Source organism: Pituophis catenifer, unplaced genomic scaffold, assembly GCF_029215685.1.
Source record: "Pituophis catenifer annectens isolate HBS135680 unplaced genomic scaffold, rPitCat1.0.hap2 SCAF_2, whole genome shotgun sequence".
In the NCBI taxonomy this organism is placed as follows: Eukaryota; Metazoa; Chordata; class Lepidosauria; order Squamata; family Colubridae; genus Pituophis; species Pituophis catenifer.
The window spans coordinates 163,124,337-163,196,425 of record NW_027256882.1 but is presented as its reverse complement, the minus strand read 5'-3'; the positions used below and the strand labels follow the sequence as shown (position 1 = coordinate 163,196,425).

Here is a 72,089-nt window from a genome sequence, read left to right as displayed (position 1 = left end):
AAATTCTTACTTAAGATCTTTTTAAAAAATCTGGACAGCTGCAGCATCTCCTACATATAGTCTTCTCCTCTCTAATGAAATGCCTTGCATTTCTAGTTTAATTCTAATAACTGTCTAAATTTGTATTTATAAACTACAGATTTCGCTATGCAAAATTTATCCAAATTAGTATCCCCTGTTTTTGGCAATGGATCAGTGCAAGTCATCGCCAAAAATGTTTCATCAGATCATCATGGCAATTATAAAATACAGAGAAATTAGATCCTTTTGCTGTTGCTACAATTTTAGAAAAGAGTGACTTCTCTGATGATCCTCAATAGGAAAAAGAACATTTAGCCAATTAGCAGTAGCCCAAGATGTTTTGGGGCCTAGAATGGAAATAAATGGTACCTTAAATGCCACAATTGATATTTCTCAAAGCCTTGATAAAATATCTGGACAATAATTTCTGCCTTCCTCTACCATTCACTGCTACATCCAGAATTGCTATTTTCAAAAGAACTAAAAGAGTATCTCACCTTCTAATGGAGGTAAATTCTATTAGATCTTGAACTCATCCACTGAATATTCAAATTCAATTGAATTTTCTTTTATATACTGCCCAGGAGTATTATGCTAATAGGTAATTGGATTAGACCCTTAGAAGTTGCTTCCAACTTTGATTCTATGAAGTCATAGATGGAATAAGAATCGTATATCAGTTGCGTCTTTTAGATGTACATAATTATTTATTTGTTTGTTTATTTAATCCTGCCTTTATTTTTATTTTTTTTATAAATAACTCAAGGTGGTGAGTTCTTATTTTTCCAATAACAACCTCAAACCTATGAGATAGGTTGGTCTGAGAGAATGACTGGCCCAAAGTCATCCAGCCAGCTTTTATGCCTAAAGTGGGACTAAAACTCACTGTCTCCTGGTTTCTTACAATTACTGAGCATATATTGGAATATTCTGGTTTTCTAAGTCTTGGAGAATAGTGGCCATTACTGTACTTTGCAGCAGTGGATGCTTGTAACTTTATAGCAATAGCACTTAGACTTATATACAACTCCATAGTGCTTTCCAACACTTTCTGAGGAGTTTAGAGAGTCAGCATATTGTCCCCAATAATCTGCATCCTCATTTTACCAACCTCAAAAGGATGGAAGGCTGAGTCAAAGAAAAGGTATGAAAAGCTAGAGAATGTACAATGTACAGAAGTTTCTATCCCAAATCCAGAGCCTGAAGGAGAAACTAGAGAGGATGTAAAAACATAAAGGCCAAAGTGGTCCCAGTAGTGGTCGGAACACTTGAGGGGCTGTAACCCCTAAACTAGAAGAGTGGCTCCAAAAGATCCCAGGAACAACATCAGAGCTCTCTGTGCAGAAAAGTGCAGTACTAGGAACAGCTAAGATACTATGTACAACTCTCAAACTCTCAGGTCTCTGCTAAGGGGACCAAGGTTGAGGAAGACACATATACATACACCCATGAGAAAGTAAGATTTTTTTTCTTAGTCATATGAACAAATAACCTGATAGTAAGACTACCTGAACAGACATTTCTTTTTCTTTCTTCAGACATGGAACATCCAGTAGAAGTATTCCAAGCAGTGGTGGGAATTCAGCCAGTTCTGTCCAGTTTGACCGAACCGGTAGGGCCAACTACGGTAGGCCCCACCCACCCGCCCGGACGTAATTACGCTTTTTTTTAGCCACTTTTTGGAGGCCATGCACATGAGCAGAAGGCACTCATGTGAGCAAAGAGCATGCGTGGAAGGCCGAGCATGTGTGGAAAGTGGCACGCACATCCACATTTACGAACCGGTAGGGAAGGTAAGACAATCCCACCTCTGATTCCAAGCATGGCATACTGCAGCACCTTACAAAGGATTGCTGATTGTGTTTGGTGTTCAGAGTCTGATTTGACTGTGCTTAAACTTTTTCTACTCCCTGGACCAAATCATTCAACTCTATCAACTGTTTGTCAATGCCCCTGAGAAGATGATGAGGGGAGCAGAGATTGGTAGCTTCCTCCTGTAACAGATCTCGAGTGGCTGGCATTCAGAGCTAAGAGGTGTCATGTTGATACCTCCATCCCAGAGGTGATAAGAGTGTAGCGGGGGGGGGGAGGTTTTAGAGGCTAGAACTGCAATTGAGCTTGTAGCAGCCTTCTTTTATGAAGGCCTGATAGCTGTTGTTTGAAACAGAGCAGTCAGTATTGGACACCGAACAGTTATGAGAGCACACCTAGACAAAATGTGTCGATCCCCATTCGTATACTGGAAGTAGATAATTTCAGTCTGAATGAGAGGGCTGCTGTGGAGCTGGGTGACTTGAGACCAGTTGGTTTTCGCAGCACTACCTACAGTCTGATGGAGACAGGAGAAGATGTATGGAATGGGAAGTAACATTACTGCTCTCAAGCACCAGTGGAGGCCTCTCTAGTAAGCCATTTGCAAGCTGTGGTTATAGCTTTGTCCATTAGTGGAAGTGTAGGGCGGGTGAGTGGAAAAGGAGAAGGGTTGCTGAAACATTCATTACTGAAATTCTGAGCTTGCAATAGACCAAAGGCTCCCTTCTGACCTTTCAGTCTGCTAGATACAATTGAGTTAGCACTGAGTTTTGATTTAATTCCAAGAATAGAGTTATAATTTGCTTATAGGAGACATTTCCCTGAAAATGCCTGCATTAGACGCCTGCAGGAAGGTAGGAATGAATGCTCAATGCTACAAAGCTGAGAAAGGCCTTTGGAGTTATAACCTCCGGTCCAACTTTAGAGGCCTCACCCTACAGAAACTGCTCTTTGCCCCTTATTGGGCTTCTCAAAGACAGTGAAGGCCTGGCTCTTCCCCCAGGTACCAGGGCCAGGATGTTCATGGATGTGGAGCAGCGGTGAAATGCACTTACCTTTGCTACCGGTTTGGGAGTGTGAGCGGGCATACATCTTCTGTGCATGTGCAGAGGGTCAAAAATGGGACGTAATGACTTCCCGGCAGGCGGGCGAAGCCTCCCACCGCCGGCGCTATCGGTTTGTCCAAACCGGATAGATCCAGCCAGATTTCACTGCTGATCTGGAGGTGCTGGTGGTATATGGTTCATGGGTATATTATTTTTAATTAGGGCCTTGACTTCCTTTTTCCTTTCAGTTCATTTAATAATTGTATTAGAGCCGTGGTGGCGCAGTGGTTAGAATGCAGCATTCTGCATTCTGCTGACTGCCAACTGCCGGCAGTTCAGCAGTTCGATTCTCACAGGCTCAAGGATGACTCAGCCTTCCATCCTTCCGAGGTGGGTAAAATGAGGACCCAGATTGTTGGGGGGCAATATGCTGACTCTGTAAACTGCTTAGAGAGGGCTGTAAAGCATTGTGAAGTGGTATATAAGTCTAAGTGTTATTGCTATTGCTCTTATATTTTTATTCTTGTTCCCCACCCAAAGTTTCTCTGGGAGATGGGCAGCCACATAAATTTGTTTAATAAATGAAAAAACAAATAAAATATTTATGCTACATAAAAATTTAGCTTAGTCCATTTGCTACATATTTGTAGCATGTGTTTTTAGATAGCTTATGAATTCTTAAACTGTAGAAGACTGACAAATCTAAATATAGCCGAGAGCTGTTTGAAAACAGCCTTGCTTTGTCTCCTGGGTGCCAATCAAATGTCTGCAGCAGTTGCAATTTATGAGGCTTCTAGACCAACAGTTTTGGCTAGTCTAGAATCCAGGTTAATCAAGGCTGATATGAATGCATATTTATTCTCTTCATTATGAACTCCTGCCTGCAGATTAAGATGTAATGAAAAGACCACACCCCCTTTCACCCAAAGGACTAAAAAGGACTGTATTCTGACTGTACTAGCCACCTCTGAGCGGATTGCCTATAAACGTAGATTTTGCACAGATAAATACAATGACATTTGCTACTCATTTATTCAAAACACAGTAGGTTAAAAAAATATGATAATTATATAAATGTATTAGCAATATATGTACTTGACTTGGATTAGATAACTATATAGAGAGTTGCAACTACAGCTAAAATGATATATTAAAACCTTTTTTCTTTTTTTGTTGCATTTTCTCACTTAAAAAAAAACTTTCTGTGTTGTTGTTTTTTTTCCTTTTAAAACATTTTTCTGAGGTATTTTCCCCCGTTCCTCTGCCATTACAGTATTTCTAAAGCAATAAAAGATTAATGAAAAAAGATGTGCTGGGGAGGCCATTCTTTAAGCCCCACCCTTACCAGAATAAAGTTGGACAGTGTCAAGAGATGGCCCAGATTAGTTGGCATACCATTTTTTCAAGCATGGGACACCAGCCATCACTATTGTGCCTTTAGTCTTGGCAACTTGAGCAGGTAAAGAAGGAGCATGTTTTGACAGAAGGCTCTCCCAGGCAAAAGATTAAGCCTACTGACAAAACTCGTTCCCTGTCTGCCTGCAATGCATAGGCAAAAGATGGACACTCACTCAAGCAACAGCCCTGCTTGGAAGGTAGAGCTGCAGGCCCTTTCTACCCCTTATAAGAAATGAGTTAGCATGGACAGATGCTAAATTTGGGCTTCCCCTTAATAGGTCTGCGAAGTTCTACTTTCTGGAACTTTTTAATCAAATGGCTGAAAGTTGAATTGATGCCCAAAACTGGAAGAGTCCAGATCCAAATGACACATGTGGTGAATCCAATAATTTGCCATTGTACTGAAATAACAGAACGGTATGCTTCATTATCCCTGAGAGGGTCTGTCTGATTTCCCAGTTCTAATGCAAGCTGGACAGAAACTGGTATTATTTGAAGAGCTAATTTTGATCTGTAGGCAGGGGTGAAATGCTACCAGTTCGGACCGATTCTCCTGAACTGGTAGTAAAAAATGCTACAGGTTCGGGAGAACTAGTATTTCCGATGATCAGCTGGGCCATGATCAGCTGTGACGCGCAATTTATATTAGCTAGAATCGTCGGATTTCCTTCTTTCTAGCTAATCTAAATCACGTGACACAGCGGATTCCCCCCGCCCTTTGCAGACTCGGAAGGCTTCAAAATGTTCCTTTTTTAGCACTGCGTGGGCCCGCCTTAGGTGCGCTCAGTAGCAGACTCACAGAACTGGTAGCAGACTTCAGAGGATCTCACCGCTGTCTATAGGAGTACTATTGCATTGTTTTACTTAGGAGGAGCCAATGTTCCTTCATTGGAACATTGATCAAGAATCAGAAACTATGCAATAATGCAGGGGTGCCCAACCTTGGCAACTTTAAGACTTGTGGACTTCAATTCCCAGAGTTCTCACCCCATACTCCTCATGGCTGGTTGGAGAATTCTGGGAGATGAAGTCCACAAGTCTTAAAGTTGCCAAGTTTGGACAGCCTGATGTAATGGTATTTAGAGCAGATTCTACTTCTTTATTTTCTGCAAACACTTGCCCTTTGCTGATGGCACAGTAATTTGGGCAAGACCCTATTTTTGCAAGGGCTGATGAATTTAGAGTTTTCACAGCTGTAGAAGCCTGATGTTTGAACCTCTGAAGTAGTGAGGGGATTTAATGGCTGCTAGACAAAATAGGACCTTCTAGAAAATCAACAGCAGGTTCCTATATTCAACATATGGTAAGCAAAATGGATGTGAGGGGGGAATCTTTCCTTGTCTAATTCTACTAATTGGGACCCTGGATGTCTGCCCAAAAGTCCTGTCTGTTGACAACGCCAGTGTTTATCAACGGAATTGTATTTTGCTGTATTTTTATTTGACATTGTTGTTTTATTGTGATATTGTAAATCTCTCCTTTTTGGGTGAGTGCTATGAGTAATGTGTAAGCATCAAAAGGTTGTGGGTCAGAATATTTATCAAGCTATATTAAGCCCTAATGAAACTAAAGAACATCAAACCTGCAAAAATGGATTTCTAGAATTAAGTGTGGGATTTATGTTGACATAGGATGAAGAAACTTCTCTTTCTGGCTCAAGGAGAAAAACATATACCCAGAGTTACAGTACTTTGCCTATTGGGATCCCCCATTTATAACAACAGTCTACCAGGAAGTACATCTTAGTCTTGAAAAAGTGATTGCCTTAAATGGTAGATGAGAAATCAAGAATCAAACAATAGAGGCACTGCCTCATTATACAGTAACTATCAGCTGCCAGGTTGTCTAAATCTTAGATTACCTGTATTTGTATTTCAGGATACTCAGAAGAGTAAGCTGTTTCACCTAATTTATTGCAGATGGTACAGTTTGTAAAATGTTTTGTTTGTTCGTTTGTTGTATTTATTACCTGCCTTTTCACTGAGATTTGTTCTTTTTTCTCTTGTACCTATTCATGGCAGAAATCAGCCCTGCAACTTCTGTTTTGCCTCGATGTCCCCATGACATTGTCTTGATTCCCAGCATGTGAAAGAAAACAGGCTTAAATCATCCTTAGCTGTACTAGTGCTAGAATACTGTGTTTCCCCAAAAATAAGACCCTGTCTTATATTTTTTTGAACCCTGAAATAAGCACTTGGCCTTATTGCCATGCACTCAAAAGCTTATCGATTGGGCTTATTATCAGGGATGTCTTATTTTGGGGAAAACAGGGTAATATTATTCCCTTGCTCTAACACTGTCAAAGGGCAGTCTAAAGATACTATATATAAAATCTCTTAAGACTTTGCTCCCTTCCCCTATTCTCTTAGAGGCAGAAGAGGGATTGGCATTCAGAACATCAGCATAGACTTCTGCTGACTCAAAGATGGGTCAATAGTACCATCTTTGCTGTGGAGGGTTAAAAAAAATGCAAAGTGGCTTACATGGAGAGTGCCCATCCCCACAATTCTTGTTAGGTGGGTTTGGCTGACAGAGAAAGAGATGTAAAGCTTGTCTCAAGGTCACTCAGAGAACTCTGGATTCAGGTGGGTACTTCAACCGGGCCTTTCTGATTAAGATTTATACTGCACCCCACTTTTAATGACTTTTAATAAATTTAATAATTTATATGTACTTCATGAGCCAAAGCAAATTAAGATTTGCAATAAAAACAGCAAGAAAAGATATATGATATTTAAAAGCAATATTCAGTAATAGTATAAAACAATATCCACTTAAGCAAGCGTAGCTTTGTACCATATGGTACCAATCTTGTTAATTCTCAAGACTTTTTCGCTATGTATTCAAAATGGACTATTATTTAATACATATGTGTGTGTGTATATATATACAGCATATGTGTGTGTGTGTGTGTGTGTGTGTATATAAATATATATAACACATACACACTTTCACACACATACACACTTTTGAGAGTGGGCATCACAATTTAATTTTTAATGTGTGCCAGTGTGTACAGAGAAAAAAGTGACAATAGAGGTTATCTTATCATATTCATCTGAAATATAGGGAAAAGAAAGGGAAAACCGTATTCCGGTATTCACAATGGAAAGGCCTAGGTGACAAGTAATTTTTCAACAGTTGCCTAAAAAATGTATATAGTGGGTTGGAGCATTCCATTGTGCAGACTATAGAGAAATGCCAGAGTGCCACTGTAGAGAAGTCCCAACTCAACAAAATAATGTTGACAAAAATAGAGGATGTGACATGAGAAGGTACACAACTGTTCCAGCCTTCTTGGAAATAAATTATAATGATCCTAGACAGTTTAGGTCTGACAACAGAATGTCCATGCAACAGTAAGTTATCTTGAGTAAGTAAGTTTACTGCAATTCACTTTATTTTATTTTACTATTTGTTTATTATATTTATATCCTGCTTTTATTCTGTTTACAAATAACTCAAGTTGGCAAACATACCCAGTGTACCTCCTCCTCCTTTTGTCCCCATAACAACAAACCTGTGAGTTGGGTTGGACTGAGAGTGACTGGCCTAAGGTCGCCCAGCTGACTTTCATGGCTAAGGCTAGGCCAGAACTCATGATCTTCCCCTTTATAGGAACCGTGGTGGTGCAGTGGTTAGAATGCAGTATTGCAGGCTAATTCAGCTCACTGTCAGGGGTTCAATCCTAACCGGCTCAAGGTTGACTCAGCCTTCCATCCTTCAGAGATCAGTAAAATGAGGACTCAGGTTGTTGGGGGCAATTGCTAACTCTGTAAACCACTTAGAGAGTGTTGTAAAGCACTACGAAGCAGTATATAAGTGTAAGTGATATTGCAGTTGCTATTATAACCTGGTGGGTTAACCACTAGATCACACTGACTTTCTACATGGAACTTTACATGGAACAACTTTTGAAGTTGCAACTGAAGCAAATTGCAATTTAGGACAACTTGTCCATGCCAAATGACACTCGTTCTGAGGTCGTGTAGTGGCTACGGATAGGCTTTTGAAACCAAATCAAAGACCTCCTAGACATTGTATCTACCTGTGTTCTCCTGTTGGAACATTGAGAGAAGTCTACTAAATATTTTACCATCACTTAAAGTGAAATGGGCTTGTACTAGGAAGCAGATCTTAGTAGTAACCCCCACATTGTAGAACATTCAGCCCCCAGACATGCAGTTTGCTCCCATGAGTCTCATTTTAGGAAAGCTCTTAACACCATCCTATTTTGACAGTCTTTGGATTCCAGATAATTTTGTTTGTTTACTAAGGCTAATTTGCGAGTTCAGTTGAAAACAACTCTGAGCAGTTTACATTCCTAATTCCATAATAAGATTACAAGACAAATTAATACTTTCAAACCACGTGACCCAACAATAAGTTATTCTCCTTGTGCCATCATATCCATCCACAATCAGCGATCAAGTGACATTATTCCATCAATAATCACTCAACATTTGTCTGTCTCAAGAGACCCTCCAGAAAAGCCAAGTCTTAAATTGGTTTTCAGAATAGCACCATCTGAGGGCATCCATCTATTAATTCTATTCAACTAAAAGTAGTTTATGTTGAGTGGATTCTTATTGCAATATTTCTTATTTTAAATACAATACATGGTTTTTGGGTTTTTCAGTCAGATTTGGGTTGTTCATCAACATTGTAAAATAAATAAGCCAGGGGTGGGATTCTAAATTTTTTACTACCAGTTCTGTGGGTGTGGCTTGGTGGGCATGGCATGGCTTGGTGGGCGTGGCGGGGAAGGATACTGCAAAATCTCCATTCCCACCACACTCCAGCAGACGGATACTGTAAAATCTCCATCCCTCCCCACTCCAGGGGAAGGTTACTGCAAAATCCCCATTTCCTCCCAATCAGTTGGGACTCGGGAGGCAGAGAATAGATGGGGGCAGGGCCAGTCAGAGGTGGTATTTACCGGTTCTCCGAACTACTCAAAATTTCCGCTACCGGTTCTCCAGAACTGGTCAGAACCTGTTGAAACTCACCTCTGAAATAAGCCAATAAAATATTCCTTTGGCCATTCCAACATAAGAATCAGACTTATAAGCAGCCACTTAGGCTTATCAGATCTGAGAGTTAAAATATTTTTAATGAGATGATATAGAATTGCAGTTTGCACCAGGTACAATACAGCACAATATAGTATGCAAATGTATTACATCATATTATGTAAACCCTGCCTATACACCAGAGAGTGAGTGAGTGAGTGAGTGAGTGAGTTTGTTTGTTTGTTTGTTTGTTTGTTTGTTTGTTTGTTTAATTTATTTGCAGTCCATTTCATTTCAAACAACTCCTGGGTGTTTCATGATGGATCTGAATCCAGATTTCTTGGAATCCTGTCTATGATGAACTATTCTATAATATCACAAGAAGGTTATTTGTGAGGTGTTGAAGGGGGGGGGAGTCAGAATGGTAACAATGACTGCAAGGTAGAAGCCTTGCCTTTTCTTCCATGCATGACACATGTAAAAAAAGAGAGAGAGAGAGCAAGTCCTCAATCCCACAGTCATGGTTGCCATCTTGACATTTTAATACTTCTGCCAACATAAGGAGCATTTAAACACATTCATAGAAAAGTATCCATTACATTATACCATAATGAAATGCATTTAATTATTTAACACATGCATTCTGCTTTGCCTTTCTAAGGTTGTTTTTCATTTTAGTTATAACTAATTGCCTCAGCGAATTCAGCGCTACATCTCACAAGTATCTTAGCTAACAAACCGAAAGAACAATTTTGAAATAGCCTTTTTAAAAAGGAAAAAATAAATAAATAAATAAAAGGCTGGTCTTGAAAGTAATCACATCTCAAGCAATTTAAAGTTTGAGCTAAAGCTGCTTTAATTAAATGTACCGTAATTTAAATTTGAATTAAAGTTTCTTTCTGCAGTTATTCCGCAGCTCTAAGAAACCGAAAGAAAATAGAAAAGGTTGAGCAGAGGAAGAAGGGATTATTTTCCTTATTAACTTTAAGGGGGAGAGTACATTTAATATCAAATAAAGGAACAGGCTCTTGAAGTATGGAACTGCCAACAACAAAGATTCCAAGTGAAATTTTCTCATGCACAATTGTGACCTCACTTAGCAGCTCTAGAACAGGTCTTGCTCTCTTAGCCTTAAGTGCACTCTAGGAAAGACAATCGTGACATTCTTTAGAGCAATGTTTTTCAAACTTGACACTTTAAGATGTATGGACTTCAATTCCCAAAATTCCATAGCCAGCCCTGCTGGGGAAGCCCACACAGCTTAAGGTTGCCAAGTTGAAAAGCACTGCTTTAGAGGATTGTTAAAAAGATTCAAAAATAATGCAAGTGAAATGGACTATTGCTCCCATAACAATTTGCAACCAAAATATTTAAAAAAGTATTCCGTAATGCCAATGCTCCATTTGCTCTGTTTCCATTAGAACTCACAGAACCCAGAATCCTGGATACATATTGCTCATATCTGTATTCAAGATTGGCAGCTGTCCAGGTTTTTTTCCCCACTGAATGTACACACACACACACACACACACACAATTTTTATTCAGAAAAGTACTGTCTGGATAAATTAATATTTCTGAATATTAATGGAGAATGACAGCAGATCAGGCATAGCCTCTCAGGTCTAAAATGGGACTAGAACTCGCCATCTCCTTGTTTTGTAGGCCACCAGATCAAACTGGCTCTATAGATATCAGAGATAAATTCCTTATTCCAGTGTAAGTTCACAGTTAGCCCTAGTTCAGTGATGGCGAACCTTTTAGACACTGAGTGCCCAAACGGCACACGTGCATATTGAAAGGTGCTTGCTTTGCAAACGGGCACATGCGCAAACGTGTGTGCACAAACGTGTGCATGCACGAACATGCGCGCATGTGCAGCATATACCCAAAGACCAGCTGGCCAGCGGGAGGCGGGGCATCCCAACACCGGCAGTGCGGCAAGAGATTCTATTCTATTCTATTCTATTCTATTCTATTCTATTCTATTCTATTCTATTCTATTCTATTCTATTCTATTCTATTCTATTCTATTCTATTCTATTCTTAACCCAACTGGAAATGATATATGGCTTGCTGCTGCTGCTACTACTATCATCATTATTAACCCAGGTTCCCCAATTGTTACTACTTAGCTTTGTCTCAGAATTCTCAACCAACCTTTTTGCCAAACACACTGGGAATTTAGGAACTACGGTTCTCCTAATACAAGGGTCAGCAACCTTTGGCTCTGGAGCCGCATGTGGCTCTTTCACCCCTCTGCTGCGGCTCCTTGTTACTCAAAATGTGCGTCACAACTGCCAATGTGCGATACCCGCTGGCATACAATTTATTGAGCTTTTCAACCCCCGGTAGGTCAACCATGGATAAATCCAAGAAAAGAAAAGTTTCAGAAGAAAACAGAACATTTAATTCAACTACATATGCTAGTTTTGTGGCCACTCAAGAAGTAGTTAGGCTGTTTTTAAGTGTGTTTAAGATACTAAGATTCGAGGAAAAGGGTCAAGAGATTAAGAATTAGATAGAATTTTGTTTTAGAAAGTGTAATAAAAATGGAGTTGTATTGAACTTGAAATTAAGATTTGTGGTGATAAAATTGTAAGGTAAATAATTGGAATAAGAGGTTAGAATATTGTTAAAAATTATTTTGACACTGATGGTAAAAGATACAAGGTGAAGAAGAACAAGATAAAATCAGGATTGACATATAGATATAAAAATGAGCGACAGTTGGTTTGAAAGTAAAATTGTATTGATATAATGGATTTGTTTAGGTGGAGATGCTAGACTTTATGTTAAAATTTGTTTTTTTTATGTTTTGAATTTCTATCCGCAAAAGATGTAATGAGAAATTGAATGGAGCTTGTTAAAGGAATGTAAGCGTGGTAACCATCTATGACCGGATCGAGACTTTGTTCTTAAAAGTTATATTTTATGTTTATGTTTGGAAAAAAATAAATAAAAAATATTTACAAAAAAAAAGAAGTAGTAGTAGTTAGGCATGGGAAGGGTTTTGTGGCTCCCAGTGTTTTCTTTTCTGTGGGAAATGGGTCCAAATGGCTCTTTGAGTGTTTAAGGTTGCAGACCCCTGTCCTAATACATTCAGACATGCATGAGTAGGACTTTAGTTTCCTGTTGTTGCCTTGGTTTTATGGGCTGGGGAGGCCAAATAGCAGGGTTGCAATGGATTAATAGTTCATTTTTAATCTGGGGGAAGTTCTCTTTCTCTTCATGAAATAACATAGCAGGGTAAGTGTTCTTTGCCATGGGGAATCACATGTTTCTGTGCATTGCCTGTAACAAGCAGCATTATTTCAAGATTGTGATGTAAGTGTCCTATGGAGGAACAGCTCAAATTAATAACCAGGTTCCTGAAACCGGATTACAGGTAGTCCTCAATTTACGACCACAATTGAGCCCAGAATTTATGCTGCTAAATCAGCAATTTGTTAAGTGAGTTTTGTCCCATTTTATGACTTTTCCTGCTACATTTGTTAAATGAATCACTGCAGTTGTTAAACCAGTAACATGGTTGTTAAGTGAATCTGGCTTCCCCATTGACCCATTGACTTTGCTTGTCAGAAGGGCACAAAAGATGATTACATGACCCCGAGACACTGCAACCGTCATAAATATGAACCAGCTGTCAAGCTTCTAAATGTAAATCACGTGACCATGGGGATGCATGGTCATAAGTCACTTTTTTCAGTGCTGTTGTAACTTTGAACGGTCACTAAACAAACTGTTGTAAATCGAGGACTACCTGTACAGTTTTAATCCCAAACTAAGATAAACTCAATCAATCTTCAGAAAGTTGGTCTCTCTTAACCTTGAAACCTGATCTTTCTAGTATGCTAGTGCCCATAATATAATATAACACTCATAATGGGCAAAGCTAGTGAGAGGCATCTTTAGTTTCAATCAGTAGTGGGCTGGTGACCCCCAGGGGGAGAGCCTTCTCTGTGGGGGCACCTACCCTCTGGAATCAGCTCCCCCCAGAGATAAGGAGAATCCAAGACCTCAGTGCCTTCCGTCGCGCCCTTAAAACCCATTTATTTAAACAAGCCGGGCTGGCTTAAGATGAAATTTTTAACTGTTTTTTAAATGTTTTAAACGTTTTTAATTGGTAAATGAGTTTTAATTGGGCCAAATTTATATATCTTTTAATTGTTTTTAATATTTGTTCTGCATGTTTTTTAATCTGGCTGTACACCGCCCTGAGTCCTCAGGGAGAAGGGCGGTATAGAAATCCAATATAAAATAAAAAATAAAATAAATAAATTCAAATCCTGTCACTACCGTTTCGCTCGTGGGTGTGTGGGCGCTCGCGCGCACAATGCTTCTGTGCATGCCAGAAGCTTCTGCGCATGCGCAGAGACATCCAGGCAAGTGGGTGGAGCCTCCCACCGCTACCGGTTTGCCCAAATGAGAAGTTATTCATTTAGGTTTAAATTACAGGGGATTTGGATTAAACTCTGACTGCTCTTTAGAAGGCCAGATCTGAAGCTAAAACTCAAATACTTTGGCCACTTAATGAGAAGGAAGGACTCACTGGAGAAGAGCCTAATGCTGGGAAAGATTGAGGGCAAAAGAAGAAGGGGATGACAGAGAACGAGGTGGCTGGATGGAGTCACTGAAGCAGTCGGCGTGAGCTAAATGGACTCCGGGGGATGGTAGAGAACAGGAAGGCCTGGAGGAACATCGTCCATGGGATCGCAATGGGTCAGACACGACTTCACAACTAACAACAACAACAAAAGTTTATTTTATAATTTCACTTGTGGAGATTCTGCACTAGGGATTTACATTGCTTGAACAGCCTTCTTACATGTGCATTTAACTGAGCATGAAACTGGATCATTACATTTAGAAGAAACTGAAGGCATTGCAAAACAGGCTCTCCGTTTCTTAGTGGGCAAACAACTGGGTTATTCAATCAGGCACAGAAGATACTGCAATTCCCAAATGCACATGGGAGGAGGGGGAGGGAATCAAAGAATGTTGAATGTTAAAGGATACATGTTATTTGTTTGGATCTAATTAGAACCAAAAGAAAGTTGGCTTATTGATTGACCCTGGCAGTGATTTTGGTTAGATCGGTGCTGATGTCATTTCGTCTGCTTGCAGGTTCTGGGGTCTATCACATATGGTCAAAACTGTAGATTTCAAATGAGATAAGATAATCATAAAGCATATTATTAAGCTTGTGATAAAAGAACAAAGAAAAGCCAGTGTGGATAAGGGTTAAGACATCAGGCTAGAAACCAGAAAACTGTGTTCTAGTTACGCCTTAAGGCACAAAGCCAGCTGAGTGATTTGGGGCCAATCACTTTTCCCCACCCAGCCCTAGGAATGAGTCAAGGGCTTCTGAAATCTCATCAAGAAAACTGCAAGGACTTATCCAGGCAGTCACCAGGAATCAAAACAGATTCAAAGACACCAATAAATAAATAAGTAGAGAGATAATTATTTAGCCACATTTTAAAATGTAAGTCTGTCAATTCCAGTTATTCATGAACTTGGCTGGTATTTAGAGGCGAAATGACCAGGGAACCACTATGTTAGATTGAGGAATCTGATAACAAGCAGATTCCATCCTGTTGCCAAGCAAACATTGGCTATATCTGGGAGATCCCCAGGAGCCCAGCTCCACTCATAGAAGACTTTACCTGTCATCATAAATAATGGACTTATAAGATTTGTTTGCTAGTTTACTAAGGCTTATATACCACTCAGATCCAGAGGGGACTCTGAAAGGCTTACATTCCTTTCTTTTGGTGAGGAAAATACAATGGTAAAACAATATTACAAAATTATAATGTAATAACTTGTAACAACTGTATTAATTTTACTATAAAATGTTAAATTTTATAGAACAAGTAACATCCAAACACAAACCAAAGTGAGGGTTCCCAATTTATGTATTTATTTTTTTATTTATTCCCTTCTGTGGGTCCTCATAAAAGTGAAATTTTAATGGATTTTCCCAAAGCTCCGTAAAGTTGTTGAAGCTAATCTAATTTTGAGATAACACAGGCTACAACTGAGAAGGCTCAGCTCTTGAGAAGGCCAGGTAGGGCGGAAGTTCTTGAAAGAAGGGTCAAAAGTGAGCCTTCACTTCCTGGTCTTAGTTTTTGGTCAGAAGCCACTGGGTCTTGAAGATATCCAGGTCCTGAGCCATGAGGGGCTTTAAAAGTGAGAACCAGCATCTTAAATTATTCCATTGAAAACAACAAGTTTTTATTGTTTTTAAATTTTGTATTATATGTGTTTTAGTTTTTGGCTGTTTACCGTCCTGAGTCCTTCGGGAGTAGGGCGGTATATAAATTTAATAAATAATAATAACAAAATAATAATAATAAAGTGAGGTTCTTGAAATAGGGGTGTTACATGAGCCACAGTGGTACAGTGGTTGGAGTGCAGTACTGCAGGCTACTTCTGCTGACTGCCAGCTGACTGCAATTTGCCAGTTCAAATCTCACAAGGTTCAAAGTTGATTCAGCCTTCCATCCTCCCGAGGTGGGTAAAATGAGGACCCCCATATTGCTGGGGGCAATATGCTGACTTTGTAAACCGCTTAGAGAGGGCTGGAAAGCACCGTAAAGCAGTATATAAGGCTAAGTGCTATTGCTACATGGGAGAAGTTTGACATTCCCATTGCTGCTTGAGGGCCATAATGTAGACCATTTGAAGCTTCCTGATAGTCTTCAAACATAGTCTCATGTATAATCCAGGTACATGAAATACAATATTGTTCTCACATATCAGCAAGGTATATCACATGCATGACTGACTAACACTTTTTCTGGGAGGAGAGTTAATAAACTTGTACGTAATATTGCAAAATCCAGCAAAGTCCATTTTTAAGCCTGAAGTTACAAACTAAAACTATGGAAAGATGGCAATTTCATTATGACTTCAGTCAGTGCCAAATTTTTGTTTCTCCGTTACAAATAAATAATTGTTCAAAGGAATATTTACTTAAAGGTAGCTGACAAAATTCCATTATGGTGGTGTCACTCTCCAAAAGTTGCTTTGGGGATGTCGCACCAACACTCACAGTGTGGATAAATGTTGCTTATTAATCAATTCCCTTTTGTGACGCATGGATTGCTTTTTGATTATTCAATCACTTGAAGCACTGTATTCTTAAAAAGTTGCTTTATAATCAGATTCTTGGTCTCATTGGCTTAGTACCATATATTTTCAATGAGTCTGGTTTATACATTATGCTGATAAGCCACAGTAGCCTGGCTCACATAAGTCATACCCCAAAACAAACCCTCATATTATATTAAAGATTAGTCAAAATTAAACAAATCACATGGAAGGTTTAACATCATGTAGAAGCTCATCCTTCCTTTTTTTAAAAAAAATTGTTTGATCAAATAATTCCTTTCTGGTCCTCCAGCACACATTGATCCACTGTTCAATATAAGTAGCTCTACTACTATTGTCTATTAAAAGCATGAACCAATTTTCTGCCTGCCTTGAACAGAATCTCACATAAGGGTCTTCTGCTGGTATTGAATGATAAAGGAACAATTCCTTCTGAAATGAGATAATAGAATAACAGAGTTGGGAGGGACCTTGGAAAGCTTCCAGTCCAACCCCCTGCTCAAGTAAGAGACCCTATACCAGTGATGGCTAACCTTTTTGCCATCGTGTGCCAAAAGCGGGGGGAGTGCAGGAAGGGATCACGCACGTGTGTGCCCACACCCATAATTCTATGCACCCTGCCCCCCGTGCATGCATGTGCGACCCTCCCCTGCGCTCCCCCCGCTTTTGGCACACGATGGTATGGTGGGCCCGGTAGGCCTGTTTTTTTGCTCTCCCCAGGCTCCTAGACCCTTTCTAAGAGCCTGGGGAGGGCAAAAACAGCCTTCCCCACCCCCACAGGCCCCCCGGAGGCAGGAAACAGCCTGTTTCCCTACTTTCGGTGGGTTTGGAAGGCCCGAAAATCAGCTGGCTGGCGTGTGCATGCGTGCTGGAGCTGAGCTCGCGTGCCCACCGATATGGCTCCGTGTGTCACCTGTGGCACGCGTGCCATAGGTTCGCCATCACGGCCCTATACCATTCTAGACAAATGGTTGTCCAATCTCTTCTTTAAAACCTTCAGTGTTGGAGCACCCAAGCACCCACAACTTCTGGAGGCCATAACAATAAGAATAGCACTTAGACTTATATACCACTTCACGGTGCTTTACAATCCTCTTTAAGCGGTTTACAGAGTCAGCCTATTTGCCCCCAACAATCTGGGTCCTCATTTTATCCTTGGAAGGATGGAAGGCCGAGTCAACCTTGAGCCTGGCGAAAGTTGGAACTGCCAAATTGTAGGCAGCCGGCAGTCAGCAGAAGTAGCCTGCAGTACTGCACTCTAACCACTGCGCCACTGCAGCTCATCAAGTCGTTCCACTGATCAATTGTTATCACTGTCAGGAAATTTCTCTTTAGTTCTAGATTGGTTCTCTTTCATTAGTTTCCATCCATTGCTTCTTGATCCTGTTTGAGGTGAGCATTCCATGCATGCAAACCCTCGAACAAGGTTTAAACAACAGAATCAGATCATTTCGTTTCTGTGTTCACTGGCACAAAATCACTTGCAATTTCATGATGGATACCTCTGCTCAGATAATAGTGGAGTAGAGATGCAGTGTCAGAGACCCTTCGTGTCCGCAGGATCTAAGATTAAAAACCAATAGAAATGGTCCCACTGCTGGGACTAGAATATCCATCGCTAAACAAAGCAGTCTTTAAGTGAGTTACACCTGATTTATGACCCTTTTTTTGCTGCAGTTGTTAAGTGAATCTCTGTGGTCATTAATCGAATCATGTATTCATTAAGGGAATCTAGCTGAGAACATCGTAAATGGTGATCACCTGGCCCTGGGATGCTGTAAATACATACTGATTATCAAGCGTCCGAATTTTGATCCTGTGACCCCGAGGACGCTGCCTAGTTGTAAGTCTTTTTTTTTTTCCAGTACTGTTGTAACTTTGAATAGTTGCTGAATGAATGGTCATAAATTGAGGAGTACCTCTATTGTAGCTATGTAGCTCTTTTACAGAGATAAGCAAATAAAATAATAATATTTAATTTACAGTGGTGGTATAGATTGATATAGTCTTGCCCTTCTTTATCTGAAACTCATAATTAATAGTCTATTTGCATACAATGAACTCTGAGACTGAACCAGATCTCCGTTCTTTCCACTAATACTTTTTGTTCTTAGGAAAATATTTTTTAAACCCAGGTTCATTTTTCTGCTGTCCAAACTCCTATTACTTTATTTCAGATTATAATCTGGATGCATGCTTATGTCAGCAATTGTACCTTCCCCCAACAACCTTTCCAATTAATTTTCCCTTCCACGTTTTCTTTGCAGATTGTGCTCCGGCTTTCTTCCTTTTAAAGCAGTAGCCAAAAACATACTAATAAATTCAAGCTCTTGAACTATGAAGGAAAATAATATTTTTAAAAAAGCAAAGCTGTGCTTTTTTAATAACAACAACAAAAACCTGTTTACCAACTCTCAAGTTTGTTGGTAGACCAGAAAAGATAAAGTTCTTGTCCTTATTAAATATTTATCAGTTAATTACAATATGTAGATTGCACGGGTGGGTCATTCATCTTTTAAGGGGAAAGACAATAAAATACAGTGGAAAGTTGTGTTATCATAATTGCCTGCTGCCACTGGAAGCAGCCAAAGCTGCTGCAATGTATTTTACGTTTATCTGCACCGCCGCATTCCCATTTTGTGCACACAAAGCTGCCTCCGTTATTATTTCACAGATACTTAATGACTGCAACCTCTGCATTTTCTTAGGAGGGCTCTTTGCCAAAAGAGAGTTGGTTATCGCAACAACCTCAGGGTGATCTGTCTCTTCTTATCCTCTCCCACCCAAGGAAAATAAAAGGAAGGGTGATTAGAAGCAGAGATTCGCTACCTTCTTCCTGCTTTAGATCTAGTCCATTGATATCAAAAATTCGGAAAATGCCTAACTTGACTCTGCTGCCTGTCTGCCTGTCTGCCTCTCTCTCTCTCTCTCTCTCTCTCTCTCTCTCTCTCTCTCTCTCTCTCTCTCTCTCTCTCTCCCTCCCTCCCTCCCTCTCTCTCTCTCTATCACACACACACACACACACACACACACACACAAGAGAAACAATTCTCTATCTCCCACCTCCATCTAGGCCACCCTAAAAAGCAGTATTCAGTATCGGGTGTTGATGAACAGTGGCATGTTGCCCAAAGAGTTATGGTCACAAGTTCACCCTCACTGGTCTGCCGACTGGACTCAACAGGGTACAGACTTCAAAATGCCAAGGTGGGCGTTCTTCTCATAGAGTCCTCTTCAGTGATTGTGAAAAACCGGGAGCCATGCAACATGTGCTCAAACAGCTCTTGAGAAATGTGCACCAGATTCCCATAAGAGGTCCCTATGAATCAAGACTTATGCTGGATAATCAGTAGGCACCAAAGTTCCATCTAAGTCCATTCCTTGCGTTGCATGGTGTCACCTGCTGCTATTATTTACTTGTTTTGCTTTCTTTTAACTCCGAGTAATAAATAAATTGGAACCTACATCTTCGAGCTGCAATGCATCCTCTTATTTTTACAAGGATGCCTCTAGGCTCTGTGGACTATTTTTTGTGTGGGGGGGGACATAAACAATGAATAACTGTTGCTTGGGGTTTTGTCAGAATGGTGGTCCACCTACCCAGAAAAAGAGTGAAAGATAAGCTACAGAGATTGGAGGTGGACTAGATGGAGGGGAGCAAGTTTATAGGTTTTTTATTAGTGGTTCTATCATAATGATTTCCCTCACTGTGGAGCCATTTGGTCAGCTCCAAAATTCTAAATGTGGTCCCAATGTGGCAAACCTTTGTAATGATTAATAATGAGATCTTTATCCTGTCACCAGTTCTGGAGGCTATAAACCTGCCTTTACCAATTCCTTTACCTTGTGGGTTTTTCACTGGCCTCTGATAAATCAGTAGAATTTGGGCTGACCCATGGATATAACTTTAAATATTTTCTAGTAGAAAAAATGGAACAGAAACAGAAATTTAGTTTTTCTTTAAATCAATGTACACGTTCAAAACAGTAATGTAGAATGAGGGTGAGCAAATACAAATAAATAGGAGAACTGGAAAGCTACGGTAAACTGCTTATGCCCTCATTCTAAAATCCAGCTTGAGAATGTTTCTTAATTAATCCATAATTCAGGAGGAACAGAACCTAGGGTGCAGCGGACCAGAGAAACAATAAATGAATAAAATAAGTGAATTCCTGCTACCTCTACTCACGTTTGGTTCTCATCCCTAACTAGTACTGAGAAGCCCTAGCAATTTGGGCAGCTCTCTCCTTCAAATCATCACATTAAAACCATGGGCCACAATTTCACAAGTGACTTATCATGCATTGCAAGAATTGCGTTGTGGTGGGGAGTTCAGAAAGACAGAGCACAACGCTGAAGAGAAACAACCAACCAATTATTCAATCATTATTGGATGCCTGCTTTAAAAGAAAGAGGAATCCCAAACAATGGGAAAGCAAAGATTCCTTTAGAAGATCAGAGTACCAGGTAGGAAATCCTAGGGATCTGATTTGTTGGCAACCTTTGGTGAAGCTAAGCATCTTCTTGTCTTTGCACCTATGTACCTGAGGTGAGTTCTACTTTTAGGCAAAATGGGCCTTTCAGGAGAGCAGCAGAGCTGGGGAAGGCCATTGTTAAGGCGATGGAAGGCGGTGGGCCTCAGCTGATCAGGAGATAGAAGGCTAGGTTTCTCCAGGTTGCAACTCCCTTGGGCTGTGCTGTGAGCTAGTGAGACCCTTTACTTTTTGGTTTTAAAGTGGTTGCAGGAGACTTTGTCTGGGGCATGGAAAGTCATCCTAGGTTTGATGGGGTTAGTCAAAGAGGTGAACTGGGTTTGATCCTAGTCATATCCAAAAGAGGGAGAGGGTATATAGTCTCTGTTTTGCTTGTTAAGCTTATTTTCTCCATCACATGAGTAAAACTAAGAATAAGCAAATTAAGTACACCCAGAGAATGTCCCATAAAACAATGTGTTCCTGTTGCCCAATCAGTAATCAGAATCTGACTCCAAATTCAGATAGACACTTTTTTCCAGTATTGCTGTCTGGCCACATAAAAGCAGAATTGGAAGGATTCTCAGGGGCCACATCACTAATTCTCTTGTATAGTGCCCAATATAACTACTGTACCCTGCTGAACATACAGCTTCTGCTTTAAATCTAATAAAAGTTAATGTTTTTCTTCTTCATTTTCTGGAGGTTTAATATAACGTTTTTGTTTTTGTTTTTTTACAACAGGTTCCTATGGCATTTGGATTCCTGATTCATCACTTTTGTCATTATCCACCTCTTAAGTGGCTCTGCCATGAGTGGGATACAGATGCAGTTATTTTGCTGTCTGGAGAGAAGATTCTTAGTCTGCATGTACTTTTAGACTGACAAAGTAGGAAACCAAACATTTAAACATGTTTAAAAGTAGAAAAATGTTGCTTTAATGAGCTATTTTTAACTCTTAAATTTGCCTTTCAAATTTCGTTAACAGGAGTAAAAACTATGAGGGAACTGATCCAGTCAAATTGATGAGACTTTCTTTTGTTTTCATTGGGAATAGTTTTCCTAATGGAATCAATAAGACTCAAAAGTATTAAACTTTGGCTGATGTTCATAATGGAAAACTAAAATTCAACTGTTCAGTTTAAATTCTGAATCTTTTTTTTTTTTTTACTCCTAAGATATAAAATGAATTTTTCAGCATCAGCAACAATGATGCTTAATAACAGCAGGTGCCAGACCTTTAACCTCAACTATCTTCATGATCACATTTCACATTTTTCCGTGTTTATGTTATTGGACTAAAGGAAATCAATAGTTAGCAAATAAATAATAATTGTTTTGAAAGAGTGAAGCTTAAAGCTGGATTTTCCAAAGAAATTGTTTTCTTACTTTTAATACCCGTCAGAATTTCGTAGTAGTCTTTCCTCTGCAGAAAAAAAAAAGGTTGTTTCTCTAATTAATTTATAAGGTGTTGTAGAATTAAGGGTAGTCACTTTTATATTATTGTGAAGGCAGGGAGTGCTGTACTTTCTTTTTTTCAACTAGGCATCTCTCCATAATTGTGTATCTTCCCTGGCTATCCAATTTGAAGAAAGTCCCATGGGAGTATTCCCTTATAATTTTATGGAAATGTGGGAAGCCAGAGAGGTTACAGACATCCAGAGAAATGATTGGAAGTGAAAGAGCAGAGATAAGAAGAGATTGGACAGCCATTTGTCTGAAATAGTATAGGGTCTCCTGCTGGAGCAGGGGGTTGGACTAAAAAAAACTCCAAGATCCCTTCCAACTCTTCTATTCTATTATTCAGATATCCATGTGCATCCTGGCCTTCTTATACAGATAGTCCTCAACTTCCAACAGTTTGTTTAGTGACCATTCGAAGTTACAATGCCACTGAAAAAAGTGACTTACCCCCATTTGTCACACTTATGACCGTTGCAGCATCTCCACGGTCATGTGATCAAAATTCAGATGCTTGGCAACTGATTCATATTTATGATGGTTGTAGTGTCCCGAGGTCATGTGCTCCCCTTTGGAGATCTTCTGACAAGCAAAGTCAATGGGGAAGACGGATTCACTTAGCAACCGTGTTACTAATTTAACAACAGTAGTGATTCACTTAAGAACTGTGGCAAGAAAGGTCGTAGAACTCACTTAACAACGGTCTCGCTTGGCAACAGAAATGTTGGGCTCAATTGTGAGTCGAGGGCTACCTGTAACTACGAGGAGTGCAAGCCCCACAACTGAAGCCTAACAATAATGCCACCTTTTTACTTCTTCTTTGAGGAAACAAAATCAATAGCTGTTATGTTCACATCCAATGGACTTAGAACAGATGGGGGTGGGGAAGATATTATGGTTGGACTTATGTTGCTGCCCTCCATTTTCCCACACGCTGTAGAAGCTGGGTCTTTTTGCCACATAGGCTTTCCATCCTTATGTTGACGCCTCATACCTAACACTCCTTGCTGGGCAGAAGCCACTTCAAGGGAGACTGGAAAGTCTAGCTTACCCTGTCGTCTCCGGAAATGGAAGCCGTTTAATGGAAGGCAGGGGCCAGTTGTGGAGGGAGTTGGGGGGGGGGGGGAACCGTACAAGCCAACTAAGCTTCAGAGCTGCATACTAACTGGGAGATGAAAGAGCTAGAGGCCTTCTGAAGTATGTGCTGTCTCAATGATTAATGGGGGTGAGGGAAGGGTGAGGCCCAGCCCTTCGTATACTACAAGATGGCAAAGTGATTCTAAGAACAACAGAGCAGTGTTCATGGAGGAGAGCTAGGCTGCCTTCGCCAAGAAAATCTCCTGGTGCGGTTTTTAAAAGTCTCTTTATTTCCAGTATCAAAACACTACATTAAAATAGATGCCAGAGAGGTAAGCGATCATTAAAAAATAAACCAACAGTGGTGTGTAACGTGCAGCGAAAGTGTGGCTCGCAGCAGCCGGTCAGTTCTCCTCCTTCTGATGCATTCTTTCAATTCTGCTTCGGATAGTGAGACAATGACCCCGGCTTACAGCCATTCGCTCAGCCAAGAATCCCAGGACAGCAGGTAGAGTCTACGGCATCACTGTTTCACCAGAGATGTTTGTGTGGGTTTTCTTTTAAGGTATTTAAAATACAGACTTATACTTTTAGATTTTACAAGGTGCTTTAGGAAGGCCTTGTTCTCCACAGAAATGGAATACTCTCTCTCTCTCTCAAAAAAAAAAAAAGGGTCCTTAAGGTTAAGTTAAGTTGGTTTGGAACAGAATTGGCTGCTTACATCCTAGGCACTTAAGGTCAGCTGGGCTTGGGGAGAAAAGGAAAAAAAAAAAGCTAGGAAAATATACAACCAGCTATCTCTGCTGCAGAAGCATTAGTCTTGTCTGAAGATGTTTATAGGAGGCAGATCATAACAAAACAGGAAAGTAGGGTTTAAGAGGCTATTCTAAACTGTGTTGGGGTTTTTCATTTTACCTGGGGGTATTCTCAGTAAAAAAAAAAGAAGAATTTGGACATCGCATAGCCTGCTATCCACCCCTGCAGATTTTCCTTTGCAATGACCAAATTCAAGGGAATCCTCCGGTGAAATTTCATTTCAGCTGAACTCCACTGGTTCCTCATGAATAGAAAGGACATTTCCTAGCATCTTCTGCCTCCTGGGACTGTTCCTCAGTGAAAGAGACCGGAAGAAAAGATTAAAAGTTATAAAAGGGGGGGGGAAAGAAGATATGTAAGTCTACATTTCCACTGAGGTTTCCAGGTAAACACTTCGAAGCTCGTCAGCCAGTGGTTGGTTGCCCCCAGTTCGGACCGGTTTGCAAAAACCGGTAGTAAAACCGGCGGGAGGCTCCACCCACCGACCCGGATGTCATCAGGAAGTTTCTGCGTATGCACAGATGTGTTTCTGCGTATGCGCAGATGCCCATTGCGAACCGGTAGTAAAGGTAAGTAGAACCCACCCCTGTCCTCAGTCCTAAACAACTTGCCAAGGGAAGAGAACTTGTCAGAAGAATATCTTATCAAACGTTTAAGAAAGGGAGAAAAGAGTTAATTCTCCTGCCTGCTTCTACTGCTTCAATTCCTGGGGACCAGTTTTTGCTAAAGGGCCCCCAGTTGCTTACTCTGCCCTCGGTTATATGCATGTCGTGGCAAGCAATTAGTTAATAAACCTCTGTGTTTGGCCATTGAATGTGTAAAGATCCCTGCCATTAGAGCAAAATGACTGTAGCGACAAAGGGAGGTTCCACAAATGGAATAAAAAAGGAAGGCCCTGAGCTTCTCAAATAGGCTAGGCAAAAAAAAAACGAGGCTTGGGAGTATCCAATTTTAATTACTTTCTTTAATTTTAGGGAAAGCAATGCCTGGAAAACGAAAGTAACTCAGATGAGACTTCCTTCCCCCACCTGAGGGCAAATGGCTGCTTCTGCTACTGGATGGCTGAGATCCAGTCTCACATCTTTCATAAAAGTATATTACAACATGTGTTTCTTGTAAGAAACAGACCAGATTATTATTATTATTACTATTATTATTATGATCCATTGCACAGCCAGCCAGATGTTTAGACTGGATTTGGCATTTTTATCCACCTATTGAGTCCTATCCCCAAGATAGGCAGATGCTATTATTCGATGGTGTTTTATTATTATTATTATTATCACTATTATTAAAAATCAAACTGGTCTTTCCTTGAGTAAAACATCCAACAGTGGCTTCTACCTTTCCCCAGCCAATAAATTTTACTTCAATACAGTTAAATAAATAGGAGGTAATGGGTGGGCAGAGAGGGAGGGAGGAATACTGTTGGTTGCACTTAGAGGTATTTGTTTTAATGAGATAATAGGACTGTAGCAATTTCCCCTGCTCTGCTTCCGTCCAGGCAGCTCTCACAGATGCATAAGATTTACAGGTCCCTGAGAATCTCCCTGAGGCACAGGATGTGTGGTTAAATCTGTGTAAATGGGATATGAGTTGGATGGCCCAAGCTGGGGTTGGCTTGGGATTTCAGCAGCACAGCTGTACTCCAGGTTTCCAGAGGAGTAATCAGGGTAGCTGAAGAAAGAGTCAACCCCGGGCACATTTCCCATATAATTTTCTCCCATTGCTCTTGGGCTCCCTTGCAGAACTGGAAGTCCATAAGGGTGGCTTTCTCCCGGTCCAAAGAAAGGGCCATAGTCCAAAGAGATTGAAGTCACAGGGCTGTTACAGAGAGGACCTGTGTACCCTGCTGAACTGTCAATCTCTTCCAAGGATTTGCTGCAGGAATTCGATGGGACTATCTCGTAGTCAGCCTCCATGTGCCCATAATAGTCACTCACTTCAAAGCGGTTATTGGGCGATGCCAAGATGGCGCCCTTCACCCTGCTGTCTTTCTTGTACTTCATTCGTCTGTTCTGAAACCAGATCTTGATTTGCCTCTCGGAGAGCCTCAGAAGCTGGGCCATTTCCAATCGGCGGGGCCGGCAGAGGTACCTGTTAAAATGAAACTCCTTTTCCAGTTCCACCAGCTGCGTTTGGGTGTAGGCTGTGCGAATTCTCTTGGAAGAGGCGAAACTTGATGGAGAGCTGCTGTCTAAATAAATGGAATGAACATTCAGTTCAGCTTGAACCTTAGCTAACCATTCTGCACTCTGAACAAACTCATTGCCTTGCAGAATATTCATCCTACCGAAATCAACACAGAAACGGGGCATGTCATGTAACAGCTACACAATGTTGCTCACACCCATATATGTGTATTAACTTTACACGTAATCAAATGATGAACATGTTCATGTGGTGTGTTAAGCCAAACTAATGACTCGGCATGAAAAATACCAGGACATGCTATTTACTCTTGGATTAAAAAGCTAGGAAACAAGTTGTGATCATTATTTCATATATATTTACTGGGCCAGCGAAGTGCTGCCAGCTAAAAGTAATAAATAGTGTAGACAAAGTTTTCCCTGTATGGTATTTGTTTATCAGTACAGGTAGACCTCAACTTACAACCACGTTGGGATCTGAATTTCCATTGCTAAGCAAGGTGGTCATTAAGTGATGAACTGATGGCTCAGTGGTTAAAGTGATGAACTGATGGCTCAGTGGTTAAACACTGGAAAGATGACAGCCCAGGTTCAAGACCTGAGCCCTGCATGATAAGCGTGAGCTCCCGTTCCTTGCCTCAGCTCCTGCCCACCTAGCAGTTCAAAACCATGCAGATGTGAGTAGATAAATAGGTACCACTTCAGTGGGAAGATTAAAGTGTTCTGTGTGCTTCAGCATATAGTCATGCTGGTCACATGACCACGGAAAGTGTCTTCAGCCAACGCTGGTTCCCACAGCTAAGAAACGGATATGAGCACCGCTCCCCTAGAGACGGATACAACTCAACAGGGGGAAACTTTACATTATCTGATTTTAATCCACAGTCGGGCTTTTTTGCCACAGTTGTTAAGGAAATCACTATACTTTGTTAAGTGAATCATGAAGTTGTTAAGTGAATCCCGCTTCCTCCGTTGACTTTGCTCATCGGAAGCCGGTTGGGAAGGTTGCAAATGGCAATCACATGACCCCAGGATGTTGCAACCATTGTAAATAAAGGACAGTTTGCCAAGTGCCTGAATTTTGTTCATGTAAATCACGGGGGGTGCTGCAATGGTCAGAAGTTTAACAACTAGAGTTAAGTAACTTTTTTAGTGCTGTTGTAACTTAGAATGCTAAATTAATGGTTGTAAGCGGAGGACTACTTGTAGATTGTTTGGAAAGTCTCAGCCAGAAATTTCCAATGGACTGCTTTCAGATGACTGGATAATTTGAAAACAAGTCTTGGAAAGGTTGAATTCCAGCCACATCACTCGAGATGGAAGTAGAAACCAGACATCATAAGCAGATAAATCCTTAACTTATAACTTTGTTTAGTGACCGTTTGAAGTTTCAACAGCTGAGTTGCCTGATCATCAGAGGCTTTTTTTCTTTTAAAAACATTTTTTCTACACCTTCTTTGGCTGAAGAGGTTGTAAAAAAAATGCTTTTAAAAGCCTCTGACGATCAGGCAACTCAGCTGGGATCGTCAGAGGCTTTTAAAAGCATTTTTTCTACAATCTCTTCGGCCGAAGAGGTTGTAGAAAAAATGCTTTTAAAAGCCTCTGACGATCCCAGCTGAGCCCCGCGATCATCGGAGGCTTTCTTTTTACTTTTAAAAGCATTTTTTCGGCCGAAGAGGTTGTAGAAAAAATGCTTTTAAAAAAAAAAAGCCTCTGATGATTGTGCGGCTCAACTGTGCATAGGGGGTGGCAGGGATTTTTGCTACCGGTTCTCTGAACCACCCGCCGCCATCGCTACTGGATGAGGTGACCCGGTCCGAACTGGGAGCATTTCACCCCTGGTCCTGGGGTCATATGATCACTTTTTGCAACCTTTTGATGAACAAACTTAATGGGGAAGTCAGAATCACTTAACAATTGCATTATTAACTTAACAACTGTAGTGGTCCGCTTGATAACTGTGGGCACAAATGTTGCAAAATGGGGCAAAACTCACTTAACAAATGTCTCACTTAACAGAAATCTTGGACTCAATTGTGGTTGTAAATCAAGGGCTATCTATACTTTCCATCTTAACGTTTTGAGCCCAGCAAGGTATCATTAGAATGTACAATATGTCTAGAACAGTGCTGTCAAACTGGTATCGTCATGCCCGTGTCATATCACGTATTGGGACTTTTTTCCCCTTCGCTAAACCAGGCATGGGCGTGGCCAGCGCGTGACACATCTGGCCTGCAGGCTGCATAGCCATATCGGAGGGTTCGCGAGCTCAGCTCTGGCGCCCCTCTGGAGGACTCAGGGGGAGGGGAAAGGCCCATTTTTCTCTCTCCCCAGGCTCCAGAGCCTTTCAAGGAGCTTAGGGAGGGCAAAAACGGCCTTCCCCACCCACCCCCCAGAGGCCCTCCAGAGACCGGAAACAGCCTGTTTGCCAACTTCCGGTGGGACCGGAAGTCGGCAAACGGGCCATTTCCGGTCTCCGGAGGGCCTCTGGAGGGGTGGGGAAAGCCTTTTTCACCCTTCCCAAGCTCCTAGAAAGGCTCTGGAGCTGGGGAGAGCAAAAAACAGGCCTTCCGGTCCTACCAGAAGTTGGCAAATGGGTCATTTCTGGCCTCTGGAGGGCCTCTGGGGGTTGGGGAAGGCTGTTTTCTCCCTCCCCAAGCTCCTAGAAAGACTCTGGAGGCTGGGGAGAGCAAAAAACGGACCTACTGGGCCCACCAGGCCATCGCGTGCCAGGAGCGTGGGAGGGGTCTCATGCACATGCACGGAGTCAGGGCACATAGAAGTATGGGTGTGGGCACGCGTGCGCACACCCCCCTCCCCCTCTCCTGGCAGCGATGGCAAAAAGGTTAGCTATCACTGGCATAGACCCATCATAGGCAACGGCCACTGGTTACTTTGTTTTTCATAAATTTGTCCAGCCCTGACAATTTTTAAAATCATCAGAATTATTGTTCATAAGTTCATATTCATTCAGCTAAACCAAAATGTCTACATATCCCTAATGTCGCACCTGCCGTATAATCTATGATTGGACGGGATTACTATAACTTGTTTTGAGAGAAGGGAAAAGTCAAGGACAAAATTATAAACTGGTGCCAAAGAGCCGGGACCAATAATAGACAATGAGCGTTGGAGAAAAGTGCTTATTAGGATTCATGTGTGTTTCATTAAAATGGTAAGTTTACACTAAGAGTCTGAAGCTGAAAACTCTTCAGTACCATAAAGGAACTTTCTGAGTTCTTATGAACATCATCTAAAAAAGAAAAAAAAAATTCTGTTTAACCTTTACAGAAAATGGAAATTATGTTCAGTCTATCTATTTATACTTACAGTGTTCAGCCCCGCTGTGTATCTAGATCAGGGGTGTCAAATTCGATTTCATTGAGGGCAGCATCAGGGTTATGTTTGACCTCGGAGGGGGGTGTCAGGGGGCGTGGCCAGGGTGAGTGTGGCCATCTCAACATCATGTGTGTCAGGGGGCACCTGGGGTGGCCCGAGTGCCAGTGAAAATGGGCTCCTGAGCTCCATTTTCAGCTGCAATGGCCTCCTGCAACCTTCTGCCACCAAAAATGGAGTTCATGACGGCCGTTTGCAGCCCTCCCGAGCTCCATTTTCACTGGGCAGAGGCGCCATGGGCCAGTCCTTTGCTGTTTCCAGAGCAGCCCCACGGGCCAGATCTAAGCACCCCACGGGCCGGATCCAGCCCACTGGCCTTGAGTTTGCACCCCTGATCTAGATCATGTTATTTGTTCCTACACTCTTAATGAGTAGCTAATCAAAAAGATTTTTCAAAATGTAATACAGACAGCCCTCAAATTACAACTGTAATTGAGCCTGGAATTAGGGTCCTCAGTTATGGCAGTCATTAAGCGGATCATCACTAGAGGGCATCCAATTTTATGACCCTTTTTGTGGCAGTCATTATGTAAACGTGGTGATCATACACCGCAGTCATTAAGCGAATGCCATGGACATTGAGTGAACCCATTGTCCACAATGGGTATGTTTTGCTGGAAACAGAAGTAAATGTTGGTTTTCAGCAAAAATGTAATAAATCACTGTCACATGACTGTGGAAGGCTGCAATCAGCTGTAAGTGTGGGCCATTTCAGAGCATCCAAAATGTGATCATGTGTCTGCAGGGGTGGGGTGGCCATGTTCAAATCCGGGTCATAAGTATCTTTTGGGGGTCTGTTGGAACTTCAAATGGTTGCTAAGCAACCAGTCAAAAGACAAAGACTTCCTGTGCTGACTAAAATATATAAGATCTATAAAAATATATTTCAGTCATATGAGTATTACTTTAGATTTTTCTGTGAAAAACAAAGAAGCAATATGTTATTAGGGCAAGCGGTAAAATAAAAATACGTGTCTTATAAAGCAAAACTCCACTCAGGTGGCAGCAATTCTAGATTCAAGTAAATCTAGAATTTTGCAATTTTAGCTGCAAGTCAATAAATAAAAACATGGAAATACTTCCCAGACACTCATCTAGAAGCACACGTCTTCATTTAGCCGCTAAAGCCAGGAAGCTACACCCAGTATGTGGCTAGATCTGGATGGGGTAGCACCAAGAAACAAGTGTCTTTTGAAAATCATTGAGTGCAAACAGTTGAAAGAAATGCCTAAAGTGCAGCATAGGAACAGTTACTTGGAAAGTTATTGTCTATGCCAACCTTCCCCAACTTGGTCCCCTATTTGACTACAGCTCCCAGAATTCCCATGGAGGAGAAGATGACAGTGAAAAGAAAGTACCTGAAAAAGGATGGTGGGTCTTCTGGTTGGCGCTGTGCCTTGTTTCCTTCATCCAAGGGAAGACCTGTTTTGGTACATGGCCGCTACACGATTTGATACTGCCATTGGTGGTGGTGGCGTCACAAGGACTGGAAGAGGTAACCAATGACAGCTGCCGTAACCTGGAGGTCTCATCATGACTGTTCCCTAGAGGTCTCAGGGATGCACGTCGTCGTCGGGAACCTTTGGAGCCCTCTGAAGACCCTGTGGGTGTTTCTGACTCCTCCAGGGATATCAATGAGGTTGGGAAGTGCGGCTGGCTAAAGGAGGGCCTCCTAGTGAGAACTCGGCACCAGCTGTCTTCTGAGGCCTTTTGGTCATCTTCCTGCAGAGCCGTGTGCATGTCCCGTCCTTGTCGGATGCAAGGGGTGGATTGAAGGGGTGGGGAAGGAGACTTGGAGACCGTGCAATGCGTGTGAAAGGAATCCAGAGACACTTCCAGTCCTTACTGCTGAGAAAAGACCCTCCTCAACCACGTGCTAAGGGCAAACCCCCCTAAGTAGGTAGGAAGGACGCTCCTCTGCCTTCCTTAGGCAACCGCTGCTAAAAAAGGAACAGGAACCTTAAACAGAGACAGCCCAGTTTGGGGTTTCAGTGTTTCTGAGTGGAAAACAAAGGCGGTCTCCCAGAATGATGATCTGCAAATGTGGTGCTCAATGTGCACTAAAGAGCTGACATCTGTAATCTGCCCGATGATGATGATGAGTTTATTTTATTATTTTAGCGATTTGACTGTGTAGGATTTCAACACCAGCAAGCAAAATGCTGGTGCTATTGGGCTCTGAACATTGACTCGAGGTTATTCTCAAAAAATGACTTTGGGAGGCTGGGGGGTTTGGGCAGTTAGAATAATGCTTGCTTATTTGACATAATAAGTAACAATAATCAATTCCATATCCTCTCCTCTGGGATCTCCTCCCACTGGCTCAGATTTTATTAGTTACTATTTTTAAAAAAAAAAAAAAAGTGGGGGGAGAAATGCTTTCTCCCTTCCTTCCTTCCTTCCTTCCTTCCTTCTCTCTCTCTCTCTCTCTCTCTCTCTCTCTCTCTCTCTCTCTCTCTCTCTCTCTCTCTCTTTTAAAAACTTCTCATGGGTTTTTGGAAGTAGTAAAACAAATCTAGCTCATCTGGAGAGCCTTTGGATTAATTAGCTGTGGATACCCATCAGTACCAAGACTAGCATATCAATTTATTAAATATATTGATTAAATGATTAAATATGGTTGTGTGTGTGTGTTTATAAGTGTATTGTGTATATATATATATATTATAAAGTTTGGCTGTTGATATGTTCCTATTTATTCTGGATTCCTGCCAGGATCAAAAGACCCAGTGATGTTCTTAAATCAATGAAGTTCTCAAATTCTGTGGCAAAGGTTGCACATGCAGTACCTGAATAACAAAATATGGTCCTGATATTTTGTTCCCTTTTGTTCCCTTCCAGTCAGTGGTGGGATTCAGGTAATTTAACAACCGGTTCTCTGCCCTAATGATTTCTTCCAACAACCAGTTTGCCAAGCTGCTCAGAAAGTTAACAACCGGTTCTCCCAAAGTGGTGCGAACTGGCTGAATCCCACCACTGATTCCAGTGCCCTTATCTTTACTGGTAACAATGCAGATAATGGCAGCTAAAAGATGCCTCCTGAAGCTAAAGAAACAATATAATATGGAGAACTCACAGACTGTTGCACCAATAATTCCTTTCTATCCAGCAAAAAACAAGCACTTTGTGTGTGTACATGTGTGTTTGTATGTGTGTATTTGTGTGTGTGTGCACATAACAGCAACTTCTAAGTATCTTCCTCATTTAGGGTTGATCACATCTCTAAAGTGTGAAGGAGATGATAGATGCAATGATAGATAGATAGATAGATAGCTCATTTTTCCTAAACCCACCAACCAGTAATGTGCTGGGTTAGGGTGAGAAGCTCTATCCTGATTGGTGCAGACAATTGGAAATATTTGTGGAATGGGAAAAAAAAGTCACTGGAACTTCATTAGCGTTCTCCTAAGACTTGTCCTATAAAATAAACCTTCTGGAGCTCAGCAAAACACCATTCTAAGATATGTCCTATGAAATAAAACTTGCAGAGCTCATTAAAAACATTTTTTTTGATTAATCAAGCAGTAGGTTTCATTGTAAGCTATGATTTGGGGGGGGAACAATTTTTTAAAAATCACAGTACAATAAAAAACCTGCATTTAAAGCCTTTGGAAAGTTGGTGGAAATTTCTCTCTGTTATTCTCAAGGATTTTTCTGCAAACTGCTTGTCTTGCAGGGGAGGGGGTATGGGTATGGATAGGGCACAGCGGGGGAAGAGGAAAGGAAAGGAAGAATAAATTGTAATGATCACAGAGGAACCTGGCCATCAATTCCATTATTCCCTAACCAGGAAAAAAAAAATCTGCATTTTATTTCAGCAAATGGGTGGTCTCTGGGGGCAAGAAACCTGTAGATGTTTCAGTCTAGCTGAACTTCAGCTCCATACAGCTCCAGACTGCTGCATGATTACTGGGTGGGGGGGCATGGGGGGGGCAGGAGTGTTGGGGGGGAAGTACATCCTGAAGGAAAATGTACTTTAGCAACATGTTTGCAAACCTGCTTTTTACATTCACCATTTACATTTTTAAGTATATAAATCTAAAATTATAAATTATAATTGGTGGTCCCTGCTCACAGGCAAAGTAATGCACAAAGCAGAGTTTAAGAGGCCCATCTCCTGAGACTTCCCCCCCCCCCTTCCATTTCTGGGAATGAGAAGTGGACCATGGAGGTGTCAAAAGAAGGACTGTTCAAAAGCAGACGGTCTGTATATGCCCCACAGCCAAGAGATGAGCTCCTGTCTAGCCAACTGCAACATTGAGAGCAATGAGGGAGGGGGGGGAAATCAGTATTTCATAACTACCATTGATGCCTATGTTAGAAGTAATGGCTTGTTTCATGTAAATATTAAAATCATTTGTGGCATAAAAGCCTTGCCGCCAATAGAGCATTTATGTATATAGTAAACTGCCTGGCTTTGAATGGATGAAAATAAGCAGGAGGTATTTTCTATTCCTCCACCGATCACATATCCGGGATAAATACTGATATAAATTATTTAGTGGGAGAGGGATGGTGATATTGGTGGTGTTGATATTTAAAATAAAACAATATTCTCAAAGGGGCAACCGACCCTATTGGCGAAATCATTGGTTTCTACAAATGTTGACAGGCATACAAGGAATCTCATAAAGAACACATTAGGAACTTTAAAAAAAATATATTAGGCTGATGGCTGAGCTACATAAGAAGTCTTGACTGTACTGATAGAAAGGAATTGGTCAGGATTTTCTGAGCTGAGTATGCTGCATACTTGGGGTGGAAGCTCTTTCCAAGCAACCATATAACTTGAAACATAATTAATATATTCATTTATTAGCCCTTATAAACAGAAGGGCAATGAGACCGACACCCCCTAAACTCAGCTTTGATTCACCACTTTCATCAGACAAAGCCCGTTCGTTTTTAAAAACTGTTTACTATGATTGTAAGGATTCAAACTTTTTTTAAACTGAGCAGGCAGTATATGTTCACTGAATGGACTGCATTCGGATACTTTTTGTTGCTTTACGTTTTAGTCTTTTCACACCGTTCTGTGCGTAAGAAAATCCTGTTTGCGAGGATGTAATATTAAAGATTACATCCTCGCAAACAGGATTTTCTTACGCACATGAACAGAACGGTGTGAAAAGACTAAAACGTAAAACAACAAAAAGTATCCGAATGCCGGCCCTGCATCATAGGCACTTACTCTTCCTGTGTCATATTCGCCAGCAGCATGTGACCATTTAAACTTTGAAAACTGCACAGGCTCTACTAAGGTGTGGGTGGGTAACTTTGCCTCTAACTACTAACACTGCATTTGAGATACAAAAAAGGCAGCTGATGGATGGGAGCAGATGGCTCATTTATGTTGGGCACAAATCAGCAAGTTTTTATCATCCTGACCAGTGTAAAAAGGCAACAGCAAACTTGAGTTGTATTGATTTCAATAGAACAACTACAACTTTTTTTTTTTTTTTTTGCATTGGACAATGGCTGCAATTTGTATATGTTTGTGTGTGTCTGTGTGCGTGTGCGTGTGTATTGTGTAATATGTTTATTCACTTACACTGGTAGAATATTGTGTGTGTGGGGAGGTGATATTCTATGGTTCAAGTAAATAGTCACATTATGTTCACAGATAGTTCTTAAGTCTGTAAATTGAGCAATAGCATTTCAGAAAAGATCAGTTAAGGAAAATCCATGCAATGTAAAATGATGATGATGATGATGATGATGATGATGATGATGATGATGATGATAGCAACAATAGATGTCTATAGGTTTCACACATTAAGTATAAGATTTTAGTTGTACCACTATTCAATGTAAATTATTACAAGTAAATACAATTCCAATCTTGAGTCCACTTTTCCAGGAGTAAATGCCACTGACACCAAAGGGATTTACTTTAAAGTAGGCATAGATAGGAATCACTGCTAATTTGCCTAATGCAGCCTTTTTAAAAAGCAGAGGGGGGAGTGGGAGAGATGAGAGCAGCCTTGCTGGACCCTGCATCTTATTTCCATGCATGCACAGGTAGCCAGAAGTTTTTGAAATTCCATGCAGGAGAGACTGTGGGAAAGACTAGCTTTTCTGAAATGAGCCTTGGCTAGAGTCATAAACTGCCCCTGTAGATGGATGTGCTATTTCAAGCCAATAGCTCTACTGTAGGCAAAGCTTATCTTCCATGAATTTTCCTAGCTTTCTAAAGTTTTTTTTTTTTCTGGATTATCCTACACACCAGATTGTTAGAAAATACCTTGCTTAATCATGTGGATTAGGTCCATTTACCTACAGCCTTTTGACTCACCTTTGCTTGCCTGAATGAAATTTTCCTATGAAATGATTCGGAAACCCCTTGGAGTCAGAACACAGAAAACTTAAGGGAGAAGGGGGGCAGGAGGGAGAGAGAAGAACAGACAAACGAAGAGAGAAACTTTGGTGACATATCTACAGATCTGCTTAGGGATGGTGATTTATAGCAGATTAAGGGAGGTAGGCCAACAATTTAAAAAGATTGCTTCTTTAAGTTCTCCCAAGGAAACCGTTTCAGCAGAGGGATGCTGGTTTGGTACAAAGGCTTCGCTTCGGCAGTTTGGCTGAGTTTTTGTAGGCCACCCCACACCGGCCAGAGATTGAAAACAAAAATGTTTTCAAGAGGATGCTCCCAGGGACAGGACAATTTAAGACAATTTTTTTTTTCAAGAGGGGGCTCCCAGGTCTCACCACCCCGTCAGCCAAGCAACTCCCAAACCAGTTTTCGGCCTTATTTTTTTATTTTTTATTTTTTTAAAACTTCCTCACTTTCCACCCCACCCCTTGGACTTATTCGACCTGGAATTCATCCCACCTCGCTTGCGCGTTTCTTCCTGCATTAACTCCCCCACCTGAGCTAATTGTAACGGGCCAGAATATCCATCGTTTTGCTTTCAACGGAAGATTTGTTTTCTCCCTCCACCTCCCACGGCTTCTCTTTCTTCTTCTTCTTCTTCTTTTTTTAAAACATTTCGTTCTAGAATTTTGCCAGCGACCTGACAAGCATTTGGGAGGACGATGGATAGCTTTGAATTGCATTAACAGAACCTCTCCGCGGTTCCCTGTTATTTTATATGGATTTATGCATCCCCAGCCGCAATAGGTTTTCTAGAAACCGTCTGCATGTCCGCACACGGTACGGCTGAAACTTGCGGGGAAGACCGACCAATCTTCAAGGCAAAATACTTTCCGTAAACAAGGGCTTTGGTTACGGGGGAAAAAGAGATAGGGCACCTCTATTTCTCCTTATTTAAGGCCAAGCAACCCCGAGCGATCCAGCCTGGCCTTCTTTTCCAAAGCCGAGAAAACTCCGCCGGTGCGACCCGATCCGAAGCCCGCTAAAACAGATCCACTATCTCTGGAGGGTTCGGAGCTTCTGAACCAGACAAGGGTCTGGGGGGAGGGAGGAGAGGAGGGGGCTGCTTATCCCAAGAGTTCGTTTTGCGGGCGAGGGAACCGACGCAGTTCTTAGGGAGCCCAGTTGAGGATGAAATGATCCGGGAAGTAGTCGGCTCAAACTTATGGAGCGTCTCTTTGGGGGAGGCACATGGCCGGGAAATCGCGGTTGCAATGCCTCCGCCCCCTGGGAATCGGGGGTCCCCTTGCAAACTAAAAGTGCTTTGGAGCAGGACAAAGCCTCACCCCACTCCGGCTTAATTTAGCTGGGCTAGCAAGGCAGACATGGCAGGCACGGGGGCTTTTCTGGACGACTGGCCCGTCCCGAACAAGCAAGGCGATTTGCGACTGGCCTAAAATCCAGGCCCACCAAAATCGAATTGTGGGTCACTCAACCTGTCCGAACATCCTAACAATGGTCAGGCAGTTAAAGGATCTTGCGGGGGGCCCCGACGGGTTGTATGGATTCGGATGGGATAAGTATGAAGAGCTAACTCCGCCTAAAAACGAATTGGGTCGGCCAAAAGAAGAGGCGGCTGGATAGCGAAGTTGAATCTCTCCCTTGTACCATCGCTAGATGGACAGTAAATCCAGCTTTCCGGGTTTTCTGAAATATAAACTAGACGCCGGAGAAATCCCGTTGACCTCTGAGACCTTTGCACGATGCTCTCCGTCCCAAGTCTCATATCCATCTACAGTAATACGGGTATTTTAAATCAACCTAACGAAATTTGTCACCCATTTCTTTTCTTCTTCTCCCCCCCCCACCCCCAATATTTCGAGTTGTTCAATTCCAGCAAACGCCCTAAGGGCTAACTTTTGTCAGGCAGGTCACGTTATGCAAACCTGGGCTTCGTGATGTTGCAGCATCCTCTTTTCTTTTCTTTTTTTTAAATCCCCAATCGCTTATATATTTAACAAACGTCTTGCGGGGAAAGCTTGTTTTAATAACACTTAAAGGTGGAAACACCAGACTTGGGGGGGGGGGAACAAAGGCAACGAATAATGCAGGGTCGCCCTCTGCTCTTCCCCCCCTCTCTCTCTCCCTCCCTCCAAGCGAGAAGCGCCCCCATTTCTCTGAGCTTTAACAGGAGGCCAGCTTCAAATGGCTCCCTCCCTCCCATCCTCCTCGCCTCGCAATTCTCCTTCCCCCTCCCCAAGTCGGAGTGGCAACAAAGAAATGGGGAGAAAAAAAGAACGGGGTAGCGGGGGGGGGAGGGAGAGAGGAAAGGCTGACTGGGATCCGACCCAGTCCCCTCTAAGACCCTCACTTCGCTTGCTCTACGGATTCCTGTGTCACTCTCTGTATTGTATGATGATATTGTATTGTATATATTCTAAGGCACCTACCATGCATTATCACTCATGTCTATTGTATATTTGTGCACAACCTTACATGCACCCACCCATCCATCCCCTAAAAGGGATCTGCTATAAAATGTCTTTATGTAATCGGTTGGATCCCTAAAACTGGATGGCTGCCCCTTTTAAAAACAAATCCGAGGCTTTAAGGTTCAATTTTAAACGATTTTGCACTAGAGGGGGGGAGGGGACGGGGGGGGAGAGAAGAGAGAGAGAGAGGGAGGGAGGGAGGGAGGCATTTCGAATAGTCACACTTGTCAAGTGAGACCATCTTTTAGCTCTCAGAAGCAGCAAATCCATGTGAACTCTGGGTGAACCAAGATTGAAGCCATAAATCACCGCTACAAAAGCCGGCTGCTGCCTACGAGTTCCAGACCCTTACCTTTAACGCTTTCGCGGGCGAAGACGGAAAAGCAGAGCTACAAAAGTTCACTTATCTTTGCCAAGCCCAAACAAGGAGGAGGGGGAGGGAGGGAGGGAGGAGGGGGAGGGATGCAGCTCAGGGGGAAGGGTGGAGTGCCAGCGCCTTCCTACCAGCGAGCGGGCTCGGTTTCCTGGAGTGGTGGTGCTTAGGAGTGGTGGGCTAGGGAGGGAGGGAGGGAGGGAGGGCTGGTGCCGGGGAGGGAGACGCGGGACACGTAAGCCAACGTCATTCAACAAAGACCAGGGACAAGAAAGAGCCGGCCAAGGCACGGGGGGCGACGAGAATGGGAGAAGAGGACCCATTAAGGGAAAAAGAAAGCAGACAGCAGACGTTAATCTTGGGGCGTGGGGGTGGGGGGAATCCCTTGCTACCCTTGCTATCCCTGCCCCTTTAAGTAAAATCAAATCAAATTCGGAACCGCCTGGCAACCAGAAGGGCGACGCGTCTGAAAAAGGACGCCAACCCTTTTGCGCTCTCGCCTTGGAGTAAAACCGGTGACCTCCCAGGGTGTGGAAGGGCCAAGCGGGCACCTGGCCGCCCCTGGGCAGCCGGATTCTCACTCTGATTTTCCCAATCGACACCCCCACACACACACACACACAAGTCTCTCATTGGCAGGCGGTTCTCCTTGTGCTCGGTTGTCTTCTTCCCCCCCCCCTTCCCTCTCGCTCTGGGTTTCATCTTGAGGCGCTGCCTCCATCCATCCCTCTTCCCTACGCTCGCTCTTCGAAGCGACCTGCCCGCAGGCGCGCAATGGATGCTCGCCCTTCCCCTCGCTATCTGAAGCATCCGAGCCTTGGGTGCGTGGGAGGAGGCGGGCCGAAATATCGCGGGTCCTGGTTTGGAAAATTAGCCCGGCACCAAGGATGGGAAGAAAAGAAAAGAAAAGAGAAAGTTTCACGCACGCACATCCATCGTTGACTAATCTATTATGACAAACAATATGATGGATATGGCTTATGTTAATCGTCCTGGCCTTTCCTCTAGAATTTAACTGTCAGTTAATGGACACCGGAAACTGGAATTCTACATGGCTCGCTAATGGGTTTAGGTATTAGCTAGTTCTAACGATGCATACAAATGCACTTGTCTCTGTGGGCTGCCTTAAGATTTATGGCTCTCTTTTGCCTTCGGTAGCTGTAAACAAGGAGAGGAAAACAGAGGGAAAGCGATCCCAGCTTTGCTGCACTTTCTACCGCTTAAGGAGCCCTTTCGCCAGGTTAATTCCTCCTCCTCCTCCCCCACCCCACCCCTTGGAGAGAGCGCGGGCGGGGAAGAAATTATCCAAGATGTAGGAAAGGGTTTTGATGAACTCTCCCTAAAGCACCGCTCTGTGGATCTCGGGGTGGGTCTTCCTTTGCCCACGCTTCCCACAGGCGGGACGCGCGGTTTATAGAAAGGCCTAAAAGGACAGAGAATCGTAGAAACTCGGGGCCGAGGCGTTCTGGGAAAAAATATTGGGGACTGGGGAACCGGGGCGATGATGGTGGGGAATTAAAAAGAGCCGCCTAGAAATTTGCCCTCTGCTTCCCCGTGGAAAACACGCGCTCCGACTACAGCAACCCGAGTGTGCCAGCTCCTGGCACAAAAGGAGCAATTATGTTTGGGGCAGGGGAGAAGAGAAAGAGAGGAGGAGAGCTACGTGTTTAACTTGGTACGATTTTTCTCTTTATAATCTCCTCCCTCGCTCCATCTTTCCTTATAGGTTTGATTTCTCCGGAGTTCTTTTGACAGATCCAAAGCCATCCGGAGTTTTCGGAGAAAACGGCTGTGTTGGGGCTGGTGAACGGAGACGAAGGAAGCCGTACAGCTTGAGGAAGAACACGTGGATGGGTGTGTGTGTGTGGTTGTTGTTGTTGTTGTTGTTTTTAACCTGACCTGGTAAACTGGATAGAAAGAACGATTCACAACCAGAGACGCGCGCGTGGAGGTGTGGCGTTTGTATTTCTCCTTTCTTTTTTTAGGTAGGGTTGTCTGGAGGAGGGAAGGCCAGGGGAAGGGGAGGAAGAGGAGATAAAGTGGACGCCTCCAAAAAGAAAAAAAGAAAAAAAGGGGGGAAGGCTGGGGTTGCAAGCATCCTTCTCCGCGGTCAGGGGTGGCCTTACGCGCGGCCATTCGGATGCTGAGCTCCCGGAACCTTTGCAGAGCGGGGCGATGATCAGCTGTCCGAGCCCTGGCAACAAAACGCGAGGTTTCGCTGGCTGGCGGCAGAAGGGAAGGACATTAATCCCAGATTTAGTTGTACCTTCCTTTTGGGGTTCTGGGTGGGGCTGTTGACTCTCCCTTCCTTCCCTCTGCCCTTGCCCCACTGAAGATGGAGAGCAGAGAGAGATCAGGCAAGACCCGGGCATTTGCTCGTGCATTTGAAGTCGGAGGGGGGGGCACTTAGTATACCTTTTCAGCCATCAGTCTGAGTAACGCAAACTTGGTTGGGCTCATCCGGTTGTGGGGTCTTTATCATTACAATCGTTTAGGTGGAAAATCTATCTATCTATCTATCTATCTATCTATCTATCTATCTATCTATCTATCTATCTCTATCTATCTATCATATCTATATTTACTATTTCTATATCTATAATTCTATAATTCTATCTAATTCTATATCTATACCTATGTCTATATCTTCTATATTGATACCTATATCTTTTTTTTTAAGGAATCGAAAGAGAGCAGGGTTTCATATTCGGAGGAGTTTCTCAGCCTCAAGATTACTTTACAAGATTTATGTTTTAGGCACTGAAGCTTTGCCACCTTGGATGAGTAAAATTAAAGTTTTAAAGGAAGCATAATTAGTGGGGGAGGAAGTACCCCAGTATATAATACCCCCACAGCCTGCCTACCTATCTTTACTTGAAAGGAAGTCCTCCAATAGTGCTTACTCCCAAGAGCCTGTATTGTTGCTGTTATTTTTTGCTTCTACACCTCATTCGGTATTATTTTCAAAATAACGCACAACTTTCTTTCAAATGCAGTGCACTGGGTCTCAAATAATGATAAATTAAAATATATTTGGGGTGCACTTTGTTCTAAAGGAGGTTGCTAAACATACGCTACCTTGACTGGGGGGGGGAATGAAACTGAGAGTAAGATTTACAACAAGACCCCATTTCTGAAAGTCCTATTTGCTAATTTCTCAAGGCCTCCTTGCATTTCCTTAACAAAGATGTGTGATCCTAAGTACAAACACACACACACAGAGAGAGAGAGAGAGAGAGAGCCAAGGTGTTTTAAGCTGATTTAGCAAGTATGTGTGTACTTTGGATCTCTCAGGGCAGATTAGATATGCTTTAGCATTTTAATTCTCCAGACCAAACACTCTTCTTGTGTAAATCTAAAATGCTTCATTGGGCAGAGGAAAACAAAGAGGCTTTTACAACCTTGGGATATTCCAGTAACTAATTTTGTTTACTTTTTTTTTTTTTTTAGCAGTTGATCAGGGCAATCCAGCCCATGAATATACTCTTCGTTGGAAAATGGAAAAGTGTAACAAGACTGGCAGAACTGAACATTCCTGGGGGAGTTGGGAATAGAGAACAAGGTGAAACAGAACCGGAAAGGATATCAAATGCTTTGGGAAGATGTGCCACTCATTCCAGGGAGCCTTGCTGCTTTGCAATGTTCACTTGGAGATCCATAACATACTTAAAACTCCAAGTCAACCTTTTCCCTATTTATTACTGTGTATAATTCAACGTTATTGCAGATTAATAAGCCAATAATGATCATCTCAATAGGGAAAGTATACTAGCCAGGCTGGTTTTATGGCCGCCCTTATCCTTTCTAATGACCTTTGAAGTAATAACTCATTACAAAATGAGCAATTGTCTGGAGTGCCTTTAATTTTTCTTCCTTTTTCTCTTTCTTTCTTACTTACTTTCTTTACTCTTCCTCCCTCCCTCCCATTTACACACACTGCTTTCAAGATCTGCCCAATACAGTTTTAACTTAGTAGGGGGGGGGGAAGAGATATAATTCAGGGGAAACCTTCTCCAACTCTTTTTGGAACAGTGATTAGAAGGACAATTTTTCAGGGTTTCTTGACTGAGCCAGTCGTTTTATGCGTCTCTCTAACAACAACGCTTTACCTCTGCTGTGATTAAAGATCCTTGTAACGTCTCTCTTCAGAAAACTTCTAATTGCTGTTTTAGGACCATAAGGGAGATCAGAGATGTTAAGAATTGGAATATTGATTTGGAACTCAGGGAGACCCAAGGACAGGATCCTGCTCAGCCATGGTGGGGGAGGGGAAGCTAAGCACTACTGATTTAGCAAGGATAAATTGGGGAAAAGGTGGTTGAACTGCTATAAAGAGTATTGAGCCCTTAATGCCAAGATACAGAAGTATTACCTAAATAAATAAATGTTTTGTTGCCGAAAATTATGTGCCAAATTTAAATAATGTGCATTTTTAGTAGGAAATAAATCTCTTGGTACTGAGACATTTCTTAAGGTGTGCTTATTTATAGCTGAAACTCTAAAACTGCTTTCTAAGATTTGCAGACTGAATGGTTTCTTGGCAAGCACTGTCATATCTCAATGGAAATTGCAGCTAGGAGTGGGCATGAATTTCTTTAACCTCCTAGGTACTATGTCTCTTTAATGAATTGCTTCCCACTATATTACTGGCAGCTTTTAAAGTAAAACATAGCCATCCTGCTTTAGAACTTTAGATTTCAATTGCCGTATACATACATTCTGACTGAAAATCAGGCTAATGTGTTTCTTGTACATGTTTTGAATGAAAACACGCTTTGATTTTACTAGATATGGCCATGAGGTTTCATTCTGAATAGATATTTCAGCAGAGAGATAGTAATAAATAGGAAGGGAAGCGATCACTTTAGGCCTTCCCTATCTATATAATTTTGTAGGCTACCCAATTGCAAAAACAAAAACTAGATTCATTCAATATGCTATCCGGTATGGAAATCCTCCATTATTATATCCTTGTCCCATTCCCTATAACCAAATTGGGGTTGGGGGGGAAAGCCATAAGGAAATCAGGAGCTTAGAATATGGCAAGGGGTCTACTGTTCCCATCATTTGCTTAGCATTGGTTTCCCAAAATTGGGGTGGGAGGGAGAACCACAGGAAAATCTGGAGTCATTGCAGTATGCAAGACAACAGAAAACTTCTAATTATATGATCCAGAGATTTAAAACAAGTGCTTTATCTTAAAACGTCCATGAGGTTTTAGCATCTGCAAAGGCAGCCTTTTACGACACTGAATTGCTTTGCTAATTTAATTTGTGATGCAAATGAAAAGCCAATGCATAAATAGGAGAGTTAAACTTCCAGTTTGAAATGGTTTGGGTCAGAGCAGGTGAAGAATATCTTTGATCGTTTCCCACACCCATGTAAATTTGCTGCTGCCCTATTCTGCAATGTATGGAGTAAAAAATATTAATCCTGAGAAGATGACCTCATGGGCAGAGATCGCCGTCCCATATACTGTGGCTGAAACTGGCTGTATAATTTCAGGCATCGTGTCATGAAATCCTTTGTTGTTGTTGTTGTTGCTGGTCGAAATAGGAATAAAAAAATGAACCCAAGAAAGGCAAAGATCTTGTTGCTGCTTTTTTTTTTTTTTAGGTGAAACACTTTCTGGCGGGGTATATATAGCCATGTGCATGTAGCAAAGGCATCAGCTAATGGATCACTCATGAAAGTAGCAGCAATACCATCTGCTGCTGAGGACCAGTCCTAGAAAAATGCTCCAGAGTCTTTAAAAATAATGCAAATGTGGATTTCATGGATTTCATCTGGATGCCACTAAAGATCAAGCGGTTTAAGCCCATGCAAGAAAATTCATAGAGAACTAGGCAACCATATTTTAAAACGCAGAGTAGTTTTTTTTTTTTTTTTTTTTAATTTGATTTATATGCCGCCCTTCTCCGGAGACTCAGGGCGGCTTACAGTGCATTAAGCAATAGCCTTCATACTTTTGTATATTTATACAAAGTCAGCTTATTGCCCCCACAAACTGGGTCCTCATTTAACCTACCTTAGAAAGGATGGAAGGCTGAGTCAACCTTGAGCCTTGGAGAGATTCGAACCAGCAGTAAATCTGTAGTTTTCACACCTACAGTAGATTGAAGACTTATTCTGTCACATAAGCACTTCAGAGCAATCATTCTCATTCAAGAGAATGAATTTCACTAGCCGGGCCCCCAAACCATTCAGCCCAGAGTGCATTCTTTTCCTGTGGTGGGCTTGATGAGGTTGAGGCAAGTCAATGTGAATGAATGAATGAATGCTTGCTGGTGGAGTTCTGCATACACTGCACATAGCCTTATAACCTTAGTTATTTCCACAACTAAAGCAAAGAGCCAAAGGAATATCCCCTCCCACATGCACAGGGTGTGCTCGTGTGTATGTGCGTATGAGGGAGAGAGAAAGAGAATCCAAAAATGATGACACCTCCCACAGATGGACATCAGCGATGTTAATGGGAAGAAGGCATAGTTAAGATACCACATGCAGAAGACAGTTGCTCAGTTGTTCCAAAATGCGTAGCCGCCATCACCCAAATCCTACCACCCGTGGAAGTGCTCGTGCAGACTGGCGCGGAGATCTTGCTGTTTAGCCTACAGTTTTTCAAATCCAACAAGGTGATAAATTTGATGCCAAGTTTATTACAAGTTTATTATCTTAGCTGTTGCCATAACAACAACATAACCCAAGGAACAATGGAATAACCGGGGGGGGGGGGGAGAGGGAGAGAGAGAGAGAGAGAGAGAGGCAGGAGAGAGAGGGAAATAAATTGAACACTTTATTGCTCAAATGCAACTAGGATTCTGTCCATTGGGCAGAAGATGACATCAGCTTTCACAAAATCCTCTGGTTTTGGCAGCCAAATGTATAGAAGTGAGCACGTTAACCACTGTATAGAAATATGAGTTTCAAATTGGTGGACTGATACTGGATCTGGAAACTTCTGCTTCATTTCCTAGTACAGTAACTAGTCAACATCTTCATCCCCATTTCTCCTATACTGGAGGTCAGTCCTGAAGTTCAGTTCCCTGGGCAGTCTTCAAAGGGACAAGTACTCTTTATAATCCCAGTCCTCTTTTATTTAGGCCAAGGATCCAGGGAAGTAAGCCATGGAATGCCTTTTCAGAAGGTGCTCTCCTACCCTGGACATATTTCTGTGAACGGTATAAACAGAGACAGTATTCAGTTTCACCAACACAATTGCTAGCGGGACATAATACAACATTGATTTAATGCTTCCAAATGGTTTTGTCTTAGATTTATGGATGATGGACAGTTCCTTGCTGGATTCCCATAATTCCTTAAGAAATGTGAACTCTTTATCTAGTGGTTAGCCCTGCTTTGACACTGAAACAGTGGAGGAGGAGGAGGAGGAGGGGGAGGAGGAGGAGGAGGGGGAGGGGGGAATGATAGGCTTGAGCAAAAAGGATCTGATCCAGTTCTAATCGCTGATTTGGAAAATTAAATCCCATATGAATTGTTGATTTAACTCAAGCAAAAGCAAAAACCCATCTTATCAATTTGAAGCCATCCAATTCTGTTCAATGATTTGATTCAGAAAGCTGACTCGATTCAGAGATTTGACTGAAGGACCTTCACACTAAACCTGCTACTCAAATAATCACACACTAAAGAGCATTTCTTAACGCTCAAACTAGAAAAAGCTAAATGTAACTGGGAGATAGCTAATTTGCTAAGCGAGCTGGGATGGACCTCAACGTCAAACCATACCGTCACCATATTGTACCTGCTGTCTATAGGTAAAAGCAATCTTGACAGTAATTTCCACATACAGATAATCCAGACAAGCTCACCCAGATGCCCCTGTATCTTTGACATCCTAGGCATTTAGAAAATGTACTGTGGACACCACTGTGAAAAACTGCAGAACTGGTAATACATAACTGTATTGATCACATTCCACTGAGGCTAGAAAATGTCATGAACCAATTTCTAAGGATCAACATATTCTGTTCAACTGAAGTTACTTTTAATCAAAGGGCACGGAGGCTTTCTTGTATCACACCCCAGGGTAAAATACTATCTTCCTATGGTAGCAGCTTTTAAAGAATTGCAAGGTGAGTAAATATTTTCCAGGGTGGATAAAGCCAACCAAGGGCATTTAACACATCCAGGATCATCTATAATCTACTACCGCTTTGCAAAGAACCTACAGCTGGCAACTTTATAAAGGGCAGCACTTGCTTAAGAGCAGTATGTTTATTGGCCAACTTAGTAGAACCATACATCAGTCCCTCCAGCATTGGAGGGAGCAAGGGAAAGTTCTGGGAGAGATTGGGGAGGGAAAGCAATGGGAAATTGCTCATACTAATTCTGATTTATTGATGGCAAAACAAATTCATTAAGGGCTGGTGGTGAAAGAGCTTACCTCTTAAAAAGCTAGCCAAGGTGTGGAGCTTTTAAAGGCCTACTCTGTTAGAGAAAAGTGAAAGGAAATTGGCATGAAAGTGAATCAGCCATTCGTCCTGAGCTGTGTGTGTCTCTCTCTCTGCCCTTCCCATCTTTTGCATTTTAAGATCGTAGCTACTGGATTTGGGACCGTACACCAAGAAATCCACTGCCCTGCTGCATTGATAAAGTTCCATTTCCCTCCTTAGGCGATAAGATTTCAAGCAACTGGTATCATCCTGATTATTTCAAATCAACAGGAATGCTAACTTCTGAGAAAGGGAGACTTAAATTTTACTCCATATCAGCCCAGGCTTTGATTATATCTTACTCTGCCTAGGATCAACCTGAAGGCTGTTTATGCTTCAGCTGTGTGCCTGTGTTTGGCTGACACATGGGCTCGGCGTGATACTCACAGGTCAATTAGACCTCATGTGTGTACAACAGATGCTCAGCTAAAGTGCATGATCTGTAGTACTAAACTTTGCAACTGATTAGCATGCTGGTATTTGTTGATATCAGAAACAGCTGATGCCCAGTAGCGATGAAGGGTAAAGTCCTACTTGAATGCTGACCTTGTCTGAATTAGAAATATAAAATAATGCTATATAAGAAAAAAAAAATATGCATTTATGATTGTAAGCTGCCCAGGGTTACCTTGAGGTAAGATGGGTAGCCTACAATTTTATAAACAAAGAAGTAAAATTTTGCCTGCCACTTCCCATTTAAGTTGGTGATAGGAAAAAAATATTTTTCAATGTTATTTCACAGGAGAAGAACTTATCTTAAGTTCTCAGGGCAAAGCATGAGGTTCTTACATTTATTTAATAATGAGATGGTCACTGCTATTCAGGATTGGTGGTAGTGTCCAATTTTTCATTGTCCCATCATTTCTACCAGCAGTTTTTAGCCTTCCTGGTTTTCTACCCTTCCATTCATTTGCAACAGAAGGAAGATCCTTCCTGGGCAGTTTCTTTAAATCAGAAAGCAGGAGTCATCAGGGAGGTTTCCAAATAATGGAGAGAAGACTGACTACAGATAGTCCTTGACTTAGAACAGTTCATTTAGTGACCATTCAAAGCTTCAATGGCAGTTTTTCAATGGAAAAAAGTGACTTATGACTATTTTTTACACCCTATGACCATTGCAGCATTCACCAGGTCATGTGATTTGCATTTGGATGCTTGACAACTCACATTTATGACAGTTGAATGTCCCAGGGTCATGTGACCTTCTGACAAACAAAGTCAATGGGGAAGCCAGATTCACTTAACAACCATGTTACTGGTTTAACAACTGCAGTGATTCATTTAACAACTGTGGCAAGAAAAGTCGTAAAATGGGGCAAAACTGACTTAACACATTTCTCACTTAGCAACATAAATTCTGGGCTCAATTGTGGTCATAGGTCAAAGACTACGTGTAATAGAAAGCATATCAGCTTAATTTCTCCTAAGACGTTTACAATAAATCCAAAAATGCTACCTAAGAAATACAAAATTAATTTTCAAGCACCCTACAAATAAAGTGGAAACGCAGAAAATGCTTTACACGGGGAGGAAATCATTAAGCAGGCTTTGGCACAGCATTATGTGAAACTTAAAACTTGTTTCTAAAGTACTATTGACATCAGAAACATTCTCAAATCCATGTTGGATCATATTATATTCTGCAGAACCCAACAAAATCAGCTTTATTATGGGGCTATTCTGCATCAACCAACCTTAATCCTACAATCCTATGTGCTCTTAGCAACAACCTGTTCTGATTTTAGAACTTGAAAAAGCCATTGTGTAGGAGCATGTAAGCATTAGAAGATACATGCTGTACACACATGGCTGTAATTTGCAAAATCAGGTATGCTATGCTTTAATGTTATCCACCCATATATAGGAAGGCAGAGTACTTAGCAGGACTCTTCAACTAATCCATTCTCCATAGATAACAGTACATTTTTCTGGTGAATATCTGTGGAGACTCTTCATATATTTGTACTACAACTGCATATAGTCTCCAATTAACTTAGAGAGGAGGTTAAAGTGGAGGGGGAGGGGAGATTATTCAAGGTCACACAGTAACAACTTCAAAATTAGCACAGATTTTAATCTAGGATTTTCTAATCTTATGCTAACTTTCTGACCATGACACCAAATTGGTACATGACTATGTTAACTCAGTGGTAGTTTATATTTTGCCCATGAAATCATAGTCCTGTCATTCATAATTGGTCTTCCAATAAGTGCCTTCCAGATGTTTTGAAACAAATTGCCATTATCACTGGCTACAGTAGCAAGAATATAATGAGAAATGCCAAACATACACAGCTGGAAGAATCCTTACATATATAACTACCATTTAAAACAGTGTTCACTTTTTAGTTTGTATATTCACCTTTTCAATAATAAGTTTCTGAGAATACCAATATTATAGTCATATTTTCACTTCTTTTCTTCTAGAAATAGAAGAACGCTGAATAGTCTTACTGAATATAGTATAAACTTCAGGTGGAAGTTTATCCTATTTTCAGTAAGAATATTCAGCTTTCTAAAATCCAAAATTCTTTGGCATAAGGCCCTAGCTCGGGATTGCTGGGGGAGCACTTGGTGGGAGGCAGATGTTGCAGCTAATATCACAATCACTCTATCCTTTCTCTTCCTGAAATCTAGAAACTATCAGAAAAGAAGGAACAAATGATCTCTAAGAAAAGTCTCAACATTTCATGGAGGTGCCACAATATATATATGTGTGTGTGTGTGTGTGTGTGTGTGTGTGTGTGTGTGTGTGTGTGTGTGTTTCTTCTAGCCAGGTTTTCCCTACGTAAAGAAAGAAAAAGAAAAAGAAAAACACACATAAACCCTACGAAGAAGTGTGTGTATATATATATATATATATATGTAGGTCTTTGGTTATTCGGGTTTTCTCCCATATAAAATTGGAAGTGTCTTGGCGACGTTTCAATGAAGTCTCATTCATCATCTTCAGGCTGGTGTTTTCGGCTTTGTGCTTCTAGGAGCAATGTGTGATCGCAGCTGTTTCTTCCTTTTAACTGGAGGAAGAAACAGCTGTGATCACACATTGCTCCTAGAAGCACAAAGCCGAAAACACCAGCCTGAAGATGACGAATGAGACTTCATCGAAACGTCACCAAGACACTTCCAATTTTTACGCGGGAGAAAACCCGAATAACCAAAGACGTACATACAAACACCCTAAATATATATATAAGTCACTTAACAACTGTCTTGTTTAGCAATGAAAAATTTGGACTCCATTGTGGTCACAAGTCAAGGACTACCTGTATTAGTGCAATCCATCACCTGATTATCTGTCTATCCAAACTAGGATTAGGAAAACTAAAGCCCTCTAGATGTTGTAGACTTCAGATCCTGTGGGCACTAGCAGTGGTCAGGTACCATTGACTAAAACAACTGGAGACTAATATGGGTTGGGACAGGTTTTCTATTTGCTTCACATTGGGAGGAAATGGATTAATGGGGATGAGCACTCCAGCTATTCTATTACCTGGATTCCAGATTCTTTTCTTTCTATTGTACACAGTATTTTAAAAACAGAAAGTGTCTATTCTCAGTCATCCAAGTCATGGTTGTCCAAAAGCTGCTGTTCAAAAGACAACTGGACTTTCTTGTTTGTTTGTTTGTTTTGTTCCCTTGAAAACATTTAGCTTCTCAGCCACTTCTTGAAAGTCCAATTGCCTTTTGAACAGCACCTTTGGAATGAACAACAGAAATGTAAGTCTTCTGGGAGAGATGTAAAACTCTCATGCCAGAAAGTGGCTTCCCCATCACTTTCTTCTCTCCCAATTCCCTCCTCCTCCTCCTCTTCCCCAATTATATTCCATTCTAGTTCATCACCAAGAGAGTGGTCTTTAAGCACCTGCTTAAATTCACCTCCCTCCCTCCCCCCCAAAAGGATTCTTAATCACGTGCTTAACTTTGATCAAGTGATTAAATGTCACTGAGAGCCAGTGGGACTTAAGCAGGTGCTCCTAATGTTTTGATGACTTTAGATAGGATTTCTTATTTCTACCTATGGGTGTTAAAAAGGTACTTTTTTTCCTTAGCTGAAGACAATGAAGCTACTTGATGGTAGATTTGAGAGAATTGCTTGGTACTCATTTCAGAAGAGAGTCATTCTCGTTTCACTTCTCTGGGGTCTCTCTTTCCCTCCCATCTATTTGCCCGATTAAGCTTCATATTCTGACTTGCTCTAGGAAAATGCTGCCTGCCTATTAGAATACACCGACTTCCAGGAAAAACTAACCTTAATGCAAGATTGCATTCCACCATCCCTGTGGATCATTCAGTATATTATGTGGCAGCATATGTGAGCCTGCCACTGAGCACACACCTAGCAGACAGCTGCAGTCATTACCAACTCCATGGCAAGGATGTCTGCACAATATCCAAGCTATTTGTATTTTCTATTTTACATTGTTGCCAGCCGCCCAATGTTGCTTAAGATGGGTAGCCATATAAATCTTTTAAATAAATAGTATATAAGACTCGATGCTTTGCATAACTCCACACTATGCGTGCTATGTGTCTGGCACATTTCACTGTTTACCTTAAGATTTAGGTAAATCTTTTTTGCTTGTAATTTCTGACTACTTGTTTGAATCCCATCCCGAAGCAACAGAAGATAAATTGTACATCATCAAATATTTGAAAGGCTGTGACATCAGTGGCAGAGGAAGTTTGCTTTCTCTGTTGTTCCAGAGTTTGGTTTTTTTGTGCTTTTGAATCAGTGTTGACTCCTGGCAACTGCCTGCAGTTTTCTCGGCAAGGTTTTTCAGAAGTGGTTTGCCAATACAGGTTCCTAGGGTTGCAAGAGGATGACTGGCCAAGGTCACCCAGCTGGCTTGGTGCCTAAGGTGGAACTAGCACTCACAGTCTCCCAGTTTCTAGCCTGGTGGCTTAACCTCTACAACAAATTGGCTCTCAGGTTTTCTCCCATGTCATCAAATTTCACCTATGATTTCATTTATCCAAGTACCACATCTCCTCTCAATAGGAAGATTCCTTCATTATTCATAGCAAATATATAAGCTGTTGTATGCACAGTTAATTTTGCAGTGATCAGGTAATACAATAAATATTCAAACAAGCCCACAGAAAGATCAATAAATAACAGAGATAGGCTTGCCCTGCTGATTTTTATTTTTTTACAGACCTACTAACATAAGTGGAACTTGTTTGTGACAAACATGATTCACTTTAAAACTGTATGTGGTTTCCATCATCACAAAGAATTGGTTTGTAACTTTTTTTTTTTTAATTTGATTTATATGCCGCCCTTCTCCGAAGACTCAGGGCGGCTTACAATGTGCTCAGCAATAGCCTTCATCCTTTTGTATATTTATACAAAGTCAGCTTATTGCCCCCACAACTGGGTCCTCATTTCACCTACCTTAGAAAGGATGGAAGGCTGAGTCAACCTTGAGCCTTGGCGAGATTCGAACCCTGCAGTAATTGCAGGCAGCTGGTCTTAATAAGCTTAATAACAGGGTGCTTTAAACCCCTGTACCACCAAGGCTCTTCTAATGTTCTTACTCCACATCACTGAATTGAATTCCTATTTTCTACCAACTAGTTATTTCACGTAGTCCCAATTTCAGGACAGCTGGACTCGGCTAAAAAACCCCTGGTACAATATTTTTAGAAATTATAATTCTTGGACATAGAATTACAATTTTTAGAAATACTGTAATATTAGAAAAATTAGAAATATTGTAATACGAAGAAATACTATACTAGTTTTTTTCAGTTTAGCATCAGATCACCCAAGTACACTGAAGTCTGAGTAAGCATGTTTAGGATCACTGTATAAACGGTTCAATATGACTTATGTTTCTGTCAGCCCCAACTTATTGTAGCAATTACAAGGTGCAGTGCTGGCATATAAAATCAGTTTCAAAATCTACTATTTCAGGGGTTGTTCCCTTAGACCCGTGATGGTGAACCTATGGCACGCATGCCCAAAGTGGCACACGAAGCCATGACGCCCAGCACGCGAAGCCTTGACTGTTTGTCTTCTGGGTTTCTGGCGCGCATGTGCGTGGGACAATCAGCTGTCCTTTGGCAGTGCCGAAAATCAGTGGGCACATGCGTGCCGGCCAGCTGATCGCCAGGCGGGCATGCGCGCTAGAACCCGGAAGTTTGGTTTTTCCGGAGTGTGGACTTGACAAGCGCACATGTGTGTGCGATGTTTCCACACGACCTTTTCGGCACTCTGTGCCAAAAAGGTTCACTATCACTGCCTTAGACCCACATTAACCACCTCGATATTTTAGATACAGGGAGTTGAGGTAGTGTATTTTATCTAGGCCTAAACATACCATAGCAAGGTTAATATAATATTAATATTAATATAAACTGAGGATTTCTTCATTCATAATTATTGTTAGCTGGTCTAATGTATTGTGGTTTCGCATTTTTGTTAGATACTGTTTTTCTTTTCTTTTGTAAGCTGTTCAGAGTCCCCTTGTTGATTGGTAGCCATATAAATGTAGGAAATCAATATTTTAATCTCATAGTATCTACGCCAGCTTGGTAACTAATAAGTTAGATCAAGATTGGGAGATTTCTGCTTGGCTTGGAAGGGGTAGGGTGAGGTTTCTTATATTTTCCTGACTTGTTGTTTCAAACTCTGCCAAGGAGCCACCAAAGCTCCTTCCAGAAATGATACAATGGGCTACAAAGACAACCAGTGAAGATCCCTGGTCCTTTTTAGTTAGATGCACTTGCTGGTTCTTGGTGACATCTGTGAAGAAGAGGCACTTTTTCATTCATACAATACTCCATCTGGCTCCAGCCCAATAGCTCATGTTTTTCTATTAAATTATTTATTGAAAAGATTTATATGGCATGTTTGAAGGCAAACTCTTACATGATTTACCATGCCTTCTTCTGGGGTGTTTTTTTCAGCTTCCCAGTCTAATTTATAACCCTAGCCTTTCCTGGTGGTATCCTACGGAAATATTATCCAGATCCAACCTAGCTTAGCTTAATCAAGATTAGCCAAAAGCAGACAGTTACTGCCGACTCTATTATAAAGATATTAGGGGTGATACATTTTATTAACAACAGCAAAGAGGTGACTTGCCATTGTCTTCTTCCAAGATAAACTAAGGTAAATAAATATGTCTCTGGGTCCCTCTTTAAACTGTCTTGCAATGAAGTTAATAGGAATCAGGTCAGAGTCTATAAGCAATAGTTGCTATAGGTATCCTTCTATCTTTCCTTCTGGCTCATGTAATTACTCCTACAGCTAGGCACATACATACATACGTACATACCTAGAGATACTGACTTCAGAGTGTTGGAAAGTTAGAATGAGTGAAGGTAATCCTTCAAGCGATCTAGATTCCAAATATTTAAAGCTTTTAAAATCCAATCCCATTACTTTCATTTTCATCTGGAAATGTATTAGCAACCAATACAGTTGGTATGAACTATCTGGCAACCCAACACCCTCTATGGCTTCATATATGCAATAGTTTGATCTGATGTTATTAGATTATAGAATAAAATACCCTGTTTCCCTGAAAATAAGACCTATCCTGAAAGTAAGCCTGTGCATGTTGTTACATGTGCACCTAATACAAGTCTTACCCCCAAAATAAGCCCTACTTAAGAGCCTGTGCAGCCGGCCAACCGTCCATTCCGTCTGGTTACTCGCAGTGTTGCGGCCACAAGGCGAAGCAGGGGGGTGGAGCTGCCCCATGTGCCCTGCACTGGCTTACCTCAGGGCCCCGCAGCCAGGCCACCCATGCCCCAAAACAGCAGGAGCCCATGTGACCTCTGGCCCACTTCTTCTGCATGCTCGCGGCCACAACAGAGCAGGAGGCTGAGTGGTGTGCCGTGGCCGGGAGGCGAGGCAGGTGTCAGGGCATGGATGACCTGGCTACGGGGGCTCTGAGGTAAGCCTATCCAGGGTGTATGGGGCAGCTGTACCCCCCACCTCACAGCGGCGACATTGCGATCAAGCAGAAGAAGTGGGCCTCCCGTACATGGGGGAAAAAATAAGACACCCCCCAAAAATAAACCTTATGTATTTATTTTGGGGCCCAAAAGAAAACAAGACTTGGTCTTATTTTCGGGGAAACATGGATACAAAAATACAAAAGCAAATAGGAAGACACAGTGGGGAGGAAAAGGGGAAAAAGAAAGGGGGGAAAGGGAGAAAAGTAGGGAAAAAGCCTTGATTTCCGACTCCCTCTGTTGCAGTAGAATAATGTGCTTGAGGTGGGGGAAAAATGAAACTTTGATTTTGGGTTTTATTGATTAGATTGATTTGTGGTTATAGAAATGGCTAGTTTATATTATTATGGAAAAGTAAAAAAGTTGAGGTTCGATGTTAATAGTTTGATCTGATTATTGAAATGACCAATATTTGAGGATCATGCAATACAGTGAACCATACATGAACTAAATGGGCTAGCTCCACACAAATGCTAAGCCACAAAAGAACTAATGTATAATAAGATTGCAGTTGGGGGTAACAGCACAAGCAGCTAAGGAAGCAAACCTGGTCACTAATGCTACTTGAATATCTGATTTTGGACCGAGCTGAGAACTCCCTGATTGCATACAAGTAGTCCTTGTCTTACAACCATTCATTTAGTGACTGTTGAGAATTACAATGGCACTGAAAAAAGTGACTTATGACTGTTTGTCACACTTAACAACTATTGTAGCATTCCCCATGATCACGTGATCAAGATTTGGATGCTTGGCAACTGGCTCATATTTATGACAGTTGCAGTGTCCCAGGCTCATGTGATCACCTTTTGTGACTTTCTGACGAGCAAAGTCAATGGGGAAATCAGATTCATTTTACAATCATGTTACTAATTTAACAACTGCAGTGATTCACTTAACAACTGTGGCAAGAAAGGTAATAAAATGGGGGGGGGAACTCACCTAGCATCTCGATTAGTAACAGAAATTTTGGGCTTAATTGTGGTCATATGTCAAGGACTATTATACATAGTATTTTAAGCAAAGTTCAACTGGTTCATCCAAAGTGGTTGATTTCCCTGATCAAGGGTACCTATTTTTTGTATAGATTAGATTTCAGCATGCTTTCCCTTACCCAACCCCATCCTGCTTCAGATCACCAGTACAAAAATTACACAGCCTCCCTTGATAAGCCCACAGAGGTAGAAGTTAGGCCTGGAAATCATCAGTACGTGAAAATAAATCTATAGATGATTTATCTAGTGGTTCCATGTAGGTATTAAAAACTGTAGGAGATAACTTTGTGACATCCATTAATCTATTAGCCGGAATACTAATCCCTAAGCACCACTTGTGAGATCAGTTCTCTAGAAAGGAATGAAATTGTAATAACATCCAAGCCGGACAGTTGATTCAGAAAAAGGGTGATGACTTCAAAAGATCCTCTGAAAATCTAAAAGAACTGATAAGAGTTCTATATCCCTTGTTCAACATTTTATCCACCAACGCAACCAAACCTGTTTTTTATCCTCAAACCATATATGACACCAGATTGGATTGTATCCAAATAACATCATCATCACATCATCATAAGTGTTTCCTGAAGAGTTCCAAATGAGATTCCTGGTTACTTATACCAAATTGTATGAATCCCCTAAGATCAAAGATGTTTAGACTTTCAAACATGAAAATATAACAGATACCACCGGCACAACCCAATAAAAAAAATCAGCCGTTTGGTCCACAGACCTAGGCTCTTTCATATCATTCAAGACAAAAGCAAGACAAGTGATTTTTTGATACGAGTGGTGATCCAGTGTAGGAATATGGGAAGCCACCCTTTATCCAGCAATGTCATCATCGTATTTTATTTTAATATAATCAGTTCTGACTGGGAGAATGCTTACAATGATTTAAATTTCCTTGCCTTACTTAACACTGGAAATTGAAGTTAAACTTTCCACACTAAATGTTCAACCATCGCACTATAGTACTATCCCATTTCTTGACTTGTGAATAATAATTATAAGCTACTGAAAAAGTTTATCCTAGCTTAAAAATCAGGTGAATTGATTGTGGTCCATTCTGTTATGGGAATTCAGTGGTCCATTCTGTTTATGTGAACAATTTGTACAGCACATTAAACTCTGATGCTGTTTTCAGAGTACTAGATCCCAAACTGCGGCTACAGAAAACAGACTCAAACATTTGTAGCTCTGTCAGAAGATAATATCCAGAAGCAGATTCTGTGCTTCAGCCAAAAAAAGGACAAAAGAATTACAAAGACTTGTTAAAATGATTAGGGGGCTTAGTTTTAGTACTCCATTAATATAAGTTATCATCGTTTGGGTTATGGTAATCATTTGCAGAAGAGAAAATGGATATTACCCCAACTCTCTCATCCAAAATAAGCAGTGTAACATAATATGGCATATTTCATATTTATCTAGTGTTTCGGACTTGTAAGCGTGAAAGCTCTTCACAAACGTATTCCCAGTAATCCAAATAACAAAGCTGTATAAAGCTGCTTGCTCATCTTATTCACAGACAGTATTCAGGACTGCAGTTTGGGAAATGTAATATCTAACTTAAAGGACCAGGAATTCCTGTTACCAGGAATTCAGGACTGTGAGTAGTTAAGAGATTGTCCCTGCAGTCATTCACTACCACTACAGGAAAAGCTACACATTTTCATCTGCATAACTTTTGTGTAATTGCCACTTCCTGACACCTGATAAGCCCAGGTCCCCATTCATGGGACACTTGTATCACATTTTTGCCACAGTCTACTCTCTTTTGTCCTTGCTTGTTTTGCTGATCTGGGTTTAAGATTCTGCAGTCCAGGTTGCTCTAAATCTTCCCCTTTTCACTCACATTTCTATATCCCACTATTGCTTCCATCTTATAGCACTATAAAGTCTTAATTCTGGACAGCATGTACTGTGGCCTGGAGCTGATCCTTAGTCATCCTCATTATTGTTTGTCCACCCTCCTTGGCATTTTGTTGCTACTTCAACAGCAAATTCAAACTTAGTACCTTTTGAGACTTGGTTCCATTGCTTTGGAGTCAGCTGCCCTTAATCTTCAGATGATACACGATTTGTTTTGTGTCTGTAAATATGTATGTAAATCTATTTTTTTTTATTCTGAGAAATAGGGAAGAAATTGAGACTGGTGGATTCTGGACTGGTCTTAGAAACAGTCTTCCCTGGTTTTAGGTTAAATATTGTTCAATTTTACTTATTTAGTTATATGTTGTATACAGTTAACAGGTTTTATATAGTCTTTTTTATTTAACAGAAGCTTTAACAGATTAACAGAGTTGGAAGGGACCTTGTAGGTCTTCTAGTCCAACCCCCTGCTCAGGCACCCTACACCACTTCTTACAGATGGCAGTTCAGTCCCTTCTTGAAAGCTTCCAGTGATGAAGCTCCCACAACTTCTGAAGGCAAACTGTTCCATTGGTTGATTGTTCTCACTGTCAAAAAAAATCTCCCTATTTCTAGATTGAATCTCTCCTTGATCAGTTTCCATCCATTATTCCTTGTCTGGCTTTCAGGTGCTTTGGAAAACAACTTGACCCCCTCCTCTCTGTAGCAGCCCTCAAATATTGGAACACTGCTATCATGTCTCCCCTGGTTCTTCTCTTCACTAGACTAGCCATGCCAAGTACTTGCAACCATTCATCGTATGTTTTAGCCTCCAATCCCTTAATCATCTTGATTGCCCTTCTCTGCACTTTTTCTAGAGTCTCAACATCTCTTTTATAGTGTGGTGACCAAAACTGTATGCACTTTTTAAATTGTAAATACCTGCTTGGTATTCTGCTCTATTTCTTTAGAACCTGGCTGCTTAGTTTTGTAATACATTTATTTTCATATTAAATTGATATTCCATTATTACTGTACTGTGCTTGCTTTTTACAAGTGCAATGTTGGCGTGCAATACAATTACTATTGTTGTTGTTTCAACATGTAGTAAAACAGTTCTAATATATATGAAAAACTTTCTCTTTCTAATGAGTTGAGTTTGAACGTCTGCCTCAGTGTCCTGCCTTGAGGTACCACTGGATACAAATTAGGGTGTTTGAATAAGAGCAAGAAGGGGTTTTCTAGATAGCCCCCAAGGGAGGTAAAAAGTATTCCATGAGGCTTCTTGGTTCATAATTTGCAGCACAATCCTACATACTTTCGGAACAGTAAGTTTCACTGCATTCAATATTATTGGGAAAGATTGAGTTTGATTGCAGTCTATGCAATATTGTTGTAGGAAAAGAAAGACACAGATAGTCCTCAACTATTCATTTAGTAACCATTTGAAGTTACAACAACATTGAAAAAAGTGACAACCCACTGGGGTTGTCTATTTATGACAGTTGCAGTGTCCCAGAGCTATATGAGTACCATTTGCAATCTTCCCAGCTGGCTTCCAACAAGCAAAATCAATGGGGGAAGCAGGATTCACGTAATGACTACAATGAATCACTTAACAACCATGGCAAAAAAAGGTCGTAACATTGGGCACGACTCACTTAATAGCTGCTTTCCTTAGCAACAGAAATGCTGATCCTAATGCAGTCCTAAGTTGTACTTATACACTCAAAAGTATAAGCACCTCTACATTTCAATGGCATTTTCAGCTCTGTAATTAGACAGTTGAATATTTTTTAATAATAAAGTTTGGGTACTTTGTGAAACTACTCAACATTTTGCCATTTACTTTTTTATTTGTTTGTTTCTAGCCCCTGACTCAGAATTACAGTATACAAGACCATACTCTCAAAACTACATGTAACACCACTTCAGTACTTTCGGAGCAGGGTGTCTGAAGTGCTTTGAATATTTTGGATTATGAAATCCCAGAGTGCCTGGCCATCATCCATGCTTACTAGAACATACAGTATAGATTTCTAGTCCAAACATTTGGATGATACTAAATTGCTTGTCTCTGTACTATATACAAATACAGACATATCCAAACAAATTTCCTCCACCGGTTTGGTAGGAATGGATGATCAGAGTTGTATCCAACATATACTATGCAGTGGGGTGTGGGGGTGGGTGGGAAAAAGCTGGGTAAAGCTGTTCTAACTTGGACAAGTCAGCTTGTCCAGTGAGTGACAATGAATTTGTTTTCATCGACCGTATACCTTAAACAGGCTTTTCAGACCTAGTACAATCCAGGCCACTAGAACTAAAATTCCCTTCGTTTTTAATCTGCATGAAAAATGGCTATGGGGATTTTGGAAGTTGTATTCCTAATGTATCTAGAGGATACCAAATTGGATAAAGATGACCTTAAGCATACAGGAAGGACAGCTGCCTAATGTTCTGCAAATTCCACATCCTCTGGAGGTTTGATTAAAAAACTACGGTTTCAGTGAACTTTGAGAAAATCAGGCCTGCTCTTTCGCATCTGTTTTTCCTGTTTTTAGCAGAAAAGTTCAAACAACTGCATGCTCTCGTTTCTGAGATCAGCCTTCCCTAAACCAGATATTGTCCAACCAGGTTCCTCACGTTTTCATTCAGAATTGCTCTCTGTACAATTTAGCAAGGAGAAAAAAGAGGCACCGGGACTGCTGTTTTCTCTTGCAAACCATCCAGTTTGAGGAAAAGGTGGGTATGGGTGCACTATCAGATCATACGTAACAATGCTCCTGTTTGTGCAAACTGGGTGTGTACCAGGGGTGAAATCTAAAATTTGTTACTACAGGTTATGTGAGCGTGGCTTGATGGGGGGGGGGGTAATGTGACTGAGTGGGCGTGGCCAACTTTTTTTTTTTTTACTTTTAAAAGCATTTTTTCTACAACTTTAAGAATTCGCAGAAAAAAATGCTTTTAAAAGCCTCTGACGATCAGGCAACTCAGCTGGAATCGTCAGAGGCTTTTAAAGGCATTTTCTTTTTTGCTACAACCTCTTCAGCCGAAGAGGTTGTAGAAAAAATGCTTTTAAAAGCCTCTGACAATCCCAGCTGAGCCACGCAATCATCAGAGGCTTTTTTTTTTTACTTTCAAAAGCATTTTTTTGGCCGAAGAGTTTGTAGAAAAAAATGCTTTTAAAAGTAAAAAAAAACAGCCTCTGATGATCATGCGGCTCAGCTGGGCATGCGGGGGGGGGGGGGGGCAGGGATTTTTGCTACCGGTTCTCCGAACCACCCACTGCCATCGCTACCAGATCAGGTGATCCGGTCCGAACTGGGAGCATTTCACTCCTGGTGTGTACTCACAGCCCTCTGCTAACTGGTAGGAGGTGGTTCACACAGGAAAACTAAAAACGAGAGCAAGAAGGTAAACACTGAAAACAGATCGTTGTGATCAGTATTTGATGAGCATTCACATATCTTGGATAGTAAATGCTTTCGTATAGGACAAGCCTGCAAACAGTACAAATCAGTGTTACACTCTTTCCAAAACGAAGAGTAAAAAACATCTTGTCAGTTCTGCACAGGCTTCTTTGGGAGCTACTATTCATCTGAATTGGAACAGCTTGGTTGACCCTCACCTGAACCACACTATAGCGCAACTCATGACTCTGTTCCACATGCCACACCCTCGACTCTGCCCTAGACTCACAGAAGCACAAAGAAGCCAGCTATGCAAATGTTATGCCAAAATTAGAACCTTTCTCCAGTCTGTCACAGATTTTTTTTAAAAAAAGAGGAATGCATCGAATTATGAGCTATAAGTTATTTCTGACATCTCTAGCCATTGTTTACCTGCCATATGGGATAGGCTAATTGTCCTTTTCAAAGAATCTAGACAATAGAGATCATTCCAATCTAGAGAGCAGAAGATTGCAACAGGGTCCCTGTTCTGGTATCTGTCTCTATCTCAGGATCTTTAATTTAATGCTAACTCTCTCGCTGCTGTCTTCACAAAGGTCATGCTCTTTTGAAGTATCCTGCTCCACTGACACCAGCTCCTTGTACAAGTTAATACATGGGCTTCATGCTTGTGTAAACAAAAGGATGCAAACAGTCCTCTGTTTGACAGGCTGTCAGTCCTCTGTTTGAAGGCATTTTCAGTTTGGCAGGCTGGTTTTCCACGTCTACTTTAAACATAAGGAAAGGGAGGGAGGGGCCATCAAGGACAATAGAATGAGCAATCACGTAAATCCCTTAGCCGCCATTTTTTTCAAGTTTGTAAATACACTTTTAAATTAACATACGTACAATTTATGGAAATCTATAACGCCTTAAAAACTGCAATGGTTGGGCAGACTATGCAGCTGTTCACTTCAGAGTTTAGATTTGAGGGAATTCCACCCAAATCTCCATATTGACTTTCTGAAGTAAATCACAATGTCTATTTGAACACAGTATCAGATACTTCCCAACTGATTTCAACTATTCACACTTTCGTACACATGCAGAAACTCAATTTTCTTCCCTCATAAATCAGTTTAGAAACCTGACTCAGATAAACCAATCTGACTATTAGCTCTGGACATCTGAATTGAATGACATCAATTTTCTAAATCAGTCAATGTTTGAATGGTATTTTACTGATGTACACTCTTTGCTAATAAGTAATGGAAGCGTTTCCCTCTTAGGGCTCAAAACAAACTTACTCCAGGCAAAAATTAAACAAAGTATTTCTTATTGCAGGTATCTGCATTGTTGTCAAACCTCTCCTTGTTAAAATAATTAGAACTGTAGAAAAAACAATTGCTACCAACCTGCCTTCCATTGAGGATCTGTATACTTCACGAGTCAAAAAGAGGGCTGTGAAAATATCTACAGACCCACACATCCTGGACATAAATTGTTTCAACTTCTACCCTCAAAAGGATGCTATAGGGCACTGTACACCAGAACAACTAGACACAAGCACAGTTTTTCCCCCAAATGCCATTACTCTGCTTAACAACTAATTCCCACAACACTGTCAAATAATTTACTAAGACTGTATTACTATTATTCTTCTCTTCCTTACTAGTATCTGTCTCTTCCCACTTATTACTATAACCATGTTGCTTGTATCTTTAAATTTATATTGTTTTTATTTGTTTCCTAGTACGATTTGATAGCTTATTAGTGACTATCATTAAGTCCTGTATCTTTTTATTCTCGATGAATGTATTTTATTCTCCTTATGTACACTGAGAACAATATATATACCTAAGACAAATTCCTTGTGTGTCCAATCACACTTGGCCAATAAAGAATAAAGAATTCTATTCTATTCTATTCTATTCTATTCTATTCTATTCTATTCTATTCTATTCTATTCTATTCTATTGCTTCAGTATTGCATTTGCTGCCACCAAAGCTACTCGAAATTGCTAGAAATGGATCAGTAATGAAAATAAACACAATGAATGTTAGAAGCACATAGATAACGATTTCCAATTACAACCACCAGCATAGCAGCCAATCTTCAACAAGTGGTGAACAAACAAATGAACAAACGTCTGGTATGATAAACATATGCGATACCTGAACTATCTCATCTCCATGCTACAGCCACTCCTCACCCCTGAAGAACACAGATGCAATTAAAGAGCAGCTCCTAAACAATCGTACTTGCCAGGCAGCTATATGCTGCTTTATGTTTGGATCTGAACCCCCCAAGAAATTCCCCTGCCCTTGCATACACCAGACACAAACTGTTAAACTAATACAGGTAGTCCTCAATTTACAAAAGTTCATTTAGTGAACATTGAAAGTTACAACAATACCAAAAAAGTAATACATGAACATTTTTCACAGTTACAACTTTTGAAACATCCCCATGGTCATGTGATCAAAAACCAGATGCTTGGCAACTGGCTCATATTTGTGACGGTTGCTGTGCCCCGGATTTATGGGATCACCTTTTGCGACCTTCTAACAAGCAAAGTCAATGGGGAATCCAGATTCATTTAACAACCGTGTGACTAACTTAACAAATGCAATGATTCCCTTAGCAACTGTGGAAAAATGGGACAAAATAGTAAAATGGGGCAAACTTGCTTAACAAATGTTTCACTTAGCCATATATATTTTGGCTCAATTGTGGTCGTGACTCGAGGGCTACCTGTATTTGATCCCAACGCTATTAGGCAACCTGTGTACATGAGCTAAAATTCATTCTCACACAATTAATTGAGTAATTGAGGAGCGCCTGAATTGTGTACGAACTGCAGCTTCTGTAACAATTTCTGAATGATACCATGGAAAAGGTGCTGGGAGTTTGGAAGGAATTCAAGACATACCGTAGCAGCACACTAAGCTGTTCCAAGCAAAGCTGCCTTTTGCAATTGACTGATAGTGATTTTGTCAATGCTGATGGTGTTCAAGTGCTACATAATGGTCGGTCGCACAGTTTGCCTACCTATCAACTCCTTCCCGAAGACCTGAGATAGGCTGATGTTATTTAATAACATTCAAGTTATTATCACAGGATGTAAGCTGTTACAAGCAAAGCTGCCTTTTGCAATTGATTGATAGTGATTTTGTCAATGCCGATAGTGTTCAAGTGCTACATAATGGTCGGTTGCACAGTTTGCCTATCGAATCCTTCCTGAGGACCTGAGATAGGTTAACGTTATTTAATAACATTCAAGTTATTATCACAGGATCTAAGCTGTTCCAAGTAAAGCTGCCTTTTGCAATCGACTAGGGTGGTTTTGTTAGTGTTAATGGTGTTCAAGTGGTGTTCCAGATGTTTTGAAACCACAACCAAGGACCTATTGCTATTGGTACTATTGCTTTCTTTTAAAGATGTTCCAGTCATTCTATTTGCAGGTGTTTATATTTTGTGATTTTCTCCAGTGTTTTCTCTTCTATTCTGCTGTTGCCAGGTATTGCAACATCCACTGTCTACTTTTTTGTGGTGATACATTATTATTTATTTACAACAATGTGAAGTCACACCTGCCCGTTTTTAAGCTGGTATTGGCCTTCATATGCATCAAGTTCTTCCCAAGAACCTAAGATGACATAATGTATCAGAGTAATATATGTGTGGATCTAAGCAGTGTGGTCTTTTGTAATTGACAGGTGGAAAATTTGTCAATGCGCAGATTTTTTAATTGCCACTCAAGATTTTTTTTTTCCTGAATGGCACCCAGTGTGCCAATTACCACTGGGACCACCATGGCCAGCTCATGCCATAATCTTTCAATTTTGATTTTCAGATCTTTATAGTTTATGATCTTCTCTAATTCTTGGTCTTCTAATCTACTATCTCCTGCTATTGTCACATCAATTGTCCACGTTTTCTTCTTTTGAAACATAATTAAACCTGGTGTGTTATGAGTGATGACTTTCATCAGTTTGTATTTGGAAATCTCACTATATTTAACTTGTTCATTTTTTTACTACTTTTTCAACTCTATGTTTCCCACCATTTTTCATTACAGGATAATGTTTACAAATGTTCCAATGAGTCATTTTGGTGACTGTGATTAGATTAGATTAGATTAGATTAGATTAGATTAGATTAGATTAGATTAGATTAGATTAGATTAGATTATAATCTATATTAACAACCTTGAATACTATATTCATTTTCATCCAAATTCACAGTCATGTGGTAGTGCCAATATGGTACAGTGCTGAAATTTTTCATCACAGCTAGGAAAAGAAAGATTCAAGTCCACACTCAGTTACTAAAACTCACTGCATCATTTTGGGCCAGTCACTCTCTCCCACCTAGTAGTATCTACAGGGGAAGGAAAACCAGTGAAGATTGTGTTTTAGTAATTTGGTGATCTGTGCCTCTGTATTTATGCCACATTAAAAATGCTATTCTTAAGAAGCTAAGAAATTAAAATTATTGTTGCTACACTTATAACATAGATTTATTTACCTCAGGATATGTCTCACAACAGGAGCCAATTTGATGTAGTAATTAAGGCACCAAGCTAGAAACTAACAAAATTCTAATACTGCTTGGCCAGAAAGCCAACTGGGTGACCTTGTGCCAGTCACTAATTCTTAGCCCTAGGAAGCAGGTAAGGGCAAACCACTTCATAAAAACTTGCCAAGAAAACTGCAAGGACTAGTTTAGGCAGCTGCCAGGAGTCAAGCTGACCTGAAGTCACCAAAATAAATATCTGACAGCCTCTGTCAGCATCCAAAGGTGGGGTCCAAAAATGCCACCACATGACTGAAACCACATATAAAATGGGCAGGACTTTGCATGTTTATGTTTATTGTCTTGACTTTTTGGATTCTCCCCAAGTTGACCCTGCCTCACAGTGTTCCCCATCTGTCATGCCTATGATATACAAGTTCATTTATTGCATGGAAAGCACAAGATTTTACTCTTTGCCAAATGAGTGACAAAACAAACATGCACATTTCTGTAGACAGCTCTCTTCCAAAGTCAACTTTTTAAAAAAAAAACAAAAACAAACAAACTACATTATCCTCAGTGCAATCGCAAGTTGGGCAAATTTATATGTACAAATCTTGATGTTCTGTGACAACAAAAGAGCAGAGAGGTGAAAAGTGTGGCAGCAGATGGGAACCTACAAGCCCAGAAGCAAACTATTAGAAATGCATCAAGAAGAAGTAAGTTGCTAAAGAGAAAGGTTTTCATGTGTATCTCTGTTAGTTGGAAATTACCATCCAAAATGATCTTGTGAATGTTTGAATAGTATTATCGCTTTCAAAATGTCACATTTTACACATTCAAGTTCTGGACACTGAAAAAGCCAAATGATGAATTAATTGAAATATAACCTGCTTATGTGAATCAAGCTAGAGTCAAATGAAGAAGGAAAATAAACAAGAATAAAATAGATGACTGTATTTAAGAAAGCATTCGATTGTTATGAGAGGAAAAAGAGGGGTAAGCCAAATTTGAAAACTCTATGTTGCTTCTTAGGGCAAATCCACTAAACTCTATTATTCGGAGCCTGGTGCAAAATATCATCATTTTAGAGACCGGGATTGATTTATTTTTAATACTGGGCACTAAACAAAGGTCACAGAAGTCCCATACAAAAATTAACTCTATCTCGTTTTTTTAAAAAAGATTCCAACCCAACATAGTGGTGGAAAATAAATAACACCAAAAGAGTTTTGGATTCTGATAGTTCGTGAACAGTAGGACCAAATTTGGTCTTTGGGGGCAGGAAAAAAAATTGAGTTGAAATATGAGCCTGATTAGGCTGGGAGCTGCAAAGAAAAATAATCAGAAAAAAATCCCCTAATCGCCTAATGCATCTCTATAGCAATAGAATAGTACTTGGGTAATATCTCAATGTGGCCAACTGCTCCATTCTAAGCCCCTTCCTTTTTTTATTTCTCAGGTGCATGACACAGGGTAGAACTATTATTAAGAGGCTGCAAACTTTGCATACTCTTTTATTTCAGTGTACAGTTTAGGATGGGAAAAAATCTTATTTTTTAAACAATTGTCCTTGTCAACCTACTATGATTGAGCAGAGAGGAGATACAAATCTATTTTATGTTTCCCCTAGGGCTAGAAAAGTAGCATCACAATTCAATATAATATGACTTTTTGCTTCTACTGTATATTTTAGCTATTCTTTCTCTTGGACATTTAATTTACAGGATTAAAATGTTTATTAAACTATCCTGGGGAAGGAATACTAACTAATGATTTATTTAATATGGCTTTCAATATAAAAAATATGTAAGGTGAAAAAATAAAGCAGCAGTCCGCTAGTAAGGGTACTTAGGAGTTACAAAAATCCAGATAACCACTGGAGGGCAGTAAAAAGATACCAACACACAAATTATTTGCTGCCATCTAGTGGTCATTCAGAAAGCCAGTTTGGTATAGTGGTTATGGCATCAGGTTAGAAACTGGAAAACCTTGAATTCTAGTCTTGCCTTTAGTATAAAGTCAGCTAGGTGACATGGACCAATCACTTTTTCCAGCCCAAGAGAAGGCGGCAAAGGCAAACCACTTCTGAAAAACCTTGCTAAGAAAACTGCAGGAATTTGTCCAGGTAGTCTCCAAGTATCAGACATAATAGAAGAGAAGAAAAAAAAGTGATTTTTTTTTTTTTTTTGCAGTTCAAGTATGGCAAGTGTATATTAGTTCAATTTTCATAGGCAAAGGACAAAGTTTAATGAATCTCTTTTTTGATAGACAATAATATCCTATGTTTTTCTGTCCTGGTATCCTCCTAATATGTTGAATCTCAGCTCCCTACATTTCTACCTAGGTTACCCATGGAGTCAGGGAGAAGTCCAACACTTCGGAACTGTTCAAGTTTGGAGCAAGAGGAAATAAATCACAATTAGTCACCTGTTTTCTCTGATGCTCTGAACTAGTAAGGTGGCTTCCTTATTGTTAATATTCCTCTGCCTATTAGTTTCTTAGTTTTGTTTTTAGAGATGCTTTTTAATTATTATGTAATAATTTTTAGATGACTGTTTCATATTTCTACTGGTTTATTGGACTGTTGTATGCCATACAGACTTGCTTTATGAAAAAATGGGCATATAAAGTTGATAGAATAAACAAGACACTTTTCAAATTATAAAGTTCCATTTCAGACATCTGGACTTGGGATCCTTCAACATGGAAGAGCAAAGAAGATAAAGAGGAGTCGATGTATTTCAAGACATGGGATAAATTTTATGATTGGTTAGAAAAGAAAAATGAATAAGGATATAGAGATAAAATAGAGAATAGATGGGAGAAAACAATTAGAAAAATAGATACCCAGATGATGTCAAGTAAAAGGAGAAAGGGGAGGGGCGGGTAAAAAGGAAAAAAGTGAGATATTATAAAAATGTACGCAAATGATGAAATAAAAATAAATAAATAATTGAATAAGAAATTGAAATGAGAATAAAGATAATTAGGTAATTGGGGCTGCTCGAATACCACTTTAGATTGAACTGAAAAGGGAGAGAGGGGAAGGAATAGAGAGAGAGGAGAGGAGAGGAGAGGAGAGGAGAGGAGAGGAGAGGAGAAAGAAGAAAAGGAAAAGGAGAGGAAGAAGAGGGAAGGCAAAGAGGAGTAGAGACGGTTAGAAGGGGGAAGAAGAGAGGAGTGGGGGAAGAGAAGGGGAAGTAGGAAAGAAAAGGAGAGGAAGAATGAAGGAAGTAGGAAGAGAAACAGGGGAAGAAAAGGGGAGGAGAAGAAGAAAGGTTGGAGTAAAGGATAAAAGAGCAGCCCCGAAAAAGTAAAAATGAAAAATGAAAGTTAAAAGAAAAGATGAATGAAAAATGATGGAAATGACTACATGTAAATGTGTTTATGAAAAATAAAAATAAAAACTTTATAAAAAAAAACATGGAAGAGCAAGGGAGACATGTGCATGAAGTAGATTTAGCAGCAGCCATTTCCTCTAGCTCTGAGAGAAAGGCTTAGGCTCCCAAAACTACGACTCCTTTGAGCCTAGGTGGGGAAGCCATATTGAACGTTGAACAATGAGTTCTCCATTTCACTTGCATAAACTCAGCCACAGAGAATGGCGTGAAAACCATGCCTTCTGCAGTTCCTCCAAGAACCCAGATGCTCACTGAGCAACCTGTTACAGGATTGGGTTATTCAGAGGAATCCTGCCAAGAGAACCTTGCAGGCTGCTGAATTTCCTTCTGTTCACTTTAGGTCTAAGCATAGATGGGACCTGGTAGATCTTTCCTCTGCTGTGTATGTGTGCCCCAGGCTACGGAAATGTGTAACAACCTGGCTGCAGGCTTAAGCCATAATGAAGGGTCTGGGGGCATTCCTATTGCTAAAAATGGTGAATTGTGGGGACAGGGGGCAGCTAAAGCAAAGGGTAGGCAAAACTGGGAGGAGAGAGGAGCTGCTCCACTAGCCACTGACCTCTGAGTGCCCTCACTTAACGAATTCAGAGAGACAAAGCCACAGACTTGGGAATGGGAGGGGGAGAGAACTATGATTGCAGCATCTCTCGACCCCGCAGAATAAACTCCCAGGGAAGCTGGCTAGAACCTTCGCTGTAGAAAGGCCAAGGCAGATGGGGTGGCGTGGGTGGGGCGGGGCGGAGGGAGGAGAGCTCGGAGTCTTGCTGAAAGTTAAAATAAAGAAGAAATTGGGGGGGGGGGGTTGCAATCATGCCCTCCCCGTGAAGGAGAAACACCGGAACTTTGTTCTCCGGCTGGCCTTGCTGGGAGGCAGCAATCCCAACCTTTGTCCTACCACAATGCTGCAGACTGTAGTAATCAAATGCCGATTGTCAAAACGTTCAAGCAAATGAATGGCAAGCAAAGGCGCCATTTAAGGATCTTTCTCTCACTCACAAACAAACACACACACACGTACAGAGAGAGAGAGAGAGAGGGTCTTTCTCTGTGGGATTCATTTCAAATCACCCAAGATTGTCAAATACAAGCATGCAAACTCTCATCCCCTTCTGCTACAGCCTTGTGTGTTTGAAGAATATAACCTTTTGCACGGTTTGAAATGAGGCCCTGAAAGAAGGAAGCAAATTGGAGAGGGGGGGGGGATAGAGGCTGTATCACTGTTTTAGCAGAAATAACAAAGAATCTTGTAATTTTGCATTTGAGGAAATGAGGTTGAACTGGATACGTTCAACAGGAGATTCCCAGTTAGGAACGTCCTCCTTGCCAGCACCCCAAAATTTGCATTTATGAAAAGGAGAGGTTTCCAAAGGGAGAGTAGTTTTTTTCTGGGGGGGGGGGGGGGGTTGCCACCAATTTCAATGCAATAAAATGATAAAAGTCCACTGAGGTACTGTAGAGGGGAAATTCTCCACATCCTCTCCTTCTTGCACAAGCAGGCCAAAAGGTACTGGAGAAACAAAAAGCAGCCCATCCAGATGAGAATTCATCAGTCTGGAACTTGCCCTCAGGTGAAACCAGTCTGTCAGCTCCTCTTTCTCTCCTGGTCTTAAAAAGCCTTTGGAGAAGGAGCTGCTTCCCTGGGTAAGTAGTTAGAGCCATAATCTCAACCGACTGGAACTATCCAAGGGGGGTTGGGCCCAAGAGGATTTTGTCACTCGTTTTCGTAAATAGAAAAGGTCAGGCTCAGGATCTTGTCTGGAGGCTGCCTTTTCTCATCACACATTTATCTGAAATCCAACAGCAGAAAACATGCTCCTTTGTATATTCTTTGACAATTATCCTTTTTTTTTTTTAATTTTGAGCTCTCATTTCTTCAGTACTTAGCCCTATTATGGGAAATGACTCATTATAGTCTTTCAATTTTATCAAGTTTGGACTTTGGATGTCATGGCCTCCCAACTACCCATCTACTAAGTTAAGATAACTTAGTGTAGTAATGAAGTTTAGTAGGCGATCCAGCTGTGTTTGGCAACCCTCCATCTTCTGCTGCCCAAAAGCCTAACCCTATAGTTAATAACAACTCATTTAATGATTTATTGTATTTGAAAAGGACAGTGCCATCACTAAGCATGGACTCCTAAGAATATACCAAGGACAACCAAGAAACAGACCAATGGTCCATTGAACAAATCAACCTAGAGTTCTCACTAAGTGATGAGGCTCAAATTATCCTACTTTGGATACATTATCCAAAGACTTGTCTTTCTGGAGAAAGCTCTAATGTTGGGAAATGTGGCAGAAAAAAAGAAGAGGACCAGTAGCAAAATGGGTAGATTAAGTTATTGTAACATGAATGCACCACTGGAAATGCTGAAGGACTAGTTTAAGGACAGATCAACATGGCAAAATGTATCTATGTGATGGCTAAGTCAGTAATGACTTGAAGGTACATAATCATCACCAGGCAATCTGCAAATAATTTGAGTACTCTGGCATTTGTCTCCAATATATCTCAAGTCACACATATCTATTATTTAA

At 41.0% G+C, this 72,089-nt stretch overlaps 1 protein-coding gene across 1 annotated transcript; it reads right to left on the bottom strand.

Moving 5' to 3' along the window:
- Positions 1–25,744: 25,744 nt before the first annotated feature.
- Positions 25,745–31,519, bottom strand: LOC139310735 (homeobox protein Hox-D3a-like). Its single transcript, XM_070934950.1, has 2 exons — positions 31,138–31,519; positions 25,745–26,430 (listed from the first exon to the last, which is right to left on the bottom strand). Exons 1-2 carry the CDS (start codon positions 31,517–31,519, stop codon positions 25,745–25,747), a joined length of 1,068 nt encoding a protein of 355 aa, XP_070791051.1.
- Positions 31,520–72,089: the final 40,570 nt, after the last annotated feature.

Excerpts from the sequence above, each read along its gene's own strand:
- LOC139310735 (XM_070934950.1), bottom strand. The coding sequence starts at position 31,519 with ATGCACACGGCTCTGCAGGAAGATGACCAAAAGGCCTCAGAAGACAGC. Across the intron at positions 26,431-31,137 it reads GACCCACCATCCTTTTTCAG|ACAGCAGCTCTCCATCAAGT; the intron begins GTACTTTCTTTT and ends CCATTTATTTAG.